Source organism: Uloborus diversus, chromosome 8 (assembly GCF_026930045.1).
Source record: "Uloborus diversus isolate 005 chromosome 8, Udiv.v.3.1, whole genome shotgun sequence".
In the NCBI taxonomy this organism is placed as follows: domain Eukaryota; kingdom Metazoa; phylum Arthropoda; class Arachnida; order Araneae; family Uloboridae; genus Uloborus; species Uloborus diversus.
Window position 1 is genome coordinate 98,309,083 of NC_072738.1, and position 72,089 is coordinate 98,381,171.

At 34.1% G+C, this 72,089-nt stretch overlaps 1 protein-coding gene across 1 annotated transcript; it reads right to left on the reverse strand.

The window, feature by feature from the left end:
- Positions 1-16,008: 16,008 nt before the first annotated feature.
- Positions 16,009-54,162, reverse strand: LOC129228505 (uncharacterized). Its single transcript, XM_054863184.1, has 5 exons — positions 53,984-54,162; positions 23,443-23,495; positions 20,716-20,826; positions 18,399-18,450; positions 16,009-16,040 (listed from the first exon to the last, which is right to left on the reverse strand). Exons 1-5 carry the CDS (start codon positions 54,147-54,149, stop codon positions 16,009-16,011), a joined length of 414 nt encoding a protein of 137 aa, XP_054719159.1. The 5' UTR covers positions 54,150-54,162.
- Between the last annotated feature and the right edge of the window lie 17,927 nt (positions 54,163-72,089).

Genomic DNA, 72,089 nt, shown 5'->3' on the forward strand with positions numbered 1-72,089 from the left:
AAAAAAAGGGAGAACACCCTTCGATTAAAAGTCAATTTATCCGAATGATAACTGCAGCCTGCATAAAGGAGTCGAAACACCAAGTAGCATTCCCACGGCATTTATTTTATTACGTGTGTATATTGTGAGTATATGTAATGCGTAATACTAATGTAAATTTGATATTATGTCGGACAGCCCAAGCTTGCCCGAAGTTTAGATAGTTTATAGCCGAACGCTCTACCGAAAAAACTTATCAATTTAACCAAACAACTAAAACGAGTGCTTTTAAGCTTTATTAAAATATAAACACCCCCCCCCCCACACACACAAGCCATTTTTTTTTTTTTTTTTTTTTTGCCGAAAGCGACGTAAAAAATTCGAAAACTGAATTAGAATTTTGCTTCAAAAAAAAATTCATATGAACTACAGGTTGCATCAAAGTTTTGAAACAGCAAGGGGCGTTTCCGAAAACTTGATTTTTCGACCGTAAGTCTATTTTTCGTTATTAGCCAACCTGATAAGTTTTAAAATGAGAGGGGAATAGTATATAAGATAAGATATTGAAGAGAAATGTTTTTATTTTTGAGCTTTTTGAATGTAGTAAAAATGTGATAAACTATTTGTTTTTTTTGCAAAAAGAGGAAAATATATATATTTTACCCTTCAAATTGAGGTAGTAATTTTTTTATTTGTACAAAGAGTCACAAACTCATTCGAAGAATATATATTCCAATATAAGATTTATTATTATTTTTCCTGAACAAAAAACAACTCTATTGTAGTCTGAAATCTTAAACCTGTTATTTATATTTTCGCTTACATTATGCTTTAGTTTTTTTTGCCAGAGCCAAAGCTTAAAAAAAGAAACTTACAAATCAGAAGTAATTTGGCACAATGTCACATCAAGTTTTCATAGCAGCAAATAGCGTTTCCTTCACATTTATTCTATTCCCTGATATTTGTTATTCACTAAATTTAGTGCTCATGTAATGCGCGATATTTCTCTAATTTTTTGATGCAGATTGTCCGGACGTGGGAACGAACACGCATTCTCCTGGTTACGAGGAGAACGCTCTGCCGATCAAGCTATTCAGCTCTGTCGGTCTTAGTGCAAGTTATAAATTTAACCAAAAACCTCATTCTGGTTCTTTAAAACAGATTTTTAGGCTGAAAAAAACAAATTTTAGACCGTGGGTCTATTTTTCGTCAGTAGCCAGCACGATAAACTTTAAAATTAGGTGTAAATCAAAGAAATCGAACAAGAATGGAGGAAAATCTGTCGTAGAAACCAAAAACAGGCTATAGAAATAATGTATAAGGATAAAAGTCGAACGCAATTTTGCCCCTCTGTTAAAGAATTCCTAGATCCGTCCTTGTATCCCAGGAAATAAGAGCTACTTTTCAAAAGTCGAATCTTTGCGCATGCGTGGCAAACGATAAAGGTGATCTCCTAAAATTTAACCATTTGCACTGTAGATACACGTTTTACATTGCAGTGGTCTCGTATTTGTGATATTTGTTGTTCTTTAAATCAAAAAAGTTGGATTTTTTATATTTAAATTAGATTTTTTTAAAAATTTAAATCCGACTTTTTTCAAAATCTTCAAACATTTATAGATATTAATTACTTTACATTTTAAAACATAATGTATTTCATTCACTAGATAAAAAAGCAACTTTTTAAACCATTTTCATTTCATGGTAGTAGTTTTTTTTAATAATAGGTAAAAGTAGATCCGGGAGTTTTAATACAAATAAATGATTCAAATCTGTTTTAACTTCACTTAAATATTTCTTCGATTTTATACTTTATAAAATTTTCAACTTACCAGTTCAATAAATATAAATACATACTTCACTACTAATCACTTCATTATTTAAATGATGATGCTTTTCATGTTCACTAAATATCTTTATTACAAGTTTCAAAGATTTTATCGTTAACTCCCCCCCAGCTGCTGTGCCCCCCCCCCCCCCCCCAAGCTACAAACACGAACTGTCTCATTACCGTCACCGATTTTTTTTTTTTTAATTACAGTTGTTAGAACTAAGAGGAATATGAAATATCCCAAAAGAATTTCGCAAGATTTTTTTTATTCAGTTACAGCCTACTGAAACTCTGCACAAAATCGGCCATTTTGGAAAAAATCAGCAAAACACACGGTTTGAATTGGGTACTAGTATTTCAAAAGTATTTAATCTATTTGAACAATTTTTTCTCTTAAAATAAAAAAGGACTCATTTTTTATCTAAACATTGTTTTCGAACATTTAGTTGAGTTTATTGATAAAGAAAAAAAATATTTTTGTGCTGAAAAAAAATGATATTTTTACAGATTTTTTGATTCTCCCCCCCCCCCCCAAATGAAGAAAAAGCTTTTTTTTTACTAAACGGAGGTGACAGTCTAAAGCCCTTATATAAGTTTCGTAACATATTTTATTGGAAATAAATTTGAAAATTTTGAAAATTTAAAAAAAATAACGATTTTTGAAGTGAGATTACTCAAAAACCCAATTAATCTAAAAATTGACTCATTTAAACCCTTTTTAATGCTTAACAAGTGAATATACACCAAATCACGTGTTTTTTCTCAGAAAATGTTTGATGAATTTTTCAAAATAAACTTATCACCCATGGCGTGCATACGAAATCGTCTAATAATTCCATTCACTAAAAGTCTTATACTGGGTGAGTTTGGTCGAATCTGCCATACGAAAGTGTGTGACAGAAGAGCTCAAGCGGACTATAGAACCACCCATTATCGTGTTTACTCCTTAGCCGTAACCAAGTTATGGTAGACATAAAAAAATGAGCGAAAAAACAAAATAATGAGAAAACGATCAATTTTGAAATTCCTGTAGAAACTACACACAAAATAAGTTGGTATTTGGTAAGAGCAGAAGAAATCCTACAAAACGACACTTTTCTCATAAAGGTAGTCGCGTTTTACAGCTTTGAAAGATTGGACACACTCAGATTTGAAATGGTGCCAAAGTTTTCAATCGACAGTTTGAAAAACAACCGTTTAAGCTAGAATCGGTCAAATCTGCCAAAAAAAGGACCCATTTCAATAGCTTTCAGATGATACAACAACAAACACAACAAACCATATTGGGCTTCAAATCAGCAGAAATCCAATCTTTTGTTTGAAAAAGTGTAAAAATCTGCATTCGTTAAAGAAGGAAAACCAGTGTTTTAATTTTGATTTTCACGCAAGCGTGTTGCTTTCTTTGTTTAAGAAAATTATATTTTAATATCAGAATAATATTTTAAACATTTTATTAAGTGAAAAAACACAAGTGATAACTTTAAGTAGAAGTAAAAGAACCATTACTTTCAAGTGCTTTTCACAAAGGAAAAATCAATAATAAAAAAAGTTACACTAACATCAATGAGTACAATTAAACTTTTTTTTAATTTACGATAAATGCTGAAATTGGTCGCCGCCACACCTGATTGCCTTTTGATTGCCCTTGCCTTTTTGCGAACAGAAACAACGTTGCCCTAAGTGAAATTTCATTTTATAGTTTCATTACTGTTCCATAAAGTCGGTTGTTCCTGCAATCTGGCTACTTCTGCTTTGTAAACTTCTTGTTTTAAGAATTTCCAAACAAAGAAATCCAAATGAGTCAGGTCTGGTGGCCTAGGTGGCCAAGGAATGAAGACCGTAAAACCTACCCATTAAGGATACTGTTCAGTCAGAAAGTCCGACATGGCATTTGAGGAATGTGTAGGGGCACCATCGTGTTGGAAAATGATTTCCGCTCTCTCCAAACCAGGAAAGGGGTCAGGATCACGGTTCTGCCGATGTTGAGGAGTATGTGCTGCACCGAGTAGTGGAAAACCCAAGTGTGAGTTCCGCACGACTGCTAGTGAAGGTGAACTTTCACAAAGTAAAATTATGAAAACATTGCACCAAAAGAAGTATCACCCTTACCATTTCACAATAGTACAAGAATTGCGCAATTCAGATTTAGAAAAACGGTTATTATTTTGTACATGGCTACCAGTCCGAGACATTGAAGAAGACCATTTTCTAAGAAACATATTGTGGACTGTTGAGTCGTTGTTCACTAGAGGGGGCATCATAAATTTGCGTAACTGGGACCAATATGCTGAACATAATCATTTTTTAACCCAAAGTTCATGGTTTTTAACTTGATTCAGCTTATACGTTTGGTTTGGCGTAATCGGAGATCATTTGATTGGTCCGTATGTATTTCGAAGTAGCCTAACAGGAAACACATATTTAGAGTTCATTCAACATCATTTGCCTAGCTTACTAGATGCGATACCTGTTTCAGAGAGAGCGGAAATCATTTTCCACCACGATGGAGCCCCTACACATTCTTCAAATGCCATTCCAGTTTTTCTGACTGAACAGTATCCCCAATGGTTTGTTTGTATGGTCCTCATTCCTTGGGCACCTAGACCACCAGACAGGACTGCAGTGGATTTCTTTGTTTGGGGATTCTTAAAACAAGAAGTTTACGAAGCAGAAGCAGCCAGTTTGCAGGAATTGAACAAATGGCTTGATGGAACAGTAGTTAAACTAAGAAATGGAATTTCACGTAGAGCAAAGATTGTTTCCGTTCGCGAAAGGGCAAGGGTTGTAGCGACAAATTTCAGCATCTATCGTAAATTTTGAAGGTTGTTTAAATGTACTCATTAATGTTAGTTTAACTTTTTATTACTGATTTTTCCTTTGTGAAAAGTACGGGAAAGTAATGCTTATTTTATTTTTACTTATTGTTATCTCTTATTTTTTTTCTTTTAGTAAAATGTTTCAAATATTATTCTGGTATAAAAATATCATTTTCTTAAACAAAGAACGCAACATGCTTACGTGAAAAATTTTAAACAGAAAATTGCGATTCTTCGCTGGTTTTCCTTTTTCAACGAATGCAGATTTTTACACTAATTCAAACAACACTGTAAAAAAATTCTAAAACGTTACTGGGTATTTTCGTGTTACGTTTTGGAATTTTAATGGTTTTTTACCCACTTCCTGTAAAAATCAAGTATCATTGTCAAAAAGTTTCTTGAATTGATACAAGTTGCACGAATGCAAACTTTTCATTGTTGTGAATAATATTGTTAGCTCTCATTCTAAGATTAATTGAGCGTATTTATAAATTGTATCGGCTTCTGTGCAATCACGGCGCGTCCATGCTAGTTAAGCTCCCAAAGGGAGCGAATAAGTATGGACCACGTTGCTTAGCAAGAATTGCAGGCGAGTTAAATTCTCGTAACACCAGCAGTGAGGTGGATCGGGTAAATACCTAGCGGGTAGTTAAATATTTTTTGGATATTTACACGGATATTTACCCAAGGCCTGGGTAAATACCCAAAAACTGGTTATTTTGCAAAAAAATGCAAAAAGTGAACGGGATTTTTTTTAAAATCTAAATATGAAAAGGTTGATAGAACTGATACATACATATGTATTACACAGTTTATAATATTTTTTCTTGAAAGACTTGATGAAATTATGAAAGAAACATATCGTGTGGACCAGAATCTTTCTTTTCAATGTCATATTGGAGAAATATGAGCAATTCAATGATGAACTTCAGGATTTCAAAATCACAATCTAGGCTGGTCATATCCAAAATGAAAAATGAAAAAAGGGATGTTTGGAAGAATAAACTGAGAAGTTATTAAGAGTATGATGTTATTTATTTATTTTATTGCTATTTAAGTGATAACCTGGCAAATATAGAAACAGTTTTCACATTAATAAGCAAAAAAAAAAATATTGTTTTCTGTTGCCTTGCTCATTTGCTTTTGCTCCCCGATACTTCATGATGAAAATTTATTAAAACTATTTTTAATACACGCAATTAGTGATGTAGGGTGGGAAGGTAAATATTTTTTTGGTACTTATCCGAAGGCAGGGTAAATCCCCTAGTAATTTGCGCATTTTGCAACACAATTTTACATGGTATCAAAAAGCGATTTTTTTCTTTTTAAAAACATAAAACCGTAAAATGAAAGATTAAAAATATAAAAAAGTATATATTATAATTTTAATTAAAGGCTTAGTGAAATCTTATCAAGAAAACTGTCAGAATTTAAAATGAACTATTTTAGGCTCAAATTTTCTTCTTTTTAAAATACTGTTTTGGGATTTTATTTTAAGAGTCATTCCATCAGTAACACAGGATTTTTGAGACAATACCAAAATTCCTTCCTGCTGCAAGTGCAGCTATCTATAATTTTTCTTTCCCATTATCAGTTCTTTATCATTTTGAAACAAACCCTCAGCAGTTTCTTTCCTTTAGAATTAATTCAAAAAAAAAATAATAAATAAATAAACATCTTAAAAACACATTTTACTGAAAAAGGATGCAGAATACGCCTGAACACTTGAACTAGGATTAGAGGAAATCTCTGCAAAAGATACAAGTAAATGAATAGTAACAATAAATTGAGCGACATTTCGTTACATTTTGATGTCATGCAGGGATATATTACGCGGTTATAAAAGACTAGGAATTTAAAAAAAATGATGTTTGCTTTTTTTGTAACCAGTTAAGCTTTTTACTTTTGGTTGAAATGGCTTTTTTATATCTGAAATTAGGCTATCAACATTGATTACGCATATCCAACACATTTAATGTGAATATCATATTAGATTGCTAAGTTGCTTCACACAATAATTCTTTAAATATGTGATCAAAATACAATTTTTTTGCAAATATTTATTGTTTTGTATATGGTTATATATATATATATATATATATATATATATATATATATATATATATATATATATATATATATATATATATATATATATATATATATATATATATATATATATATATATATATATATATATATATATATATATACACATAGTGGAATACACACGCATACAGAAAAGTATTTTAGTTGAATATAAATTTTTGAAATAAATTCCCGGGTAAATACCTATTTTGGGTATTTACCCAGGTACATACCCTGGGTATTTACCCCTAAAAATAAATCCCCGGGTATTTTACATCACTAAACACCAGCATTTCTGGCTTAGCTTTGGCCATGTTTGCAATAATGCTCTTGATACTTCCTTGATAAATCAGGAAGATGCCAAGCTATAATATTATAACTTCCAAAGTCTGCTCTAACTTTCCAGAGACACGACTGGCTTTAAACGGGAAGTTTTCTGATTTTTTTCAGGAGGCTTCTAGGATAATATCACGAAGGTTACTGAATTTTAGCGGAAAACGTTCCTGGATTTTGCAAGATATGTTACTGGCAGAAATCGGGCACATCAGCTGCCCATTATATTCCAGGAATGTTTCTAAATCGTTTTTACAGTTAAAAGCCTAAATTTTTGCTGAACTTGAAGTTCAATATGACTGTTGTTGTATTATCTAAAAGCTAGACAAATTCGTGAGTTTTTGATAGATTTGCAACATTGTAGCTCATACGGTTATTTTTCAAAATGGTGTTTGAAAACTTTGGCACCATTTCAATTCTGAATGTGTCCAATGTTTTAAAGCTAGTAGCTCGCTTTAAAATTCGACTCTCTGGATGAGAAAAGCGTCGTTTGATGGGATTTAGTCTGCCCTTTCCAAATATGTACTTATTAGGTGTGTAGGTCGTACACACTGAAAAAAACGATTCAGGAACGTTCCTGGGAAATAATGGGCAGCTGATGTGCCCAATTTCTGCCAGTAACATACCTTGAAAAATCCAGGAACGTTTTTTCGTTGAAATTCAGTAACCTTCCTGACATTATCCTGGAAGATTTCTGAAAAATTCAGAAATTTTCCCGTTAAAAAGCCAGTCGTGTCTCTGGAAAATTCGAGTAAACTTAGGAAGATATAATAGTATAATAGTTTGGCGTCTTCCTGATTCATCAAGGCAGTTCCAACAGCAATACTGCAAACATGGCCGAAGCTAAGCCAGAATTGCTAGTAAGTAACGTGAATATTACTTACCTGCAATTCTTGCAAAGCAACGTAGTTCATACTTATTCGCTCCCTTTGGGAACTTAATCAGCATGAACAGGCCATAACTGACCTGAAGCCGATACACTTTATAAATACGTTCAGTTAATCTTTGAAATGGGAGCTAAAAATATTTTTCACAACTGTGAAAAGTCTACATTCTCGCGACTTGTAGCCATTCAGGAAACTTTTTGACAATAATACTTGATTTTTCCAGGAAGTGGATAAAAACCATTAAAATCCCGAAACGTAACACGGAAATACCCAGTAACATTTCGGATTTTTTTTACAGTGCAGGAATCTCAGAAATCGATCGTTTTCTCAGATTTTTTTTTTTTTTTTTTTTTGTTAATTTTCTTAATTACCTTAACTCGGTTACAGTTAAGAATTGGACACGATAATGGGTGGTTCTATGCTCCGCTTGGGTTGTTCTATCACCCTCTTTCGTATGGCAGATTCGATCAAACTCACCCTTTATATTAATGCTTAATAGTTACAGAAATAGTGTACTTTATCAGTAACAGCTAAAAGAGTTCCTTTTTTCTTGTTTCTTTTTTTTATGTCTCCAAAGTTTTGCATTATCCGTTACTTAGACGCCGCAACGAATCGAATTTTTTTTCTTTCAATTACGAGTTGTGATTCAATTGGTTACACGACCTAGAGGAATCACCCAAGATGAAAGGAAAGATCAGCATAATGCATTTAGGATAAGTCCTCTAAATATTCAATATTTTTAAAATACTTATACACTGTAAAAACGATTCAGAAACATTCCTGGAAAATAAAAGGCAGCTGATATGCCCAAATTCGGCCAGTAACATTTCTTGCAAAACCCAGAAACGTTTTCCGCCAAAGTTCAGAAACCTTCCTAACATTAATCTGGAAAGTTCTTCCCGTTAAAAGCCAGTCGTGTCTCTGGAAAATTAGAGTAAACTTAGGAAGTATAACATTATAGCTTGGCATCTTCCTCATTTATCAAGGATGTTCCAAGAGCATTATTGCAAACATTGCCAATGCTGATCCAGGATTGCAAGTAACGAGAATTACACTCGGCTGCAATTCTGGCAAAGCAACGTAGTTCACACTTATTTGCTCCCCTTGGGAATTGAATTAGAATGGACGGGCCGTAATCGAACTGAAGCCGATACACTTTATTAATATGCTCGGTTAATCTTTAAACTGGGAGCTAAAACTATTTTTCACAACAGTGAAAAGTCTGCATTCGTGCAACTTGTTGCAATTCAGGAAACTTTTTGACAATGATACTTGATTTTTCCAGGAAGTGGATAAAAGTCATTAAAATCCCGAAACGTAACACGGAAATACTGAGTAACGTTTCGGAATTTTTTTACAGTGTACATGCTTTATAATGTTTAGATAAGATGTGATTTGTTTTGTGGTTTCCTTAAAAATAAGATTTCTATCATCATCTACATTTTTTTGTTAAAATATTGTGTTGAACAATTACTTTTAGATATTATCCATGTCGTACAAGAAAAACTACAAACTTTTATTCTGTTCTGAATTGTAATTTTGAATAAAAGCAATAGAAAAGAGTCTGAAAATCTATTACACTGCGCGGCCGAACAGTCCATACATGCTTAGCACCGACATTGTTTTAAAACGACAAAATTCATCAAGAAAACACATTAAAATGAAATATTAGAAAGTTACCGTCACTCATGCGGCAAGGAATACGCTAATATTAAACTTACTGCAAAATTGCTCCAACGTTCACATATTTCTTTGGAACCACCATTGCAGTTTACCTGTAAAAGAAAAAAAAAAAGTTTTTAAAATTTCCTTTGTAAAACACTGAGAGTCGGGGGACACCGAAACGCAATGGTACACTGTAAAAAAAAATTCGAAACGTTACTGAGTATTTCTGTGTTACGTTTCGGGATTTTAATGACTTTTATTCACTTCCTGGAAAAATCAAGTATCATTGTCAAAAAGTTTCCTGAATTGCTACAAGTTGCACGAATGCAGACTTTTCACTGTTGTGAAAAATAGTTTTAGCTCCCAGTTTAAAGGTTAACCGAGCATATTAATAAAGTGTATCGGCTTCAGTTCGATTACGGCCCGTCCATTCTAATTCAATTCCCAAGGGGAGCAAATAAGTGTGAACTACGTTGCTTTGCTAGAATTGCAGCCGAGTGTAATTCTCGTTACTTGCAATCCTGGATCAGCATTGGCAATGTTTGCAATAATGCTCTTGGAACATCCTTGATAAATGAGGAAGATGCCAAGCTGTAATGTTATACTTCCTAAATTTACTCTAATTTTCCAGAGACACGACTGGCTTTTAACGGGAAGAATTTTCCAGATTAATGTTAGGAAGGTTACTGAACTTTGGCGGAAAACGTTCCTGGGTTTTGCAAGATATGTTACTGGCAGAAATTGGGCACATCAGCTGCCCGTTGTTTTCCAGGAACGTTTCTGAATCGTTTTTACAGTGTGCAGTATTGGGGAAAGAAAGGAACACTCGTTCGTATTCTAAGACTATTAACACTAGAAACACCTGTAAGATGTTTTTTTTTTCTGAAATAATGTTAGTTACATTAATTCGTTACTTAATTGTTGTAAAGTGGAATTATTTTTGAAAAAACAAACATAAACTTTAAAATTTCCTACCCATTGCGTTTTATCCCGATTCCCTGCTGAATAGGGGCTGAATAGGGTGGCTCGTTAACCGCCGATAAGTGAATTCGTGGATAATCCCCAAAACAGGCAAAAAATGATACTAGTGTATACAATAGCTGGAAAAAATCAATAATACTGATAAGTTTTAAAATACAGGTGTCCCTCCTATAACGCGGTTAATTTGTTATGCGCAGTACCGAAACCGTGTTATACGAGACAATTTCAAAAATAACATTTTTACTCATTTTTAATACTAATTATGTATGTGAATTAGAAAAATCAGGTTTCGATATAACACGATACATCTTTTATTATATATATATATATATATATATACGTATATATATATATTATATATATATATATATATATATATATATATATATATATATATATATATAATATATATATATATATATATATACTATATATATATATATATAACTCGAATAAATTTTTACTTTGATTTTTTTTGAAACGTGGTTTCGATATAACACGATACATCTTTTATATATATATATATATATATATATATATATATATATATAAAAGATGAATCGTGTTATATCGAAACCACGTTTCAAAAAATCAAAGTAAAAATTTATTCGAGTTGTCAACCATTAACAGAATGTATTAAACAAAAATGAAATTCCATTTTTTATAAATATAACATTCGAGTTACATCAAAACCATGAAGTATTAAATTCAAGTTTCGTACCGTGCATCATCGAAATCGTGTTATAATAATCGCAAACTTGGTACCAGTGTAATATCGAAACCGTATTGTAGAAGTACCGTGTTATACGAGAGACTCCTGTATAGCTAAAACGATAAGTGTATGTAAAACATGTATATATTATACAGTCTGTCCCAAAATAGACTGACTGATTTCCCAAAATTTTTAGCAGGAAAATGGTTCATGATAAAAAAAAAACCCAAATCTTGCAGAAAATGCATGCGGTGGGCCGTAAAGTTTCACCCCCCAGAGTTCTAAATTTTAATTCAAAAAATGTTTCAATAAATGGAGCTGCAGATTATAAACTTGAAAGTCAAAAATTAAAAATTGAAATTCACTGATTTTTCCTTCGATTGCGAAAAGTGGTTGCAAACCGGTGACAGGCATTTTGAAAAATATTGTTGTTTAATTCTGTTTATATTAAATAGGGGGCTCTGCCCCCTGCTCTTTAACGTTCACCAACCCCCAAAGATTACTTCATAATCTTATTTGATTCGCAAAGATTTAAATCGTCAATTAGAAATAAAGACATTGAAAACCCCACTTCGGGAATCTTCATTCTGTAAATAGTAATTATTTTTGTGAATAATTTGTCGTAATCTCTCTAAATTTGGCGCTTATTAAATTATCTTTCATCTAAAATTCTTGTTGTAACGTAACCTGTAAATAGTTTCTTGTATTGAATACACAGCCCCCCGTATACATTCGACTGAAGTATACGGTCCCCCCTTTTTTCGTTGATAAGGTTTGTGAATGAATAAAACGAAAATAGAAGGAAACTTCGGGAATCTTGTGGAATATTTGAGATGTCTCTTTCGAGATTTATAAATAGCCACGGCTGACGGCGGGCGTCAGTCTCGGCTGAACGCGGTTGTACTGAGAGTGTATCAGCTTTGTTTATTAGAATGCATTTCGCTGTGTTGTTTTACGTGTGCCATCGTTGAGTATACGGTGTTACTTGATATTTGCCTAATTGCTATGGTGAATTTAGCAGTTGTTAACGAACTTTCTTGTACATAGTGTAAATAAATCTCCTGCGTTTTCTCTAGAACTATGTCGTCATTTCAAGAAAGTTTGAAGCTGCATCGAAACCTTTATCATTTGGCGCACAACGTGAGGTTCTTTAGGACTTTCTTGGAGTAAGTGTGTTCTCGGACTTTTTTTTTTTTTTCATGAAGACATTTTGAATTTGGACTTCATTTTTACGGTGATTACTCGCGCAATGGATGAACAATTAAAACAACTTCTTGACGCAATCAACTCTGTGAAGAGTGATATGGCGGCTAATCAAGACCAATTAAAAAGTGATTTGACTGCAAGTTTATGGCAAATCAAGACCAATTAAAAACTGATTTGACTGCAAGTTTATGGCAAATCAAGACCAATTAAAAACTGATTTGACTGCAAGTTTTACGGCAAATGAAGAACAACTGAAATATGAATTGACTGCTATTCAAGAACAATTGAAAAGTGATTTAACGGTGCTGAAAAATGACTTAGCTTCTAACCAAGAAGAAATTAAAAACGACCTTACTTCTGTAAAGACTGTGATGGAAAATAAATTTAATGACATAGAGCATCGAGTTGATGCTATTGAATAAAAATTTGACGCTGTTGAAGGCCGATTTATCGCAGTGGAAAACAAAATCGAAGTAAAATTTGACGAAAGATTCGATTCCGTAGGGAAACCGTATTGCCACCGTTGAAAATCACGTGGAGGAGAAAATTAAAGACCTAGAAAGGAAATTGGCGATTTCTGGAAGCGGTTCTGCTGTCCATGTACATTCAGCTACATGACCTTCAATTAAGCTCGCCACAGTTGACGGTAAGTCTTTTCTTGGCAAGTGTTAAAAACCCAGTTCCTGATAGTTTCCGAAACAAATGGATGGAACTCGGTTATCAAAGCCTGCCATCTTACAACATCCTTGAGTGGTGACGCAGCGGACACTCTTCAGACCCTTCCGGACAGCCAGCGCCTGGATTTCGCCGCCCTCACATCTGCGTTGGAGCTTCGCTTCGGTTAGAAGTGCCAGAAAGATTTCAGCCGACTCCAGTTGAAGTCCAGTTTCCAGAAAACCGGGAAAACCCTGCAAGAGCTAGCGGCGGATGCCGAGAGACTGTCTCATCTTGCTTTTTGCGACTGTCCTGCAGATGTTCGATACAACCTGGCACTTAACTACTTCATTGTTGGAGTTCGGGATACTGAAATCCAGAAAGCCCTCCGGATGGAGGATGTAAACGAACTGAAATATGCTTTGGTCTTTTTGATGAGATACGAGGCCGCCCAAGAAGCAACCCGTGTGGATCGCCATCTCATCCGGACTCTGGAAGCTGATGAGTCTGATTCCAGGTCGTTTCATTTCGCTGAACTTGAGAGACAACTCGGTGACTTGGCAAAACATTTGAACAGCATAACAGCCCAAAAGAAACAAGAGCAGAAGTTCTGGAAATGCGGTAATGAAGGGCACCTGCGAAGGAGTTGTCCGGCCCGCTAAGCTACGCGAGGGAAAGAAATCACCACCACCAGAGCTCTGCAGATTTCCTCTACTGGTAGTGGCAGTGATGGACTTTTCATTTACGCACATGTAAATGGGAATCTTTGCAAACTGATTGTTGACACTGGAGCCAATAGGACAATCATTAGGACAGATGTGGATCGTGAAATTGGATTGAAACTGTTGTGGACATCGCCACGCGTAAGTCTCCAGACTGTGACAGGTGACAAAACTGAGATTGAAGGTAAAGTGGACTTGGCAATAGTATTTGGGAATGCCACCTACCATCAAACGGCATTCGTTGCTGATATCACGAACCCCTTCATTCTCGGATTGGACTTTTTAAAGAAATACGACTTCACCCTTGACTTCTAAAATAATGAACTGCACTGGATAAGAGAAGACGTAGCCATCTTCAACGAGGTAAAATCCGCTCATCAAATAATAGCACAAAAGGACTTCACTATATCCTCTAGAGTAAAATCATTGATACCTGGCTCCATTGAAGAAAACAATGGCTTTAGATTTGGCCTCATTGAATACCCTAATCTAAGCAATAACCTGAAAGGAGTGCTAATAGCATCTACGCTTGTGGGCCTTTCTAAGGATGTAATTCCTGTGAGATTCGCCAACGTGAGACCAAGTAATATCCGAAAAGGTGAAGTGTTGGCAACTTGTACTCCAGTAAACTACATCATTAGAAAAATCAATTCTCTCGAGACTGTATCTTCTGAGTCCTTGACATCGAAGTTAATTGGTAGTGCGCCATTATCGAAAGATCAAAGAACTGCTGCGGAACAATTGGAGGACGACTTTAAGCATCTATTTTCATCTACATCGGAGGATGTTGGCCGTAGATTTTAAAGCAGCATAGTATCTACACTGGAGAACACCCCCTATTAAACAGCATCCAAGACGATTACCGTTCGTCAAAAAGGAAGAGGTTGAGACCCTCCTGAAAGAGATGCAGGAGAATGACGTCATCGAACCCTCATCCAGTCCTTGGGCCTCTCCCATAGTCTTGGTCCGAAAGAAAGATGGTTCCACCGGATTTTGTGTCGATTACCGACGGCTGAATGAAATCACCAAGAAAGACAGTTACCCTCTTCCGCGGAAAGACGACACCTTGGGCACAATTTCCGGACACAAGAGGTTTTCGACCCTGGATTTGAAGAGCGGCTACTGGCAGGTTGAGATACACCCTGATGACCGAGAGAAGACGCCGTTTACAACTGGACAACCTATGGCAGTTTAAAGTGATGTCCTTTGGACTCTGCAATGCACCAGCTACGTTCGAGGGTCTTATGGAGACAGTGTTAAGAGGACCCTCCTACGAATCCTTTCTGATCAATTTAGACGATATCATCAACGTGGGACGCAGCTTCGAAGAACATCTGGTTAATCTTACGAAAGTGCTGCAAAAGCTTAAGGAAGTCAATCTGAAGTTAAGCCCGTCCAAATGTAATTTGTTCCGCCGAGAAGTGAACTACCTTGGTCACATTATTACTTCTGAGGGTGTACAAACCGATCCAGAAAAGGTATCTGCAGTCAAGAGTTGGAGTCGTCCCGAAAACGTTCATCAGCTGCGAAGTTTCCTGGGGCTCTGAACGTACTACAGGAAGTATTTAAAGGGTTTTTCCAACATTACACGACCTTTACCTAAGCTGACGGAGATCAAGCAAAAGTTTGAATGGTCCAAAGAATGCGATAATGCATTTCTACGACTAAAAAGGAGGCTTTAATATCAACGACTATCCTCGCATACCCTCATTCTGGAAAATCCTTCATCCTCGACACTGATGCGAGCCACGAGGGCATCGGAGCTGTTTTATATGAAGAAATTCACGGCAATGAACATGTCATCGCTTACTGGAGCAAATGCTTATCAAAGTCGGAGCGAAATTACTGCGTCACCTTAAAGGAGCTACTGGTCATAGTGAAAGCTGTAGAACACTTGCATCCTTATCTCTACGGCCGGAAATTTCTGCTTTGGGCATATAATGCCTCGCTAACTTAGCTTTTGAACTAACTTTTGGTGGATACAGCGGCTACAGGAATATGACATGGAGATCAAGCTCCGAAAAGCGTTGTCTCACGGTAATGCAGACGCTTTATCAAGGAGACACTGTCCTGAGAACTGCCATTATTGTTCTCGAATCGAGAAACAGTATGGAACGACTAGCCCTCTTGCCTATCAGGTGACAGTGACTTCAACATCGTCAGAACCTGATCCAGGGAATAAAGACCAAGTTATTAAATACCCAGACATAAAACCAATTTTGGAGTTCATGGAAAGTGACAGTCGACGATCTAGCTGGCAGGACGTTTCCATCTTCAGTCCTGCAACAAAAAGTTACTGAGCTTTATGGAACTCACTCCATTTACGGAACAGCGTATTGTACCGAAAATGGGAATCTGATGACGGCGAAACATCTAGGTGGCAAATACTACTTCACCGAGCAAGGATGTCAGATGTTCTGAAGGAACTACATAGTAGTGCGACTGGAGGACATTTTTGGGTGCTGAAAACCCTCAATAAAGTTCTAGAGCGCTTCTTCTGGAGCATCACGTGGAGAAGTGGTGCCATTCTTGTGACACCTGTGCTGCCCGTAAAGGACCGAAGAAAAGAAGCAGAGGGAAGCTACATCTGTACAACGTTGGAGCTCCTTTCGAACGAATCGGGATCGATATCCTGGGTCCGCTACCAAGAACTGCTGACGGGAACAAATACATCCTTGTTCCATCGACTATTTCTCCAAATGGCCCAAAGCATATCCCATTCGAGATCAAGAAGCTACCATCGTAGCAGAGACTCTAGTCCTGCTTTGGATCATGAAATATGGAACACCTTTGCAGATTTATTCCGATCAAGGGAGGAATTTCATCTCTGCTGTGTTTAAGGGCCTATGTCAAATTTTCGGAATGGAGAAAAATAGGACAACATCACTACACCCACAATCGGACGGCATTGTGGAGAGATTTAACCGCACAATCCAGAATAATCTCTCCAGAAATCAACAGGATTAGGACAAGAAGCTGCCTTTATACCTGCTGGCCTACCGCAATGTTGTCCACGAGACTACCGGATATGCCCCATCTCAGATGCTCTTCGGACGGGAGCTTCGGCTACCTTGTGATCTCGTATTCGGTCGTCCTCTGGATGCGCCTTCATCGCCTGAGGAGTACATCTAGAATCACCAAGCCCGGTTGGAAGATGTTCATAACTTCGCACGAGAGCGAATCAACATCGCGGCGGAGAAGATGAAGATCCGATACGACGCAAGGTCAACTGGACATGATATCAACAAAGGTGACAAAGTTTGGTTATGTAATCCCATCGACGGAAAGGTCTTTCACCCAAATTGCAGTCGCATTGGGATTTACCCCATAAAATCCTTAACCGAATGAATGACGTTTTAGTGAGGATCCAAAATCACCTAATGCAAAACCTAGTTTTGTACATTGTAATCGGTTAAGCCATACTATGACCATATTTCATAAATATTACGTTAACAACCATGGTTTATAACATAAAAGTTGTAGATAATTTTTGCTTTTAATGTTTTGTAATATTTCTTGTTATTATTGTGTTTTCTGTGTATTATTGGTTATTATTTAATGTGTGTATTTGTGAACTTGTGATAGAAGTTTGGCATTCTTTCTGGGGATTGAACTGCTCTCGACGTGCAGTCCTTAGGAAAGGGGCAATGTTACAAATTCTGTAAATAGTAATTATTTTTGTGAATAATGTGTAGTAATCTCTCTAAATTTGGTGGTTATTAAATTATCTTTCATCTAAAATTATTGTAGTAACGTAACCTGTAAATAGTTTCTTGTATTGAATACACAGCCCCCGTATACATTCGACTTCAGTATACGTTCCCCCTATTTTTCATTGATAAGATTTGTGAATGAATAAAACGAAAATAGAAGGAAACTTCGGGAATCTTGTGGATTATTTGAGAGATCTCTTTCGAGGTTTATAAATAGCCACGGCTCTAATTTACCTAAATACAATGCTTTACGTTCGTATATGTGATTAGGAATTTTTTTTTTTTTTTTTTACTTTGAAAACGTGTCATCTAAATTAAGTGATTCACCTTTTGAATGCGGGCTCTGAATCTCTACTTCATTTTAGGGGTTGCCATGTAGCAAAAAGGACAGGCATGAGAATTCGTCTTAAAAAATAAAAGTGAAAATTCTGGGCAGTTTCAATATTGTTACACCATTAAATGCATTGCACTACTTATACCTAAAATGTATTTTTGTTTTGGACTTGATCTAAATTATTGGGGAAAGTTTCATCGTTGCAGACGTTCGACCAGTTGAAGATAGTTCAATTGTGCTTCGTTACAAACAACAATACATTAACATAACAATTTGTTCAGGCTCTATTGATCGAAAAAGAATTGAAAATGAATTAAAAGCATTAAATAACTTTTTTTTTCTAATTATTATTTTTTTTAAGTCTAGCTCCGCACATACAAAAAAGCTATTTTAAATTCAAAAATTTTATACTAAATTTCTAATAATAAAAGTTCATATTTTTGAAGCCTTAACTAAAGAAAATAATAAAATATTGACTCACCCCCACATGATCTATGCCTTTGATACTTATCTCAGAGAGAGTAGATTGCTGAAAAAGAAAATCACAGATAAAATTAGAAATTAGGAGCATTTGTTTTGTGTTATACGTTAAAAAACGATGAAAACTATGAAAGGGGCACACACTGTTGAAAATAATCAAAACGTCACAGATCATTTTCGGGCAACGTTCCAGGATTTTTCGGATTTCAATCAGATTCCTCTGAAAATCAAGTACATTGTCCGTTTTTCACGAGAAAGCACTTGACTCCACCTTTGTCACGTGGTATCTGACTATTCCATTTCGCTGTTTTCGGTAGAAGGCCTAGTCGGATCACAGCATTTTGTCGTAAAAGCTGCAGTTTTTAAAGCGAAGCGTACGAATAACGAAAGTAACAGCTGACCAAGCGAAGCGTACGAATAACGAAAGGAACAGCTGACCAGTGAAGCAATTGATGTAAAGGACATTGATTTTTTTGCACATTAAAACGCATGCCTAAGTTAAGGTTGTTTGGTTGTCTCATTTACAAGCACAGGGATATGTTTACCGATCACCCCGTGCAAAATCGAACTCTGCGTTCGAGAAGGCGGAACGAAGTAGAACCCCTATAACTGAAGGCCGACGCATCCGCCATATTGGAGCAACCGTACATCAGGGAAAGCTACCTTTATTGGCAATCATTCGCACAGCAGGGAACAAGAGAGTCAGAGGGCGAAGGTGAACATTGGCAACGTTTTGAAAACAGTTGGCGTCATTTCCAGGCCGCCAGTCACTTCACGGGCTATTATTATCTATTTCTTTTTTCTTTCTGCATCTGCTGGAAATCTGAAGAGCTGAAATCCTTTTGTGGAGCTGTTTGCACAATTAACAGCCGAACAATCATCCATTTGACTCAATTTAACACAAGCTAAAGAAATGTAAGCCTCAGCAACAATGCTATCGCTATGAAGCATTGGATTATATTTGCTCCAAAATGGCGGATGCCTCGGCTCCTCCACTATAGGGACCTTAGGACGAAGTGCCTTCTCGTAGAAAACGGACAATACTTGCAAAAAGGATTCGAGAAATTGAAACCCCTTAAAAATGACGAGCAGACTTTTCCGACTAACTTGCACAGCAATAGGTGCTTAAGGTCTCATGAGCGCGTTGCAAAATGGCAGTTTTGTACGTTTGAAAAGTCGCTTTCAAGTTCGTGGTCTCTATTTTCCTTTTTAGCTCTGGGCTTGAATTGAGTTGAGCCTAGGACTTTTTGCTAAAACAGAAATGTTTGTATCTGTTGTTCTATTTAACTGAAAAAAATGAAACAAGCTTTAATTAACGCAGAAAAAAATCTTTTAAAATGCAATTCCACGAAAATTTATCCTGACACATCAACATTTTTTTCCCTCACATAATATGCAAACAAACATTTTTTTTTTTTTTTTGACCAAGAAATATCTGTTCTTTTCAACATCAGCATCAATTTTGAGTTTAAAATATTTTATTAAAAATTAAGATTTTAGCCTTATTCGATAACATTTGGACGAAGTCAAAAAAAAAAAAAAAAAAAAGCCATGCTAGTGAAATAAATGGAAGAGCCATATCTTTACTTAATCATCATTTTTTTTTTTTGGAAAAACTATCAAATATCATGAACACAGATGCTTTACCATAATTATGTTTCTTTTTTTTTTTTTTTTTTTAAAGATTTTGACAAGTTTTAAACCGTCCAAGATAAGCAGGTCACTTTTTATTGGTCAGACACGTAACGCAAAAGGAACAAAAGTTTTTCTCCATGGTCAAATTGGGGAACTAGAAGAAAGATATATCATACCAAAAATTAGCTTGATACATAATACCTGTAACCTGACTTTCATCTTCAATCATCAGGCAGACAATTTTTAATGAGGCCTTTTGAGTTAAATCTTTCATTAATCAGTTAATCTTTAAACTAGGAGCTATAAATATTCTTCACAACAGTGAAAAGTCTGGATTCGCGCAACGTGTAGCAATTCGGGAAATTTTTTGACAATGATACTTGATTTTCCCAGGAAGCGGATAAAAACCATTGAAAACACTAAATGTAACACGGAAATACTCAGTAACGTTTCGGAATTTTTTTTACAGTGGCAGGACAATACTCCCAAGAGTTAGGGTTTTTTTTTTTTTTTTTGATAATTAGTGACCTAAATCTTTTTTTTTTTCTTTTCACTAAAGGACTTCATGCAGCAACAGGAACAACTTAAGAAAGGATAAAAGATCATACATTTTAGTTTTCTGTTGATATACAACTTTTGAAAAAAAAAAAAAAAAAAAGGTTATGGGCCCTCAACTTACCCTAGCATACTCTTCCAGTTTGCACCATTGAGCAGCGACGTCCATTAAGTCGTTCCCGGTTGTTGCGCCCTTTGTTGCCTCATTTACCCATTGGGTTACAGTTTCATGATCCTACAAGAAACAACACAAATTACTAAAAGTAAGATTTGATATGTCATGTCCTTAGTACTCAGTATTTTTATATAAGAGATTTTCAGTAGCAGAAACCTGATATGACGCAAAGTTTCAGGAAAATGCTTTGCATTCATATTTTAACGAAGTTACAGTATATTTAAATTTATTGTACCTTTTCTAAAAATGTAGAACATAAATAAAAGTAATGGTTGCACAAACATTTTATACCCTCAAGTTTTATGGGATTTACATGTTTTGAAAAGTACTAGATTCATTTTATTCGGTTCACCTTGGTTTAGGCTAAAATAAATTTCTGTCTTTTTAAATTACGGGTTGTCTCCCGCTCGAGTCTCGTTGCTAGAAACAGCACCAGAAAGTTATTCACCTAAATTGCTTTTAAGAGTCATTACATGTTCAACTAAAGCCGCCGATTGTGGTATTATTTCTTAATAATAATACGCATTAAGATCTTTCGCATCAAATTTGAACTTGAAACAAATTCTCGTTTTTTGATTACAAAAAAACGCCTAGAACAACTGATGCGTCTACTGTGTTAATTCAAATAGCCAAATGTTCCCAAATAAAGTTCGAGTATGAACGGTTTGCTCATTAACGGGTATTTAGTAGGTTCCCCTGTTTCTGTCTTAGTTTTTAGATTGATAATTTGTTCATTTTATGGATTTAAAGCAAATATTCGAGGAATAAGTGGGCCTTGCTTCGCTCGAGTCATAAATCTATGAAATGCTGCTTCTTCCCACTTTGTGCAGTATATTTCTTATATTTCTGTTTGTGATGTAACAAAATTCTTCCAATTTTCTGCGAAATCAAAAACGCGAATTCCATTTTACATCAAAAGATCAACTATTCATTTTAAAATAAACCAGTAGCATAGATGCAATACATTTATCAAGCATGTTTACATCATTTTTCTAGATAGAAGGTTAAATATTTACATTTCTATGCGGTTAATGGATGAATGATTAAATAAACAATCCAATATATGTTCATAATATGAAAATTCAAAAAGTTTCATTACTTTCAATTAGTTCTTAATCGATTTATTAAATAACGATCTATGCGAGGGACCAGCCAGACCCAATCCGTCTTTCTAAGTTTAATCCAGATAGACATAAATCAGTAAATATTTTAACTTTTTCAAAAAAAAAAAAAGTTTTCGACCTCAAATCGCTTTGTGGCGCAACATTATCAGCCAAAAAGTATCGAATTAAGAAAAGAAAAAAACTTAAAAAATCATGAATTGAGCTGGATCATCTCGATCTTCTCCTTGTTTACATTCCGTTACTTGATAAACCGTGACCTTGAATGTCACGTTTTAAATGTGGTGACGGTGCCTTAATGATTTTTTGAGTAATAACTTATGTTCTACCGCAGGGAATGCAATAAAAATTTCTTACCCAGGCTGATTTTGCTGTCTTAAATATAATTATGTTGCAAAAATTAGGGGTTCTCATTTAAAAATCAAGACTTGGGGCTAATTTTATTTCGTATATGGTCCCTTATCAAAATGTTACATGCATAGTTTTAAAGAAGACTTTAAACCATCTCGGATGACTCCTTCTTTTCTTTCTAGCATGTATAATGGCGGAATAATTAAAAGTGTTTCGTTTTTACTTCCTCTTACAAAAAAGGAAGTATTGTATTCGCAAAAAAATTTTCACCCAAAAATCGGCCTTAATTTCCATTTTGCTTACCCCCGAATAAATGTTGTTGTTTTTTTTTTTTTTTCGACTCGACCACACGTGGATAAGTGACTTAGAACGTATGGATACGCGAAATATCCATTTTGACAATTCCCGAGTTAATTACAACGAGTTTTCACGTGACGTCTGTACGTACGTATGTTTGTATGTGCGAATGTGCGTATATATGTCGCATAACTCAAGAACGATATGTCCTAGAAAGTTGAAATTTGGTACGTAGACTCCTACGGAGGTCTAGTTGCGCACCTTCTCTTTTGGTTGCATTCAGGTGTTTCTAAAGGGGTTTTTTGCTCCTTTTTGAGGGGAATGATTGTTAATTTCGATGTAAACTCAAGTGGTGTTACAATTTGGCAGATACTTGGCGATATACCACCAGTCATTTGGTCGACTTGATGACAAATTTGGCGATTTTTTTTTTTTTTTTGGTTTCAGTTTGGCCACTGTAGGTGATATTTAGAGAGTAAACTATTGAATCACATTAAAATTGCCAATAATGGGCAAATGACATCAAATTGGAGTAAAAGGAAGTCATGTGATGCACACATCAGCTCATTTTTTCTATGACTGTACAGCTGGTAGTGTCCTTCTCTCTGAGAATTTTTCCAGATTTTTTGCTTGAAGTGATCTTAGTAAATCATACTATGTTCACATGTTCCGTGTTCACATGAGCGCTCTTTTCCCCTACCTAACGATTTACAGTTCACTCAAAATTTATAATTTTAGAGCCAGCTAATTTTACAAACATTCCAATAGATAATGTTAAGGTTCGAAGCGCAAAATACTAGTTTTGAGACCCGTTTATTATGAATCGCGGTTCATTGTTTTCTGTTTCAATTTTAAAATAAGGGTATTTATTTTAAACTAAACATAAAAGAGAAAGAATATGTCATACCTCTTCGTCGAAAATGTAATAACACTTTTCCAGTCTCTCTTGAGCTTCCTTTCCTGTAACAAAATGTATCACTTACACTTCATTATACCTGACAATTATAAATATACTAGTCGACCCGTGCGGAACTCCGCACTGTGCTTCGAATCGCTTTATAAGGCATTTCTTTCTTTAAAATTTTCAAAGGAAGAACATTATGAAGAAGAACCGAAAAAAAGTAAGCGCAGAAGAGAAGGCATGTAATTTAAAGACATCAGTAACAAAACCTCGTTAAATACAACGTTGTGATAATTTGATCATCGCTCAACTGTTGGTCGTACATATTTTCAATGCAAACTTAAATATCATTAAAAGTGTGGCTGAGTAGTGACTCGTGAAAAAGCAATAATTGTGCATGTGAAAAAACAGGTTGTGGTAAATACAGTCCTGCCCATGTGAGCATCTGACGGGAAAAAAAGAAACATTAAAGAGATATTTATTGGCGCGGATTCAAATTGGGGCCATTCTGATTAACAGCCCGACAGCACAACAAACCTAGCAACCTAGCAATGGCGCCTTCCTTTTCGAAAGTTATTCACTGAAGGAATGCGTAGTAAAAAACAGCAAAAAAGCTTTTTGCCAAAAAAAAAATAATAATAATAAGATCATGCTTCTATGTTTTGTCATTACCCAGCATGATACGAATTAAAATTTTTCGTAAAGCATGGAATTTGATTAAAGAATGACGAAGATCTCACGTAGCAATTGAAACAAACATTCTAGAGAAGTAATAAATTAGATTGAAAATAAGTGTTTTTATCTTTGAATATTATGAAGAAAAACCGAAAAAAGTAAACGGAAAAAAGTAAGAGCACAAGAGAAGGCATGTAATTTGAAGACATCAGTAACAAAATCTCGTTAAATACAACGTTGTGATAATTTGATCATCGCTCCCCTTTTGGTTGTATGTATTTTCAATGCAAATATAAATATCAATAAAAGTGTGGCTGAGTGACACGTGAAAAATCTGTAATTTTGCATGTGAAAAAACAGGTTGTGGCAAATACAGTCCAGCCCATGTGAGCATCTGACGGAAAAAGAAGAAACATTAAAGATATTTAGTGGCACGGATTCGAACTGGCGCCATTCTGATTAACAGTACGATGCTCCAACAAACCTAGCAACTGTGCTTTCCTTTTCGAATGCTATTCATTGAAGGAATGCGTAATAAAACACAGTAAAAAAGTTTTTCGCCGAAAACAATATAATAAGATCATGAGTCTATCTTTTTTCATTAGCCAGCATGATACGATTTAAAATTATTCGTAAAACATGGAATTTGATTAAAGAATGAGGAAGACCTCACGTAGCGATTGAAACAAAAATTCTAGAGAAGTAATAAATTCGGTTGAAAAAATAAGTGTTTTTATTTTTGAATATTCAACAATTTCCCATAATAGGCTTATTTAACCTGTACGGCTTAAAAGCCCGTACTTCTTTTTCTTTTAATCGAACACTTAAAATTCAAAACCAAAACCAGTTGAACCGATTCCGTTTTAAGTGTAATTTTTCGAACGTAGACAAAATGTGTTTTTTTTTTTTTTCAGCCGAAAGCAGAGGAGTAGAAAATGACTTCTTACTAATGAAGTTGATAATAATTTTAATGTTTTATATCGTATTCGAATAAATAATTAAAGATTTACTGGTTGAAACTCGTAGTTTTAATTTGGCGTAGTATTTTTTCATTTGTACAAAAAGGTTGAAGACTGCTATTAGAAACATCTACATTTCAGCATACAATGAAAATGTTTCTCTGTACAAAAATGACTTCCTTTAGGTAAATCTAATACTTTTTTTATGCTTATATTATGCTGAGTGATCTGAATGTAGTCAGAGCTTTAAAAAAAGGAAGAATACCCTTCGATTAACAGTCAACTTATCTTAATGATAACTGTAGCTTGCATAATGGAGTCGAAACACCAAGTAACATTCCCACTTCATTTATTTTTTTTACGTGTGTATGTTATGAGTACATGTAATGCGTAATACTAATATAAATTTAGCCGAACGCTCTACTGAAAAAAACTTATCAATTTAACCAAACAACTAATTCCGGTGCTTTTAAACTTTATTAAAATATGAACACACACACACACAGGTTTTTTTTTTTTTTTTTTTTTTTGCCGAAAGCGACGTAAAAAATTGGAAAACTGCATTAGAACTTTGCAAAAAAAAAAAAAAATGCATAAGAACTACAGGCTGCATCAAGGTTTTCAAACAGCAAGGGGTGTTTTCGAAAACTTGATTTTTCGACCGTAAGACTATTTTTCATCATTAGCCAGCCTGATAAGTTTTAAAATGAGAAGGGAACAATATAGAAGATAAGATATTGAAGAGAAATGTTTTTATTGTTGAAAATTTTTACAATTCGTTACCGCAGGCAGCTTGAACCGTTATGACTTAGATGGCAGCACATGTTCATCATTTAACAGCACGGTTAAAATACAAAATAAATTGAATTATGCTCTATTTTAAGCGTTGCTTTTAGAATGTAGTAAAAATTTGATAAGCTATTTTTTTTTTTTGCAAAAAGTAGAAAAAATATATATTTTGCCCTTTAAATTGAGGTAGTATATTTTTTATTTGTACAAAGAGTCAAAAACTCATTAGAAGAATATATATTTCAATATACGATTTATTATTTTTTTCTGAACAAAAAACAATTCTGTTATAGTCTGAAATCTTAAACCTGTTACTTATATTTTCGCTTACATTATGCTTTAATTTTCTTACCAGAGCCAAAGCTTTAAAAAAAGAAAAAACGTACAATGCAGAAGCAATTTAGCACAAAGTCGCATCAAGTTTTCATAACAGCAAGTAGCATTTCCTTCTCATTTATTCTATTCCCTCATACTTGTTATTCACTTCATTAAGTGTTCATGCAATACGCGATATTTTTCTAGTTTTTTGATGCAGATTGTCCGGACGTGGGCCCGAACGCTCATTCTCCTGGTTACGAGAAGAACGCGCTGCCAATCAAGCTATTCAGCTCTGTTGGACATAGTGCAAGTTAAAGTTATAAGTTTAACCGAAAACCTCATTCTGGTTCTTTAAAACTGGTTTTTCGGCTGAAAAAAAACAATTTTTAGACCGTGGTCTATTTTTCGTCAGTAGCCAGCACCATAAGCTTTAAAATAAAGTGTAAATCAAAGAAATCGATCAAGAATTGAGGAAAATCTGGCGTAGAAACCAAAAACAGGCTACAGAAATAATATATAAGGACTAGTCGACCCGTGCGGAACTCCGCACTGTGCTTCGAATCGTTTCATAAGGTATTTCGCTCTTTAAGAATTTCAAAGGAAGAACATTATGAAGAAGAACCGAAAAAAAAGTAAGCGCAGAAGAGAAGGCATGTAATTTAAAGACATCAGTAACAAAACCTCGTTAAATACAACGTTGTGATAATTTGATCATCGCTCAACTGTTGGTCGTACATATTTTCAATGCAAACTTAAATATCATTAAAAGTGTGGCTGAGTAGTGACTCGTGAAAAAGCAATAATTGTGCATGTGAAAAAACAGGTTGTGGTAAATACAGTCCTGCCCATGTGAGCATCTGACGGGAAAAAAAGAAACATTAAAGAGATATTTATTGGCGCGGATTCAAATTGGCGCCATTCTGATTAACAGCCCGACACCACAACAAACCTAGCAACCTAGCAATGGCGCCTTCCTTTTCGAAAGTTATTCTCTGAAGGAATGCGTAGTAAAAAACAGCAAAAAAGCTTTTTGCCAAAAAAATAATAATAATAATAAGATCATGCTTCTATGTTTTGTCATTACCCAGCATGATACGATTTAAAATTTTTCGTAAAGCATGGAATTTGATTAAAGAATGACGAAGATCTCACGTAGCAATTGAAACAAACATTCTAGAGAAGTAATAAATTAGATTGAAAATAAGTGTTTTTGTCTTTGAATATTATGAAGAAAAACCGAAAAAAGTAAACGGAAAAAAGTAAGCGCACAAGAGAAGGCATGTAATTTGAAGACATCAGTAACAAAATCTCGTTAAATACAACGTTGTGATAATTTGATCATCGCTCCCCTTTTGGTTGTATGTATTTTCAATGCAAATATAAATATCAATAAAAGTGTGGCTGAGTGACACGTGAAAAATCTGTAATTTTGCATGTGAAAAAACAGGTTGTGGCAAATACAGTCCAGCCCATGTGAGCATCTGACGGAAAAAGAAGAAACATTAAAGAAATTTAGTGGCACGGATTCGAACTGGCGCCATTCTGATTAACAGTACGATGCTCCAACAAACCTAGCAACTGTGCCTTCCTTTTCGAATGCTATTCATTGAAGGAATGCGTAATAAAACACAGTAAAAAAGTTTTTCGCCGAAAACAATATAATAAGATCATGCGTCTATCTTTTTTCATTAGCCAGCATGATACGATTTAAAATTATTCGTAAAACATGGAATTTGATTAAAGAATGAGGAAGACCTCACGTAGCGATTGAAACAAAAATTCTAGAGAAGTAATAAATTCGGTTGAAAAAATAAGTGTTTTTATTTTTGAATATTCAACAATTTCCCATAATAGGCTTATTTAACCTGTACGGCTTAAAAGCCCGTACTTCTTTTTCTTTTAATCGAACACTTAAAATTCAAAACCAAAACCAGTTGAACCGATTCCGTTTTAAGTGTAATTTTTCGAACGTAGACAAAATGTGTGTTTTTTTTTTTTTTTTTTCAGCCGAAAGCAGAGGAGTAGAAAATGACTGCTTACTAATGAAGTTGATAATAATTTTAATGTTTTATATCGTATTCGAATAAATAATTAAAGATTTACTGGTTGAAACTCGTAGTTTTAATTTGGCGTAGTATTTTTTCATTTGTACAAAAGGTTGAAGACTGCTATTAGAAACATCTACATTTCAGCATACAATGAAAATGTTTCTCTGTACAAAAATGACTTCCTTTAGGTAAATCTAATACTTTTTTTATGCTTATATTATGCTGAGTGATCTGAATGTAGTCAGAGCTTTAAAATAAGGAAGAATACCCTTCGATTAACAGTCAACTTATCTTAATGATAACTGTAGCTTGCATAATGGAGTCGAAACACCAAGTAACATTCCCACTTCATTTATTTTTTTTACGTGTGTATGTTATGAGTACATGTAATGCGTAATACTAATATAAATTTAGCCGAACGCTCTACTGAAAAAAACTTATCAATTTAACCAAACAACTAATTCCGGTGCTTTTAAACTTTATTAAAATATGAACACACACACACAGGTTTTTTTTTTGCCGAAAGCGACGTAAAAAATTGGAAAACTGCATTAGAACTTTGCAAAAAAAAAAAAAAAAAATGCATAAGAACTTCAGGCTGCATCAAGGTTTTCAAACAGCAAGGGGTGTTTTCGAAAACTTGATTTTTCGACCGTAAGACTATTTTTCATCATTAGCCAGCCTGATAAGTTTTAAAATGAGAAGGGAACAATATAGAAGATAAGATATTGAAGAGAAATGTTTTTATTGTTGAAAATTTTTACAATTCGTTACCGCAGGCAGCTTGAACCGTTATGACTTAGATGGCAGCACATGTTCATCATTTAACAGCACGGTTAAAATACAAAATAAATTGAATTATGCTCTATTTTAAGCGTTGCTTTTAGAATGTAGTAAAAATGTGATAAGATATTTTTTTTTTTTTGCAAAAAGTAGAAAAAATATATATTTTGCCCTTTAAATTGAGGTAGTATATTTTTTATTTGTACAAAGAGTCAAAAACTCATTAGAAGAATATATATTTCAATATACGATTTATTATTTTTTTCTGAACAAAAAACAATTCTGTTATAGTCTGAAATCTTAAACCTGTTACTTATATTTCCGCTTACATTGTGCTTTAATTTTCTTACCAGAGCCAAAGCTTTCAAAAAAAAAAAAAAAAAACGTACAATTCAGAAGCAATTTAGCACAAAAGTCGCGTCAAGTTTTCATAACAGCAAGTAGCATTTCCTTCTCATTTATTCTATTCCCTCATATTTGTGATTCACTTCATTAAGTGTTCATGCAATGCGCGATATTTTTCTAGTTTTTTGCTGCAGATTGTCCGGACGTGGGCCCGAACGCTCATTCTCCTGGTTACGAGGAGAACGCGCTGCCAATCAAGCTATTCAGCTCTGTTGGACATAGTACAAGTTAAAGTTATAAGTTTAACCGAAAACCTCATTCTGGTTCTTTAAAACTGGTTTTTCGGCTGAAAAAAAAACAATTTTTAGACCGTGGTCTATTTTTCGTCAGTAGCCAGCACCATAAGCTTTAAAATAAAGTGTAAATCAAAGAAATCGATCAAGAATTGAGGAAAATCTGGCGTAGAAACCAAAAACAGGCTACATAAATAATATATAAGGACTAGTCGACCCGTGCGGAACTCCGCACTGTGCTTCGAATCGTTTCATAAGGTATTTCGCTCTTTAAGAATTTCAAAGGAAGAACATTATGAAGAAGAACCGAAAAAAAAGTAAGCGCAGAAGAGAAGGCATGTAAATTAAAGACATCAGTAACAAAACCTCGTAAAATACAACGTTGTGACAATTTGATCATCGCTCACCTTTTGGTCGTACATATTTTCAATTCAAACATAAATATCATTAAAAGTGTGGCTCAGTAATGACTCGTGAAAAAGCAATAATTGTGCATGTAAAAAAACAGGTTGTGGCAAATACAGTCCTGCCCATGTGAGCATCTGACGGGAAAAAAAGAAATATTAAAGAGATATTTATTGGTACGGATTCGAATTGGCGCCATTCAGATTAACAGCCCGACACCCCAACAAATTTAGCAATTGCGCCTTCCTTTTCGAAAGCTATTCATTGAAGGAGTGCGTAGTACACAACAGCAAAAAAGCTTTTTGCCAAAAAAAAATAATAATAATAATAATAATAAGATCATGCTTCTATGTTTTGTCATTAACCAGCATGATACGATTTAAAATTATTCGAAAAGCATGGAATTTGATTAAAGAATGACGAAGATCTCACGTAGCGATTGAAACGAATATTCTAGAGAAGTAATAAATTAGATTGAAAATAAGTGTTTTTATCTTTGAATATTGAACTATTTCACATAGAAGGTTGCTTTATGAGTTACGGCTTAAATGCCGCACATGTTTCTCTTTTAATCAAACACTTAAAATTCAAAACCAAAACCAGTTGAACTTAGTCCGTTTTTTAAGTGTAATTTTTCGAACGTAGACAAAATGTTTTTTTTTTTTTCAGCAGAAAGCAGAGGAGTAGAAAATGATTTCTTGCTAATGAAGTTGATAATAATTTCAATGCTTTATATCGTATTCGCGCGAATAAAAAATTAAAGGTTTACAGGGTGAAACTCGTAGTTTTATTTTGGCGTAGTATTTTTTCATTTGTACAAAAGGTCGAACACTGCTATTAGAAACATCCACATTTCAGCAAACAATGAAAATGTTTTTCTGCACAAAAAGGATTTCCTTTAGGTAAATCTAATACTTTTTTATGCTTACATTATGCTGAGTGGTCTGGATGTAGTCAAAGCTTAAAAAAAGGAAGAACACTCTTCGATTAATAGTCAACTTATCCGAATGATAACTGTAGCCTGCATAAAGGAGTCGAAACACCAAGTAGCATTCCCACTGCATTTATTTTATTACGTTTGTATGTTATGAGTACATGTAATGCGTAATACTGATACAAATTTGATATTCTTTGAGACAGCCCAAACTTGCCCGAAGTTCAGATAGTTTATAGCCGAACGCTCTACCGAAAAAACTTATCAATTTAACCAAACAACTAAGTCCAGTGCTTTTAAGCTTTATTAAAATATGAACACACACACACAGGCTATTTTTTTTTTTGCCGAAAGCGACGTAAAAAATGGAAAACTGCATTAGAACTTTGCTTTTAAAAAATGCATAAGAACTACAGGCAGCATCAAGGTTTTGAAACAGCAAGGGGCGCTTTCGAAAACTTGATTTTTCGACCGTAAGTCTATTTTTCTTCATTAGCCAGCCTGATAAGTTTTAAAATGAGAAGGAAGTAATATATAAGATAAGATATTGAAGAAACATTTTTTTATTCTTGAAATTTTTTACAATTTGTTGCCGCAGGCTGCTTGAACCGTTATGACTTAGATGGCAGCACGTGTTTATCATTTAACAGCACGGTTAAAATACAAAATAAATTGAACTATGCTCTTTTTTAAGCGTAGCTTTTCGACTGTAGTAAAAATGTGATAAGCTATTTGTTTTTTTTTGCAAGAAAGATTTAAAAAAATAAATATTTTACCCTTCAAATTGAGGTAGTAATTTTTTTATTTGTACAAAGAGTCAAAAACTCATTAGAAGAATATATATTTCAATATACGATTTATTATTTTTTTCTGAACAAAAAACAATTCTATTGTAGTCTGAAATCTTAAACCTGTTACTTATATTTTCGCTTACATTATGCTTTAATTTTCTTACCAGAACCAAAGCTTAAAAAGAAAAAAAAAAAAAAAACCTAAAATTCCGTAGTAATTTAGCACAAAGTCACTTCAAGTTTTCATATCAGCAAGGAGCGTTTCCTTCTCATTTATTTTATTCCTTCATAGTTGTTATTCACTCAATTAAGTGCTCATGTAATGCGCGATATTTCTCTAATTTTTTGTTGCAGATTGTCCGGACATGGGCCCGAACGCGCATTCTCCTGGTTACGAAGAGAACGCTCTGCCGATCAAGCTATTCAGCTCTGTCGGTCATAGCGCAAATTAAAGTTATAAGTTTAACCGAAAACCTCATTCTGGTTCTTTAAAACAGGTTTTTCGGCTGAAAAAAACAATTTTTAGACCGTGGGTCCATTTTTCGTCAGTAGCCAGCACCATAAGCTTTAAAATAAGGCGTAAATCAAAGAAATCGATCAAGAATTGAGGAAAATCTGGCGTAGAAACCAAAAACAGGCTACAGAAATAATATATAAGGATAAATCAAAGAAATCGATCAAGAATTGAGGAAAATCTGGCGTAGAAACCAAAAACAGGCTACAGAAATAATATATAAGGATACAGGGTGTTCCGTTTTAACCTGCAAGACCTTTGTTTTTGCAATCGTTCGTCCTAGATGCATACTTCCTATTGCAAAATTGTCCAAAATCAGATGCAGAGTTGAGATATTGAAAGTTTGAAGTAAAAATAAAAATGGGTCAACAATTACAAATTTTAACTTTTTATACCGGCCCCAGGTCCCCTACGTTATATTCAGGGATATTATCTCCATTGAGAAAGAATTCTAACTCAAAATGTTTGTAATTAGTACGACCAATGTTCACCGAGATACGAAACGCAGCGTTTTTTGACTTACACTACTTTTTACTCACCGTCAATAACACCTTTTGAGGTAAAATATAGCGGTTAACAAATGTTTAGAATTATATGAGTGCATAGAGTGGTTTTCCAAATTATTCGAGGTTTTGTTATGAGTTTTTGCGAATCGCTGCATAACATTTGCATTTGTTTTTGAATAAAAATGAAAAATATAAGTACCTTGTTTTTCTTTAGGGCGTTAATTTCCAATCTCATCTTCTGTATAGTCCCTTAAAATTTGGGACTAGAATATTTCCTTGTGTTTTGATCGCACAAATGCCAAGATTTTTTTTATCAGAAATAGTTTTTGATGGAGATTATTTCTCTAAAAATTAGTTAGGGGACCTAGGGCTCGTATAAAAAGTTAAATCTTGTATTTTTCGACTCATTTTTATTTTGGTTCAAACTTTCAATATTTTAACTCTGCATCTGATTTTGAGCATTTTTGCAATTGGAAGTGTACATCTAGAACTAACGGCTGCGAAAGTCTTGCAGGTTAAAACGGAACATCCTGTATATGTATACATTCGGATTATGGATTTTAAAAGTTCACAATTTTAAAAAAATCTCCTGCGGTTCTAATTGATGAACTTTTGTGTCCTGTTTGCAAAAAACTATTGCTGCAGTTATGGCATAACAAATCATATCACATCAACTCGTGAAACGTTTAGTGAACGAAATACACGGTGCTCTATCCAGTACCAACTACTAAAGCATAATATATATATACATATATATATAACAGTACGGTGTTGTTCGTGTTAAAATGGCTTATACATTGTAAAAAAATTCAGACACGTTACTAATTAGTTCCGCAGATCGTTTCAGGAATCTACAGGTTTTTATTCACTTCCTGAGAAAATCAACTATCTTAGCCAAAAATTTTTACTGAATTGCTGCAAGTTGCACGAATGTGGACTTCTCGCTGTTGTGAAAAATATTTTAGCTACCAGTTTCAAGATTAACTGAGGTATTTATGAAGCGCATCGGTTTCAGTTCGATAATGGATTCTCCTAATTGACACAAATTGAAATAAACATGACAGTGGAATCGGACATTTCGAGAGAAAAATATCTGATTTTAGAGTTACGGAATATAGAATGTATAATAAGTTCGAATAATTCTACAAATATTTTTTAATGTTGTATATTCACCTACTGAAAATTCACCCCATGTGGCATATCACATTCTTGCCTCGAGCACCTCAATTTCTGTCCTAGCGTTGGCCCTGTTTGAAATAAAAGTACGCAAGCCAGGTCCAAAAACGAAGGGGGGGGGGGCGTTTTGTTCACCTATTGTTGAATTGGAAGCTGTAGTGTAGATCGTAGCAAAGCGTTTAAGCACCATGCCGTACTTTAAAGAGCCCCTTGGCAAAGGACAGGCTGACTTATCCGACATTTTGGTTCCAAGACAAAATTGGATCCAACCTCGTTTCTAGTATTTATAAATACGTTATAATATTCATTAGTTGCTATGTCGTAAAACAATTGATGTTAAGTTGAGTAAAATGTCATTTAAACTGACCGAGAAAGATAACTTAGTTCAAAAATTCAACAAAAATACATCGTGAAATATTTACTGTAATAAATCTCATTAGAACACCTTATTTGTTTTCACATTGTATTAATTAAATCGTCATCATCTACAGAGTAAAACAATCAAACATCAACCAGGCAACACATCTAAAGCTTCGACACCAGTATTCTGCAATTAGGCTTTTGTACAAACACTATCTTTTTCTCCCGACAAATTTGGAACCAAAATGTCGGATAAGTCAGATCCTCTTATATAGGAACCTTAGTACATTTTGCGTGGTACAGTCATAGAAAAAAAAACGAAACACTCGTTCGTATTCGAAGACTATTGACACTAGAGACACGTGTAAGGTGGTATTTTTTCAGGAATAGTTTGTTCTACATAATTATGTTAATAAATTGTTGTTAATGGGTCGTCTTCAGACTAAAACGAGCATCAACTTCAAATTTTTCAATGAGAACCCCCCTTTTCTATCACATATTTGTAATCAGCATCCATTTTTAACTTAGTATACAAAATTATGTTTAATTTGATCGGGCCGTTACTTCAGAATTGAGTTTTGAAAAATCCCTCTCGTAATGTTAAAACGTATTTTGATATTTTTATACATAACACATAAACTAGACTAGGTACGGCAAAGATTGTTTTTTTTTATATTAGAATATGAATCGGCCCAATAATAAAAACATCATTTACAACAGCTAAAATGCAAATTTAGTTTTTTTTTTTTTATGTATTATGATATTATTTTTTGAAAAAAATGTGATCAGAAACCACATTAAATTTTAATAGAAAAACAATCTGGATGAGCTCTTATGTGGGAATCCAAAATTTGAGTTCAAAATAATCAGTAGTTTTCTCGCTATGCTTAAAAATTCATTTTTTCCCATTTTTTCCCATTTTATACCTTTTTAAAACAGAAATTATGAAAGTAAGTTTCTTCGTTAAAAAAGAACAAAATTGTTCAACAAAGCCAATTATAACATGGTTCTTCTGCATTAGAATTACGTCTATGAAGTTTTTTATTGCATAAATTTATTCGCTGTCTCTGCAGAAGAACAACACAATATTGCAATCGTCAGTTTTTTGTGGATATCGTTTAACGTCAATATGTAAATAATGCAAAACACTATTTCATTGCCTAATAAAACAATATATTACAAAACATTTTAAATTAAAAGCTACACTTGAAATACTTTTTTTTTCTGCGTTTAGCCATTGCCTTTTGCAAAACAATAATTCTGAAAAAAAAATAATAATTTGAATTTTGTCATCTTGAATTCAAATTATGTTTTTCGCAATCACGAGTGTGTGTATATGTAAGCGTGTGTGTTTGTGTGTGGGGGTATGTGTGTGTGTGTAGGCATGTGTATTTGTGTGTGTGCAGGCATGAGTGTGTGGGTAGTTGTGTGTATGTGTGTGGGGGGGGTATGTGTATGGTTGCGTAGGCATTTGTGTCTGTGTGCAGGCACGAGTGTGTGGGTAGTTGTATGTATGTGAGAGTGTGTGTGTGTGTTTGTGTGTGTATGTGTTTGTGTATGTGTGTAGGTGCGTGTATGTATGTGTGTGTATTTGTATATATGTACATGTGTGTAGGTGCGTGTATGTATGCGTGTAAGTGTTGGATATTGACGAAACCTGGAGACGGTTTTCGCTAGAGGTGCAGCATCGTGAGGACCCGGTCGACGGTGATGCTGCAGAGGGTGGCGGTGGGAAAAATGATAGGAACGTCAAAAACAGTCAAATAAAAGCAATAAGCAATCGTGATTGCTCAAAAAGAAAAAAAAATCACAACTCTTTCACAGAAACATACAATAAAACCTCATTGTCTTGCTTGTCATGTTGCAGTTGGCAGTGTAGAATGAATGACTTGTCTCAATGATATTTTGCTAAAAGGAAAAAATTATTGCCGTGTCTAAATCAGGGAAAAGCACTCGAAAAATAGCCGACAGTGTGAAATTTCTCTTTTAACATTATCCAGATAGGTCAATAGAAAATATTTGCTCTGATCAGTTTGCTGATTTTTACGAATTATCTTTTTTTTTTTTTTTTTTTTTTTTTTTTTGTGAAGTGTTTCAAAATATTCAATGTGTTAAGATCTAGGAGAGGAAATGTAGGCCACAGTAGTGGGTCGCAAGCTTTGAGCCCGAGTTCTGCACACAAACTAGTTGTTGTGGTTAATTGTGAACTTTTTTATTTATTTATTTTTTGACTTAGTCAAAGATTTAACAAAACATTAATTTGAATGTAAGATTAAGTAGAGTTTTTGTCTATTTCTAATTGTAATTTAAATACTATTTTTCTACTTTCTTTCTCTGTAATTGTCCGTGCATTTCGCAAAATAAAATTTTAAAATGTTTTCTTCTTTTTTAAATAACATAGAAAAATATGGAAAAAGTGAACTTAAGTCAACTTAAGTGAATAATAAATACAATAAATCCTTTAAAAACTTAAACTTTTTTTGTTTTTATTTTACATTGCATTATTAAAGAACACGGTACATTGAGTTTTAGGAAAATAAATATTGATTTAAGTAGTGTTATAACACTTTCTTTTCCCTTTGTATTTATGGCCACTTTACCCCATGGGGTGGGGGAAAGTGGTCATAGCATGGGGTAAAGTGGTCATAGCTAAAAATAGATGCAAAACCATTATAAACAACCCAAATATTTGTATATTTCGGCTATTTTTATAGTTACAAGCATATGTGTGTATACACGAGTATATACGTGACAACATTAGTAAACATTGGTAAACATTAGTAAAAACGTTCATATATGAGTAGATACATGTATGCATCAGATACATGCATGCACGTGCCTACTCAAGTATATACGTGTATACACGAGTATATAAGCATGTATACGTGATTACCTACAGGAGTGTATGCGTGTCCATACGAGTATATCCGTGTCACGTGTATGTACGGGTATATACGCGTGTAAACGAACATCATATGAGTGTGTGCACTTGTATCTCGAGTATATACGTGCATACATGAGTATATACGTGTACATTAGACTTATACACGCATATATAAGTATACATACACACATATACGGATATACACGAGTTCATTCGTGGATACATCCAGTGCGTGTTTGAACGTGTCTACTCACATTGTGAAGCACGAGTATACGTATGTATACGTGCAAACAGGATTATATACTTGTATAGACGTATGTACGTACATTTACGTGTATACACCAGTACATGTATGTATGCACGAGTATATAAGCTTATAATGTGTGCCTACAGAGTAGATCCAAGCACTTGGGCAAAAATCTAAGGGGTGTGAGAGGGGAGGATAAGAAGCAAAGAATTGTAAAGGAACTTACGTTTGCTGACGCGCTACATGCACACAAAGCCAGAAACTGATGGATGCAAAACAAATCACAAATTTGTTACACAAATATGATTTTACCCAACATTTTAGTTTTTAAGATATACTTGGAGCGGTTGTTAAAAGTTACGTCCTGTAGTCTAATACAAGCATCGCATTAAAGACGCAGCGGCTGATGAAAGTTTTCCAAAAGTCTCGTTATTGCAACAGAGCGTGCTTTGTGATTGCGACGCACATGTGTCACAGCTGCAGGCCGCAAATTTCATCAATTGCTTTAAAATTTTCCTGAGACCTAAAATTTTGTGTAAAATTGTCTTTGTGTAATACATTTTTGACCTGTTTTTCATCCATCAGTTTTTGGCTTTGCGTGCATGTAGCGCGTCAGTATTGTGTTTGTGACCATATGTTCCTTTTGTGATTCTTACTTCTTATCCTTCCCTCTTACACCTTATAATAATTTGCCCAAAATTTTAAACTCACCCTGTATACTTGTATATCATATCATTCCTGCATACTTGTATGTAAGTGTCTACTCGAGTACGTACGCGTATGTACGTGTCCACGTCCACCTGAGCATATAAGTGTTTATATATATATATATATATATATATATATATATATATATATATATATATATATATATATATATATATATATATATACGAGTATAAGCTAGTATATACGTGTATAGTCGAATGTTTATCTGTATAGATGAAAAATATTTGCAAATACCCATATACGTATTTATTGGTGCATTTATGTGAATATGTCTATATACGTGCCTACACGAGTATTTGCGTATGCATACGCATATACTCGTATATTTAACCCCATTTACTATAAAAACAATACATATTAAGTGAAATTATTTTTTAATTTATATATGCCTTATACTTAACGATTAAGTGACATTAGAAGAACGGTATTCATTAAGCCTAATACTATGACCACTTTACCCCATCTTACTTAAATTGTTCTAAAAAAATTTCTAAAATAGATTCAGCAAACTGCTGATGAGTAAGAGTTCTTGAGACATGTAGGAAGCTTCCTATGCAGTCAATCTGTTCATAATTCTAACAAACAAAATTTCCCAAGGAAGTTAAAAGAGGTGTTTAGATTTAAAAACTTTTCATATTCACACAATATATATATATTTTTTTACCAAATAAAAATTTACCAGTTGCAAAACTTTGTACTCAAAATGTAGTTTCTAACTGCCCTACTCTATAATAAAATTTTCACATTTATTCCAACATTCATTTAAAAGCTATAGCCATTTATTTAACAAATGATCACTTTACGCCATTGACCACTTTCCCCCACCAGACCCTAGTGTTTCGTTTTTATTTTCTATGACTGTACCATATCGAGATAGTTTATTTTTGGATGAAATGATACAGTTCGGCATATTGTTAATTTTAAAGATGGTCAGGTAAAAGCCATTTTTTACTTATTGCTGTACAGAAAAAACTGGGTCTGGAAAGTCCCAGAATTTTTGTTTATAAAGTTATTTAGCGGTCTTTTTCGGTGATTTTTATCTGTACGACATTATCATATTTTCTTTTCTTATTATTTAAAATTTCATTTATTTTTAATGCCGTACCAATTTATTGGTACAGGGGTGAAAATACTGGGTTGCCAACCCTCAACTTTAACCCGCTAGTTTAAGATCATTTGACCCATAATAAATTTTTAAGATTCTTAAATTTCATTAAATAATAATACAATTTGATGTAATGCCGTACATTTGTAATTTTATACATGACCAAAAAAGAATTAAATAAAATTGCTCTCGAGGACGGGGGAAAACGATCAAACATTTTTGTACGGCATATTCATACTTTTATAGTAATTATAATAAAATTAAATAAGAACTAAATGCCGTACAAAAAAGCAGTACCTACTCAATAAAAAAATATTTTTTATCTTTTTTTTAACGAAAATTCTGGGCCTTTCCAGACCCATTTTTCTGTACGGCAATAAGTAAAAAATTTCTTTTAAATGACCAACTTTTAAATTAACAATACGCCGTGCTGTATCAGTTGATCCAAAAATACCCTATCCTGATATGGTACCTCCTGCTTCCGGTGTAGTCACATGTACCACCCAAAATGTATGGCATGGTGCTTAAACGCTTTTTCACGATCCACTACAGCTTACAACTGTAAGTGTATCAAATGACCTACCCCTATTTTTGGACCTGGCCTGCGTACTATAATGCTTTTAGATTTTTTTTGTGAATCAGGAATGTGCCAAGCTATCATAGAAAACGTACCTAAGTTTTCTCTGAATGTTCCCGGGACACGCCCGGCTTTAACCAGTGAGATTTCCGAATTCCTACAGAAAAATTCCAATTTAATTTCATGAAGGTTACTGGATTTTAGCAGAAAACATTCCTGTTTTTCGTAAGATACGTTACTTGTGGAAATTGGGACATTTTCTGTTGTTTTCACAGTGTAAAATACGCTGATATTTCTCAGAAAATATTATTTAAAGTTATAATTGTAAAATGTTAAAAGATAATCCCCCAAATCTCCCATCCCTTTTGCAACAACCCCTTGCCGCCCTTTTTAACAGAAACTCGTAAAATACGCAGATGAAAACATGTGACACTAAGGAAAACTTCAAGGTTCAAAAACATTTTTGCCAGATTTCTCAAAACGTGCTTTTTTGATGCTCATGTACTTTTTACAGAAGCTCTACTATCAGTAGTATATGTTTAAAATTTGGCGAGTAAAATTTTCGAAATCTGCTTGCAATTCTGGCTTAGTCTTTGCCATTTTGCAATGCCGATTATGGAACTTTCTTAATAAATCAGGAGGAGGCCAAACAGTTATATTATACCTTCCAAAGTTTACCCTACCGTTCCAAAGAAACGACTGGCTTCAAACGGGAAGATTTCTGAATTTTTAAGAAGGTTTCTGAGATAATTTCAGGAAGATTACTGAATGTTAGAGGAAAACGTTCTTAGTTTTTGCAAGATATGGTACTGGTAAAAATGGGGCACATCAGCTGCCCATTATTTTCCAGGAACATTTCTGAATCGTTTTCGCAATGATTCTTGCAAAGCAATTTAGTCCATGCTTACTCGCTCCCTTTGGGAGCCTTATCAGCACAGACAGACCGTCATTAAACTAAAGCAGTTACGCCTTATAAATCCGCTCAGATAATTTTCAAACTGAGAGCTAAAAATATTTTTCACTCCATAGAGAAGTCAGCATTTGTGCAACTTGTAGCAGTCAAGAAAACTTTTTGACAGCGATACTTGATTTTTCCAGGAAGTGGTTAAAAACTTTTGAAATCCCGAAATGTTACACGGAAATATTCAGCAACGTTTCGGATTTTTTTTTTTTACAGTGCAGTTGTCCAAATGAAATTGTGCTTTTCGAGAGTAGCTTGCCGCCTCTTTCATGGAGAATAGTTTACTGCCTCATAAAATACTTTAACAAGTTATATAGTTACAATACTCAGCATAGGACTTCCACCTACCTTCGTGCATGGATTGATAATCAGCACTTGAAGAAACACAGTCGGTTTTCCTTTGCAAAAACACTGAACCTACCTTCTTCCGCTGTTGAACCCCACTCCTTGAGTCCCCATGGATCTATTTTGGAACACAGTGGAATTCATTTCCATGATGAACTCATGACTAGTGTGACGAAAAACACAGCGATTCCGGCACTTGTAAAACAATTGGCTCTGGAGACCATCCATGAAAATCCGCATTCGTCTTTAAAGATTTATACAGATGGTAGCAGGGTTGATGGGTTAATTTCGGGGAATGGAATGCACGTTCCCATTCCTACCGGAGCTTTGGAATGCAAAATTAGAAACCCAGATTTTTGCTCAGCGTTTAGATCGGAGCTTATTGCTACCAGGAAGAACTTGCAGTGTGCTGTTCAGATGGAAGACATGTGCCAGCGTATCTGGCTTTTGACTGATAGTCTGCCTCGATTCAGCATCTCTATAGTTGGGACTTGGTTGGTGATCAAACTAGTCTGGACATTTTGAATCTTCTTCAAAAACTTTCCCCCGGTCACAGCTTTCATTTCCACTGGATTCCTTCACATGTCTGTGTTGAAGGCAATGAGAGAAGAGACTCCCTTGACACCCTCCTGGTGAACTCACTTTTCGTGAGATTTCCACCAAGGCGAAAATTGAGTTACATAGAAAAGTGAAAACTCCTCCCACCCACTCATAGCACTGTGCAAAATATTCGGGTGAATCCTTAAAAATCAGACGTAGATCACACCACACCGCCTACATCAGATTTTTAAGTGGCCACACGAGAGCCCTCATGTTTTGTGGGGTCTCAAGGCCTTTCCGAAATGCCACTGGTGTTTTGCTGGCGAAGCCTCACCGGCTCACATTTTGACTTGCTTGGGTTTTACACAAAGGATGAGGTCCTTTGCAACCCACAAATTTTCCTGGACTTCCTGGAGATATTTGGATTTATAGGGATTTTCTAGCCCCGCAAGACAATTTCGAGGTAAGTAACTACAACAGTTATGCAATCAACATTTAAAAGTAAAAAAAACGAAATAACGACTGAAAAAAAATGTTTAAAATTCATATTGTGTATCAAAGATATAATTATAACACATTGTTTGCTAAAAAGCAAAGGTACGATCATCACTTAATTTTTGTAAAGTCAACATTTTATCGGAAAGAAAAAAAAATTGTTGAAAAAAGAAAAGGAAAATGTTTTAAAGCAGATTCTGTTCTATGCAAATAGGTAATTAGGAACAGTATCCATTACAAAACAGAGTACAGTTGAACTTTCTTATTACGGTCACGTTAAATACGAAATCACGGCTAAAACGAACATTTTGTTCGTTAAGTTCGGTTTGCTGTTTAATTGCATTAAAAATTTCACGTGTAGTACGTACAATGAATTGGAAGTTTCGGCTAAGACGAACAAAAATTTGTGAGCTCTTTACTAAAAATATTCGTGGTTGGATACCATAATTTTCTTTAATAGAAATTATTCCTCATTTTGTTAGGTAGTAGAAGACCCATTGTGTATCGAGAAAAAAATGATAAGAATTTCTTATTTACCCAAAGATAAAACTGTTCATTTTCCATTGTACAGTCATAGAAAAAAAACGAAACACTCGATCGTATTCAAAGACTATTGACACTAGAGACACGTGTGAGGTGTCATTGTTTCAGGAATAAAAAGTTCTACAAAATTATGTTAAAAAATTGTCGTTAAGGGGTCGTCTTCACATTAAAACGAGCATCAACTTCAAAATTTTATATGAGAACCCCCTTTTTTATCACATATTTGTGATCGGCACCCTTTTTTTACTTTGTACGCAAAGTTTTGTTTAATTCGATTCAGCCGTTACTTCAGAATCGAGTTTTGAAAAATTCCTCTCGTAATGTTAAAACGTATTTTGATATTTTTACTCATAACATAAAAACTAGATTGGACACGGCAAAGATTGTTTTTTATATCAAAATATGAATCGACCCAATAATAAAAACGCCCTTTACAACACCTAGAATGTAATTTTAGTTTTTTTATGAATTATTTTAATATTTTTTGAAAAAAATATGATCTGAAATCATATTAAATTTTAACAGAAAAACAATCTAGACGAGCTTTTATGCGGGAATCCAAAATTTGAGCTCAAAATATTGAATAGTTTTTGCACTATGCTTAAAACTTCATTTTTTCTCACTTTAGGGGGCCGTATACTATTTTAAAACAGAAATTATGAAAGTTGGTTTCCTCGTAAAAAATGAAAAAAAAAAAATGTTCAACAAAATAAGCAAACCAATTATAACGTGGATTTTCTACATAAGAGTTACGTCTATGAATTTTTTAAATGCATAAATTAATTCGTTGTATCTGCAGAAGAACAACACAATATTGCAATCGTCAGTTTTTTGTGGATATCATTCAAACGTCAATGTGTAAATAATGCGAAACACTACTTCATTGTTGATTAAAGAATATTTTATAGAACTTTTTTATTTAAAAGCTACACTGAAATACTTCTGTTTTTTTTTTTTTTTTTTTTTTTTTTTGAGCAATCACGATTGCTTATTGCTTTCATTTGACTGTATTTTTCGTTCCTTTGATTTTTCCAAGCAGCAACCTCCACAGCATCACCGTTGACCGGGTCCTCACAATACTGCACCTCTAGCGAAAACCGTTTCCAGGTTTCGTCAATATCCTACACTTACACGCATACATACACGCACCTACACATATCTACATATATACACCTACACACATACACAAACACATACACACAACTACCCACACACTAATGACTGCACAGACACAAACACATATGCCTATACACGCATGCACATACCCCCCCCCCCCACACACACAACTACCCACACACTCATGCCTGCACACAGACACAAACACACATGCTAATACAAACACACATACCCCCCACACACAAACACACACGCCTACATACACACTCTCGTGATTGCAAAAAACATAATTTCAATTCAAGATGTCAAAATTCAAATTATTATTTTTTTTTTATTTATTTATTTTTTTTTGCAATAGACAGTGTAGAATTAATGGCTCTTCCCGGTAATAACTTGCTAAAAGGAAAAATTATTTCCTTGTCTAAATCGGGAAAAAGCACTCGAAAAATAGCCGACAGTGTTAAGTTTCGCCTTTAACAGTATCCAGATGAGTCAATAGGTAATATTTGCTCTTAGATAAGTTTACTGTTTTTTAGGAATTATTATTATTATTATTATTTGTAAAGTGTTTGAATAATTTCCAGTGTGGTAGGAGAGGAAATTTTAGTAGCAGTAGAGGGCCGCGTGCTTTGAGCCTCATTCTGCACGAAAGTAGTAGTTGTAGCTAATTGTGAACTTTTTTTTTTTTTTTTGACTTCGTCAAAAATTTAACAAAACATTAATTTGCGTGTTAGATTAAGTTGAGTTTTTGTCTATTCTTAATAATAATTTAAATACTTTTTTTTTCTATTTATTTTCTCGGTCATTGTCTGTGCATTTCACATTAAAACTATTCTTGCAAGACAAAGATAAAATTTCAATTTTTTTTTTAATAACGTGAAAAAATATCGACAAAAAATAGAGTTGTAAAAATTTATTGTTATCAACTACTAGATGACTATCTTATTAAATGCGTGTTTTTCAGAATTTAATATCTGAATATTCGTCTCCAACTTTATGACACTGGCTCTCCAATTCAACTTTCTGGTCTGACTCTTTAAGCAAACAACGGGCAACACGGACCAGCTGCGAGGGCTAAATGTGGCCCGCGTCTCCACTAAAGTTTGGTTATCCCATTCGATGGCTGCAGTGGGTCCTAATAATGAGCACAACAGCCCTTCACCGAACACCTGGTTGTTTTTTTAATATTACCACGCATTACGATCTTTCTCATTTAAACAAATTCTCTTTTTTTTTATTACAAAAAAGCCGCTAGAACAATTACCGTGTTTGTTCACAGTGTTAATTCATATAACCAAATTTTTACCAAAATAAAGTTCGAGTATGAACAGTTTGCTCATTAACGGGTATTTATATTCTCCTGTTTCTGTTTTATTTTTCAGATTGATACTTCGTTCATTTTATGCATATAGAGCAAATTTTCACTGAATAAATAAACCTTGCTTCGCTCGTGTCTCCAATCTATTTCATGCTGCGTCTTCCCACGTTGTGCGGTCTATTTTTTATATTTTTGTGTGCGATGGCCCAAACTTCTGTCGATGTTCTGCGAAATTAAAAACGCGCAATTCCATTTGACATCAAAAGACTTTCTATTCATTCCAAAATAAACCTGTAACATAGGTGCAATACATTTATCAAACATATTCACATAATGATTCTAGGTATAAGGTTTGATATTTACATTTCTTTGAGGCCAATTTGCTGAAAGATTATATAAGCAATCCAATCCTTATATATTATTTCTGTAGCCTGTTTTTGGTTTCTACGCCAGATTTTCCTCAATTCTTGATCGATTTCTTTGATTTACACTTTATTTTAAAGCTTATCGTGCTGGCTACTGACGAAAAATAGACCACGGTCTAAAAATTGTTTTTTCTCAGCCGAAAAACCAGTTTTAAAGAACCAGAATGAGGTTTTCGGTTAAACTTATAACTTTAACTTGCACTATGTCCAACAGAGCTGAATAGCTTGATTGGCAGCGCGTTCTCCTCGTAACCAGGAGAATGAGCGTTCGGGCCCACGTCCGGACAATCTGCAGCAAAAAACTAGAAACATATCGCGCATTGCATGAACACTTAATGAAGTGAATCACAAATATGAGGGAATAGAATAAATGAGAAGGAAATGCTACTTGCTGTTATGAAAACTTGACGCGACTTTGTGCTAAATTGCTTCTGAATTGTACGTTTTTTTTTGAAAGCTTTGGCTCTGGTAAGAAAATTAAAGCACAATGTAAGCGGAAATATAAGTAACAGGTTTAAGATTTCAGACTATAACAGAATTGTTTTTTGTTCAGAAAAAAATAATAAATCGTATATTGAAATATATATTCTTCTAATGAGTTTTTGACTCTTTGTACAAATAAAAAATATACTACCTCAATTTAAAGGGCAAAATATATATTTTTTCTACTTTTTGCAAAAAAAAAATAGCTTATCACATTTTTACTACATTCTAAAAGCAACGCTTAAAATAGAGCATAATTCAATTTATTTTGTATTTTAACCGTGCTGTTAAATGATGAACATGTGCTGCCATCTAAGTCATAACGGTTCAAGCTGCCTGCGGTAACGAATTGTAAAAATTTTCAACAATAAAAACATTTCTCTTCAATATCTTATCTTCTATATTGTTCCCTTCTCATTTTAAAACTTATCAGGCTGGCTAATGATGAAAAATAGTCTTACGGTCGAAAAATCAAGTTTTCGAAAACACCCCTTGCTGTTTGAAAACCTTGATGCAGCCTGTAGTTCTTATGCATTTTTTTTTTTTTTTTTTGCAAAGTTCTAATGCAGTTTTCCAATTTTTTACGTCGCTTTCGGCAAAAAAAAAAAAAAAAAAACCTGTGTGTGTGTGTGTGTTCATATTTTAATAAAGTTTAAAAGCACCGGAATTAGTTGTTTGGTTAAATTGATAAGTTTTTTTCAGTAGAGCGTTCGGCTAAATTTATATTAGTATTACGCATTACATGTACTCATAACATACACACGTAAAAAAAATAAATGAAGTGGGAATGTTACTTGGTGTTTCGACTCCATTATGCAAGCTACAGTTATCATTAAGATAAGTTGACTGTTAATCGAAGGGTATTCTTCCTTTTTTTAAAGCTCTGACTACATTCAGATCACTCAGCATAATATAAGCATAAAAAAAGTATTAGATTTACCTAAAGGAAGTCATTTTTGTACAGAGAAACATTTTCATTGTATGCTGAAATGTAGATGTTTCTAATAGCAGTCTTCAACCTTTTGTACAAATGAAAAAATACTACGCCAAATTAAAACTACGAGTTTCAACCAGTAAATCTTTAATTATTTATTCGAATACGATATAAAACATTAAAATTATTATCAACTTCATTGGTAAGAAGTCATTTTCTACTCCTCTGCTTTCGGCTGAAAAAAAAAAAAAAAAAAAACACATTTTGTCTACGTTCGAAAAATTACACTTAAAACGGAATCGGTTCAACTGGTTTTGGTTTTGAATTTTAAGTGTTCGATTAAAAGAAAAAGAAGTACGGGCTTTTAAGCCGTACAGGTTAAATAAGCCTATTATGGGAAATTGTTGAATATTCAAAAATAAAAACACTTATTTTTTCAACCGAATTTATTACTTCTCTAGAATTTTTGTTTCAATCGCTACGTGAGGTCTTCCTCATTCTTTAATCAAATTCCATGTTTTACGAATAATTTTAAATCGTATCATGCTGGCTAATGAAAAAAGATAGACGCATGATCTTATTATAATGTTTTCGGCGAAAAACTTTTTTACTGTGTTTTATTACGCATTCCTTCAATGAATAGCATTCGAAAAGGAAGGCACAGTTGCTAGGTTTGTTGGAGCATCGTACTGTTAATCAGAATGGCGCCAGTTCGAATCCGTGCCACTAAATTTCTTTAATGTTTCTTCTTTTTCCGTCAGATGCTCACATGGGCTGGACTGTATTTGCCACAACCTGTTTTTTCACATGCAAAATTACAGATTTTTCACGCGTCACTCAGCCACACTTTTATTGATATTTATATTTGCATTGAAAATACATACAACCAAAAGGGGAGCGATGATCAAATTATCACAACGTTGTATTTAACGAGATTTTGTTACTGATGTCTTCAAATTACATGCTTTCTCTTGTGCGCTTACTTTTTTCCGTTTACTTTTTTCGGTTTTTCTTCATAATATTCAAAGATAAAAACACTTATTTTCAATCTAATTTATTACTTCTCTAGAATGTTTGTTTCAATTGATACGTGAGATCTTCGTCATTCTTTAATCAAATTCCATGCTTTACGAAAAATTTTAAATCGTATCATGCTGGGTAATGACAAAACATAGAAGCATGATCTTATTATTATTATTATTTTTTTGGCAAAAAGCTTTTTTGCTGTTTTTTTACTACGCATTCCTTCAGAGAATAACTTTCGAAAAGGAAGGCGCCATTGCTAGGTTGCTAGGTTTGTTGTGGTGTCGGGCTGTTAATCAGAATGGCGCCAATTTGAATCCGCGCCAATAAATATCTCTTTAATGTTTCTTTTTTTCCCGTCAGATGCTCACATGGGCAGGACTGTATTTACCACAACCTGTTTTTTCACATGCACAATTATTGCTTTTTCACGAGTCACTACTCAGCCACACTTTTAATGATATTTAAGTTTGCATTGAAAATATGTACGACCAACAGTTGAGCGATGATCAAATTATCACAACGTTGTATTTAACGAGGTTTTGTTACTGATGTCTTTAAATTACATGCCTTCTCTTCTGCGCTTACTTTTTTTCGGTTCTTCTTCATAATGTTCTTCTTTTGAAAATTTTAAAGAAAGAAATGCCTTATAAAGTGATTCGAAGCACAGTGCGGAGTTCCGCACGGGTCGACTAGTAGGTTCATATTAGAAAAGGCAAAAAGTTCCATTAATTTTAATTTGTCCTTATTCGATTTACTAAACAACGATCTATACGATCGACCAGTCAAACCCAGTCCGTCATTCTTAGGTTAATCCTGATAGACAAAAATCTATAAATATTTTAACTTTTTTTTCAAAAAAAAATTTTTGACCGTAAATTGCTTTTTGGCGCAACATTACCGTCCCAAAAAGTATCGAATTACGGAAAAAATAGAGAATTTCAAAAAATCATGAATTGAGCTGGATAATCTCGTTCTTTTCTTTGTTTACATTCCGTTACTTGATAAGCCGTGACCTTGAAAGAAACGTTTTCAATGTGGTGACGGTCCCTAAAATGTTTTTCGTTAATAACTCCTGTTCTACTGCACGGAATGCAGTAAAATTTCGTACCCTGACTGTTTTTTGCGGTCTAAACATAATTATGTAGCAAAAAATAGGGGTTCCCATTTAAAAATCAAGAGTTGGTGCTCGTTTTGCTTTGTATATGGTCCCTTATCAAAATTTTACCTACATAGTTTTAAAGAAGACTTTAAACCAAGTCGGATGACACCTTTGTTTCCTTTCTAGCACGTATAATGGCCGAATAATTAAAAGTATTTGGTTTTTTTTTTCTTCTATGACTGTACATTGCAGCCTCTTCTACGATTGTCGATTATCCTCTTCCTTTTTCAATATTTTCCAAAACATCCATACATAAGAAATGAATGATATTTTTCTGAATATACTAATAGTTAGTTTTCAATATGTGTTTATAAAATATATTTTTTAATATAGGTAAACATTTTTTCGTTTTTTCTGAGTATCATTCACTCACGGTTGTAACGAATAACGGATAATGCGAACAAATTCGTGGATTTTTGACCGTTCGTAGTAACCAAATTCAACTTCTTTTATAATGATAAGTTGTGAATGCTTCGTCAGCATCTAATTTTCACGTTTATTAAGGAAACTAAAAGGAATGTAGGCAATCAAAACATTCGGTTTTTGTTCTTGCATGATTAGTGCGATTTTTTGAAGCTCATTCTCAATTTTTCTACAGGTTATATGAACCTTTAAAGCGGCAAAATTTTTGATAACAGATGATATTAGCGAGCGTAGCCATTGGTATCAAAATGACTGCACTAAAAAAAATTTCGAAACGTTACTGAGTATTGCCATGTAACGTTGCAGTATTTTAATGGTTTCTATACACTTCCTGGAAAAATAGAGTAACACTGTCAAAAAAATACCTAAATTGCTACAAGTCGCACCAATGCAGATTTCTCATTGTTGTGAAAAATATTTTTAGCTCCTAGTTTAAAGACGAAATGAGCGTATTTATATAGTCTATCGGCTTCGGTCCGAATACCACCCGTCCAGACTGATTGAGCTCAAGAAGGGAGCAAATAAGTCAATGAACTGCGTGGCTTTGCGAGAATTGCAGGCGAGTAAAATTCTTGATACATGCTCGCAATTCTGTCTTAGGTTTTGCTATGTTTGCGCTGCTGCTTTTGAAACTTTCTCGGTAAATCAGGAAAATTCCAAGCATTACCTAACATACTAGACGTGCCTACGTTTACTCTAAAGTTCCAAAGATACAACTGGATTTAAACGGGAAGGTTTCGGAATTTTTTAGGGGGCTTCCAGGATAACTTAAGGAGGGTTGCTGAATTTTACCAGAATGCGTTTCTGGTTTTTGCAAGCTATGTTACTGGTAGAAATTGGGAAAATCAGCTGCCCATTATTTCCCAGAAAATTTCTGAATCGTTTTTACAGTGTGACAGTGAAGTTCCTAGTTAAAGTGCCTAGTTTTAATTTATCCGCCTTTGCAATTTTCAGTGCCATGAGCTGCGCTGCTACAATGGGTAAAATTTTGAAAGCGGTTATATCCAATATTGCGTTGTAACTACATACAGTGGCTCCCAAAAGTGTTCGTACACCTACGACTTTCAATGAAAAAGGCCCCATGCATTGGTTAGAATTAATATTTCGGAATAGGTATTTAATTACAAGATCTATGATCTATTTTTGACAAAACTACACGAAAATTTTTAATAAAACATTAAAACTTAATTTTTTAAAAATCAAAAACCAAAAAGTGCGGGAAATTTTCTCTCACAAAAGTCTTTGTACACTTTGAAAAAATGTCAAAAAATTAGCAAATAATCTAACTTTTTACAAAATTATTATTTAGTAGAATATCATACAGTAACAAGAACAGCTTTTAAACGTGTGGGAAAAGATTTCATTGTTTTTTCTTTCTTTTTTTATGCAATTTCTCAGTAAGTGTTCAGCCGTTCTTCGAGTCTTACTGTTTCTATTTCGCTTTTAGTTTCAATGGTGTATTTTCGTAATCTAGCCGAAAGATATCTCCAAATATGTTCCATTAAGTTTAAATCTGGCGATTGAGGAGATATTTCTAATTATAAGGACAATTTTTGAGGCACCAAAGGCAAACGTGTACTTCGTATCGTTATATTGATAAAAAACAAAGTTGTTTCCGATTACCAAATTTTGGGCTAATAGTTTAAAATTGTTTTTAAAATATTTAAATGAACAGCATGATTTATTATTTCTTCTAAAAATTCTAAATTTCCAAGTCCTGATGCACTTATGCACCCTCACACAAGAACACTTTCACAGTCCTGATTAAGTGATCCAACTAAGTTCTTAAAATTAAATTCCTCATTTTGTCTTCTATTGACAGATATACAACAATTTAAACTAAAATATTGAATTTATTTTCATCTATAAGTAAGACGTTGTTCCAAAACGTTTAGAGCTTATTTATCATTGATTTTACGACGGAAAGCGTAAGCTTACTGTTTTTCTCACGAACAAGAAAATTTCTGCATGAAGAGATCCCGCTAATCAGAGAACTTGACGAACAATTTTAGCTGAAAATTAAACATAAAATGTTTCATTCAATTCTGCAGAAACTTTTTCAGCACACAAATGTGTATTTTTCATAATTTTTTTAACTGTAAACCTCCGATCACACTTCGTTAACTTTGCCAGTTGACCTTTTCTTACCTTGTTTTCGATCCGCTTCTTGTCTTTAAATCATTTTATCAAGCACTTCACTATAGAATGGTATAAATTAACTAATTTAGAGACATTTTAAACCAATTCATGTCTACTATGAGGGGAAAAAATCAAACTTCAAATCGTGTTTGTTGTTTTCAACTCATACCGGCCATTTAAAAATAATAAACAGAATATTAGGGAATAAATAAGCAAAAAATTAAAACCAAATGACTTTACAGTGTCATTACAATACAAAAATAATGAAAAAACCACATATGATAATTTTAATTATGAATTTATTCAAAAATGTTTCAGTGTACGAGACTTTTGTGGCGTATCTTTTCTCTGTCTCTTCGTTTTTTGACAAATTTCAAAAATAAAATCTGGCAATATTTTGAAAAAAAAACTACTGGGTTTTATTCAGAATGGCATAGGAATGGTGTGAAAAAAAATTGAACTTCATATTCGAACTCAGTTTCGCGTTATTTTGGTTTTACTACAAAATTTCAAGGTGTACGAACACTTTTGGGAGCCACTGTACGTTTCAATACTCGTTTGGGCGAAAAACCTATTTAAAAACAAATGTTTTGTTGGTTACACACTGTAAAAACGATTCAGAAACGTTCCTGGAAAATAATAGGCAGCTGATGTGGCTAATTTCTGCAGTAACATATCTTGCCTCATCCAGGAACGTTTTCAACTAAAAGTCAGCAATCTTCCTGATATTATCCCGGAAGCCTCCTGAAAAATTCAGAAATCTTCCCGTTAAACACGAGTCGTGTCTTTCGACAATTTAGGGTACACTTAGGAAAGTATAATATGCTTGCTTGGCATCTTTCTGATTTATCAAGGAAGTTCCAAGAGCAATATTGCAAACATGACCAAAGCTAAGCCAGAATTTCAAGCAAGTAACGAGCATTTTACTCACCTGCAATTCTTGCAAAGCAACGTAGTTTATACTTATTCGCTTTTTTTGAAAGTTTTAGTATTGATGGACCGTAATTGTACTGAAATCGACACACTTTATATATGAGCTCAGATAATCTTTAAATTGGGAACTAAAAATCTTTTCACAAAAGTGAAAAGAGTGCATTCGCGCGCAACTTGTAGCAATTCAAGAAACTTTTCGACAATGATACTTAATTTTTCCAGGAAGTGGATAAAAATCATTAAAATCTCGAAACGTAACACGGAAACACCCAGTAACGTTTCAGAATTTTTTTACAGTGCACACCTTTTACGTTCAACATCTTAAACAGTAGGGGGGAGTGTTGTATCTTGGAACACTTTCATATATATATTTTTTTACGTCAATTACTTGAATCAAATTTAAAATCTAAAAACTACATTGAAATACCCTAAAATATGTCTATGCATTATATAATTTTAAAATCCAGACAGTTTGAAAATAAAATATAAACAGTCATTTAAAATAAGAGTTCCAAGCTGTCCCGAGGTATTGTAGGAAACCTTGGAATATTGTACCTTGGGACACATTACGTTAGACTACGGGAAAGTCTTCATGATTCAGGAAACAGTACGCGTGTGCGCGTATACGTGAACAAATTTCGCACCAAAAAACAAAAACAAAAAAAAAAAAAAAATATTTTTTTTTTTCATGGTAATGCATTAAATTATGAATAACTAATAATGAATTATGAATTATTATCTAATATTAAATATGCTTAAAAAACTACACAAGATTAGAAAATTGTTCCATGTTCCTAAACATATCTTAATTATTAAGAACCTTGCATATGTTGTATCTTGGAACGTATCCTAAGGTACAATATGTTTGACCGTCCCAATGTACAATCATCACGTGGTTTAAGAAAAACCAAAATGCTGGTCAATCCAGTGCACTATCATCATATTCTCATAACCAAAATATTTAAAATACTTCTTATCCAAAATAAAATTCAGTTGATTAGTTTTACATGTACAAAGACAGAAAATGAAATAAAAATGAAGAATATATTTACTTTTCAGACATGAATTCGTCAATTTTACTAATTTGATGCTGATTTTTACTATGGCACCATTTAGTAGTAAAGGTTACTATTAGAGATTACAAAAACATGGTTGCTAAAAATAGACTCTTAGAAATTAGCAGTGTCGCAAAGTACAACACTCTCCCCTACTTTGACTAAATTTCAACTACAAGATGCTTGTACAATTTGAACCAATACAAATTCATACCTAAATGGCCGCATTTAATATCCCGAAAGCATGGATAAAGATCAGCCTCAGTGGGTTCGTTTTCTGAGGAAGGACCCGTCCCAGTACCAGCAGGAACTGGGCCTAAAGAGAAAACACTGTCCAAGTACACTAATGTAAAAACCAATATCAGTGATAGCGTATCCATTTGCACAGTTTACAAAATGTCCCAATAAATGTTAAGATCATTTGGTACAGTTTATATAAAAATATATTTTTGAAAAAATAGTAGACAAAAAAATCTTTCAAAATGAGGCTGAATAAACAATAATCCTAAACGATAACGGAAGCAAAGAGAATGAGTAAATAAAGTCAGTACGGAAAGTTTCATCAGAACACGAATTTCGTAACGAAGGCAAATATGTTTCCTCTGTTCCACATAATGTCCCATTGGAACTCATTGTTGTAAAACAGCACGATATAGTATCTTTTTCCATTCATATTCAAAAGCTTACCATTAAACAATAAATTTACAACAGAATAAATCAATACCTTTTGAATAAAAACCATTCAGTAGGAAAACATTCATCTTCTACGTCAACTCTCGGTAACTTTAAGTCCCAAGCACCGGCCAAAACCTTCAATTAATCAGTAGTTCGAGTTATCGGAATCTCCTTTTCCAGTATTCTTGACAGTATTTTTCTATTTTCTTTTTCAGGAATACTGCATAATATATAGACTATACCACTTATAGTTTGGAGAAAATTAATCATTAGTAACTTATAAAAACAATTTTATGAAGAACTAGCTTACTACCTGGCGTTGCCCGGGTGCTTATAAGTCCACTTATCTCAAAGATTAAAGAAGGAATTTTATCTACATGAATGTAAAAAAAGGGGTATAACCCAACTTCTATGTGGAATTGATACCACAAAGAACTTAAGTAGCACAGAAAAACCAGGCATCTACAGAAACGATAACATCAACTAAAAGCTAAAAAACATGAGGCGTGTTTTTCTGGACTGTGTCGTGTCTACCGCCACGTTTTCTCACTCTGGCATGTTTGAATTAGAGGTACGGTTGATTAAAAGTGTCATAAATCAAAGAAACATGATTGTCTTTTTCACATCTCTTGAGACAACATTTTACATGATGCGCCGAATAAAAAAAAATTGTGCTAGATTTAAAGGTTTTTCTTTGCCCTAGACATTAAAATGCAATAGCAGTGCTTTCATACATTTTATTAGGATAAAATCATAGAATCCTCCTTAGAAAAAAAGCGTGAGCTTACAGAAAAAATGAAATTTACTGGTTTTGCCGGCAAAACTACGTGCAAAATATTCTTCTTGATTATAGATAAGAGTGACAATACTTTCAGATTAATTCAAGTACAATCTCATTGGTTCTAAAGTTGGACAGCTAATCCGCCGTACACTAAACAAAGAATTTAGTTATTGTTATTAATAAGCATAAACATTCCGTTTTACAGATTTACGGGTGGTGAATTTCGAATCAAGGTGTAAAGTGGGAGGTCGACTCATTTTATAAGTTTTTGTAAGGGTTAGGTATGCAAACATATTCCGCAGAAAAAGTTCGCTTAGTATGAATGACTTTAAAAAATATCTCTACCTACACTTTCTATAGTGTTTTTTCCGCGAAATAGAGTAAAATGAGATAAGCACATCATCCATAAAAAACGTGTGTCAAATATATTTTCTTATCTTCTTGTCAAATTTTTATTTTTGTAGGTTTAAAAAGGACAGTTGGAAAGCAATATCACCGTTTCACAATGATTTGGAATTTTTCTTAATGAAAATTCGTTTTTAAATCTAATCTTCGTTTTAAAACCAATTAATTCCCGCAAGTGGTGTACATGATATCTGTTCTACTGATGTAGCTAATAAAAGCACCTAGTTGAATTTTTCCAATGGGCTACCCCTATGAGGATATCAACATTTTTTTTTAGATGCCAAGTTGTCGCTAGGGATGGGGGTGGCTTTTTAGGCATTAGTTGCCAAAGATGTTTACATTTATTATTTTCACTTATATAAAATGATTAAAAATGGAAGTGGGTATACACATTCATAAATTCATTTAAAAAAAAACTAATTTAAAAGCTCCACTTGAACTGCGTTATACGGAAAGAGGTAGACGTGTACATTTTGGTCACAATCCGTTTTAAATGTTTTTCTATAATTTCTTTGTAGGCCATGAAAAAAAAAAAAAAGCCTTCTTTGTATTTCTAACTGTATATACACATTCTTCTGCTTATATTTTACAATAGTTTGTTACGCACTTAATATCGATTTATCTACAGATTAAAATCAAATAGAAAGACTTCCACGTTTTGACATTTCAAACTCAGTATAAAAATAATAAGAAACTCGAAATTTCCTTATCTGTAAATTTAACGCAAAACTTGCTCATAAACAACGTTCTTAGCTTCTCCTCCAGGAGCAAGAAGAAATAAAATTTTGGGTGAACCCACTCTTGAGCAAGCGACATAAAATTACCCAAAGGAGAAACAGGGAGATCTCAAATCCACTCCGGAGTGCTTAATAGACTGTCCTTGCGACTTGTTGATGGTGATGGAGAACGCAAGTCTCACTGGAAATTGTAATCTTTTGAAGTTAAAAGGAGGATCCGTGGGGATTAGGGGTATATGTGGGATAAAAACGGTTTCACTTTCTCCCTTCCCTGTTAAGATCGTTGCTTCAATTACATTAGCAGACATCTTTTTCACTCATAGCCTTATGCCATTACAAAGTTTTGGCGGATCAAGATTTCGTAGTAATATAATTGGTGATCCGTTTTTGAGCAAAAGACGATGAGGTGACAATCTAGAGGGATCAAGTGAGTTTAAGAACTCTACTGGGAAATTGACTACGTCATCTACGTCTACTGTGCTAATCGATGGATTTGTATTTAGTAGAATCGCCTGGCAGCTTAGAAAGTAAACGATTTTTTATATCATTAACATCTTCGTGTTTTGCAGCAAGAATGGCCCTCTCTCGTAACTAGCTCATATTGGTATAGTTTTGGCAAATTGCCGGATACACTGCATCTATTAACTTGGTTACAGAGGATAACAGATTAAAAAACTCCGATTGTAATTTTATTTTTCCAGACGACTCGATCGACTCGATCTCCCTTCTCCAAGCTCCAACAGTTTTTCTGAGAAAATTTGAGCATTTTCATCGTCCAAGTATACCCTCATGTTTTGTTTTAACATTATTGTTTGCACATGTCTCCACAAAAACGAATGTTTCAAACAGGCGTAGATCTCATCAGCTGGCGTTGACTTTGAGATGATAGAGAGTGTTTGGCGAAAATCTCCGAAGAGGAGTAGCAGAGTTCCTCCCATAAGCGCATCGTTCCCTCTGAGATCTCTCATAGTGACGTCCAAGGCCTCGAGAGACTTTCTATGTGCCATGTGCATTCATCCCACACGATTAATTTGCATGTCTTGAGCACATGTGCTCGACCACTTGTATTGCTTATGTGGCAGTTCAGATTTTCCTGTCTGTCAATGTTGAATGGCAATTTAAGTGCAGAGTGAACCGTCCTCCCTCCTTCCATTAGTGTTGCCGGAATTCCTGAAGAAGCTATCGCAAGAGCAATTTTTCCCTGAGCCTTCACTTGTGACAAAATTAGATTTGTCAAATATGTTTTTCCTGCGCCCCCAGTAGCATTCAGAAAAATAATACGTCCTCGTTCTTCCTTTAAGAGATCAATGATAATATCAAATGCTTGTTTTTGATCTTGGTTTAGAAGCGGTATTTTCTCTACGACTTATGCAGTCAACTCTTCGACGTTATAGTTTTTTTCTCGCATTAAGTATGTCTGAAGAAGGTCTTGTCTATCTCGCAATGCTGCAGGCAAGCCAAGTTGTTGTAATGTTTTGCTGCTTATGTCAATACATTTGTTTTCAAGATTAACTTATGCTTCGTTGAAAATATCCGGACTAAATGTAATTTCCATTGTCGGATTTGCTCTCTGAACTTTAGCGAGAATATCCTCACTTAAAGCCTCTTTGTATGTTTCCCATAACGTCATTGGATTTGAAGGGCAGCATGTAGTTAATATTATTGCAAAAAGATTTCTAATTTGCTCAGGTAGAGAGTTCAGTTCAGCTTCTCGCAAGGTATCATTCCAGTGCTGGTCTCCTTCCATTAATCCCAACTTCTCACATGCTTCTCTAAAGGTCCGACAAACTTCGCCATTTACTGTTCTTAATTCTAATAACGATCTTGGTCCTCGAACTGAGTGAAGAAGAATCCTTAGGAAATAGCATTCGGCATTATTTGGGTGAACTGTATATACACGACTCAGGGCATGAGTCGTGACAACATCATGACCATGGACAGAGTGACCAACTTTCCTTCTGCAAAAAACTTTCTTCGACGCATTCCAAGTGTAATATTTAGGAATCTCATGATACAACAAAGTCCTTGCGAAAGGATCCTGCTCGCACAGTCAAGAAAATGTTGTAAGGTCGTGTTTGAAGGATTATCAATCAGTCTGGGGCATTTTCTGGCTTGAAGTACACCCTTTGACCATTTTCTAAATGAACACTGAGATGAACAAGAGTTGGGTGTCGTTTATGAAGTGAAAACCCTAGGATTCTCCAAACTGCTTCGTTGCTCTTAATTTATCTGCACAACTGATATCGCATCACTTCGTCATTCGTTCCTTCGTCGCCTAAACCAAAAACGGTCATATCGCTGCCTTTGTAAATATACTTGCAGACATACTTGATTGATTTTATACTATTACAGTATTCTTTGTCGATATGGGGCTGAAACATTTTCGACAGAAGAGGAAAAAACGGAACGACCCATATATTATCTATTTCTGTTACTGAATTGTTGCGTGCATTCAATGTTGATGCGAATCCTCCGTCTTCTGGAGCTCTACGTCTGTATAATGGATAGCCATCAGTTCCAATTTGTGTCTGATGAAATTACGAGGGTACTTCTTGGTACACGTTCTATCTTTCATACAGGGCGAGTTTGGATTAAGATTCCTGCATGGTCCGTGAATCATGTGTTTTGTTATTATTGAGAAAAGTTGAGAATCTTGTGTTGCGCTTGGCAATTCAGCAGATATGACGTCATCTATTTGAGTTGGTTGAATTTTTTCTGTTAACCAGATTAAGTTGTGTGAGTGTGGGAGACCTCGCTTTTGCCACTCAATCGTGTATAACCAGCATTTTGGCACTCCAAACACATGACCTTTCGTAATAACATTAATTAGTTTTATCTGCTTCTGAGTGATGACTCTCTCAACTAAATCGTGGAGCTCATTGGGCGATTTTAAAAGTTTTAATAAGACTACTGTGGTCATGAAGCATCTTTTGTAATTTAAACACAATTTGCTGTCTTGTTCCTGAAATGTAAGAGCACCTTAGTTCAGTTTCTCTTTGCTCATCACCAACAAAGTACAGCAGTAGAAATTTCGGTGGTTCATTTGGTAGAGGCAACAATGATCCGGCTCTTTATGATAAATCTGTCCCTGCACTGTTAATGTTGATGGAAAACTAAGCTGTTGAACAACTGATGTTGCGCCAAATGACGTCATTTGAAAACACGCATTGTATTTTCTTATGCTACTAAGGAAATTTTTTGTTTCTGGTGCATTCCCTGTAGTGTAAGTCAAAAGCTCCTGTGGTACCGGCTCTAAAGAAGATAGTTTTACTTTCCTAAGTTTTACCTTACTAAGATAGTTTTTTACTGCAGCAAATACCAGAACACTCTGAACTGAATTTCTTTGCTTGACAATAACTGCAAATAATGTCCATTTTCCCGAAGTTATTACATTCATGGCTCGCGTAGTCTTTTTGAGCATTATGATGAAATCCTTCTAACGCTAAGCTGAAGTTTTGAGCAGTCCGTGATTGTCTTCTCCTATCTCTCATTTCCTGCGTCCGAAGCTCACGTTGTGTCACTGTCTCTGATTCTCTAGATATAGCAGCTCGAACGCGTTGTTTATTTCGACGATCCTCACGCTGCTGCATGGTTTCTACAGCCCTAGATGCCACCGCTCTGTCTCGTTTATCCTGAAGGCGGACTTCACGCTTCTGGATGGTTTCTGAAGCTCTAGATGTCGTCGTTCTATCTCGTTTATCCTGAAGTCCGACTTCACGCTGCTGAATGGTTTCTGAAGCTCTAGATGTCATCGCACTATCTCATTTACCCTAAAGGCGAATTTCACGTTGCCGGACTGTTTCTGAAGCTCAAGATGTCGTCACTCTATCTCGTATATCCTGAAGGCGAATTTCACGCTGCTGAACTGTTTTTGAAGCCCTAGCTGCCACAGCTCTATCTCGTTTATCCTGCAGGCGGACGTAACGTTCTTCCGCTGTCTCTAAAGCTCTAGATGTCGTAGTTCTCTCGCGCATTGTCGCAAGTATTCTATTTGTTTCTTCAGGAGTTTCTTCCTTACGCTTTTGGGCCATCTTTTTAGCCTTTGGATGAACTTGGCCAATTCCATTCCGTTTCTTTGCAGGCATTTTTACGGAGTTCAATGTAACACAGCTTAAACAGATGGATAAAAAATGTGGAGAACTACCTACGCATTAGTATAACTTATAAAATGCAGTAAAAACTATCATAAATTATAAAATAACGAATATCCCCATAATTTAACTTGTCGATAACATATTTTAGACTTATGGCACTCGCAACGAAAGAATGGCAAGACAAACGCTAAAACAATGAACAACCAGCTCTTAATCATAGCGATTTGTACAATCATTGTTAAAACGCTTAGTGATAGTTATAAACTGGCAATATTTTTCGATTGTTTGTAATAAAAATTTGTTCAATTCAAAACCTGTTTACCGGGAATGAACCTTTGTTCACCCCGTATCACAATAAAGACTGAAAAAGAAAAACTTTATAGTACCACGCAATGTTTAGTAATACCCATTTCTGTAGTACTCTGTCTGACGAAATATTACGTCATACCTATTTCAGTAGTACTCTGACAAAATATTACATCATATCCATTTCAGCTGATGTCCATGTATGATGAAATATTGCGTCATACCCAGTTAACAGGTGACAATTATCGGTAGATGTTGAAGAAACTTCGTCGTCTGAAGTATTGTTTGGGATTTATTGTGTTATAAAATGTAAAACGATTTGATAAATTTATTCATTTAGTAAATATAAAAATTTTATGCAGTTTCAAAGAATTTTAATTTAAATTAATTTTACCAACATTTTTTTTTTCGATATTTAAACTTCTACTCTTCCAACACTATGTGAACTCAACCATATTAAACTTCCATGCGGTTTTACGGGTAAAAAAGTGCACACAGTCTTTTTTTTTTTTTTTTTTCACGACGTTTTGGCAATCCTAGAATAGTAGTTTGTATATAATACATGTAAGGAAAGCCTTGACCACATCATTCCCCTTTGAAAGATAAATTCCGAATGCGCTGTTGTGTATTACTATGATTGTTTTTCAATTTGTTTGCTTTATTAGTACTTTTACACCTGTTCTTTGACAGCCTGGAGCGACTTCTATTAAACCGAATCAGGTTATCGGTTATAGTTGAACCGAATTACTTAAAGATTCGACGTAAATCAAGGAATACTTTTAAAGAAACTTCATATATTGCAAATTGGTTTGATAAGGATCATAGAACATTAAATTAAATTTCTGTTGCAAGGATGAAATAGATGTGGTTTTAGCGAAAGTAGTCTAAAGCTGAAACAGAAGAAGATTGTACGTCAATATTGAATGCAATATTATTACCTTACTCATGTTTGTATTTTCTCTGCTATTAACGGGAAAAACACTGATCAAAAATTACACGCAACCCTTACTGTTGTGAATCTCATTTTACTCTATTTCACGGAAAAAAACACAATAGGAAGTGTAAGTAGAGACATTTTTTAAAGTCATTCATACTAAGCGAACTTTTTCTGAGGAATATGTTTGCATGCCTAAATACTTACAAAAACTTATAAAATGAGTCTACCTCCCACTTTACACCTCGATACGAAACTCACCACCCGTAAATCCGCGAAACGGAATGCTTATGCCTATTAATAATAATAACTGAATTCTTTATTTAGTGTAGCTCTCCAACTTTAGAACCATTGAGATTGTACTTGAATTACTATGAAAGTATTGTCACTGTTATCTATTCTCAAGAAGAATATTTTGCACGTAATTTTGCTGGCAAAACCATTCAATTTCATTTTTTCTGTAACCTCACTCTTTTTTTCTAAGGAGGATTCTATGATTTTTTTCTAAAGAAATGTATGAAAGCACTGCCATTGCATTTTAATCTTTAGGGCAAAGAAAAACCTTCAAATCTAGCACAATTTTTTTTTTATTCGGAGCATCATGTAAAAAGTTGTCTCAAGAGATGTGAAAAAGACAATAATTTTTTTTAGATTTATGACACTTTTATTCACCGTCCCTCTGATTCAAACATGCTAGCGTTAGACAACGTATCGGTAGACACGACAGAGCACAGAAAAACTCACCTCATGTTTTTTAACTTTTAGTTGATGTTATCGTTTCTGTAGATGCTTGGTTTTTCAGTGCTACTTAAGTTCTTTGTGGTCCCACCTAGAAGTGGGGTTATACCACTTTTTTTTTGCGTCCGTGTAGATAGAATTCCTTCTTTAATCTTTGATTGGTGAATATAAATGGAAATGTGGTCTTTGGAAAATGTGGACTTAATAAGCACCCGGGCAACGCCAGGTATTAAGCTAGTTATATATATAGAAGATAGAAGAATAGAAGATTTACCATCTTAGGACTCTAGTTGGGACAAACTTAAGCTGGCAGCATTGTGATACGCAAATATAAATCACAAAATTACGATGCTGGCAGTTGGGAGTGTCCCAACTGTAGTAACCTAGTCCGATACTAGTGTTGGTAATCCTGCGACCATCTTGGGGCTCTTGTATTTATGGAATGCAGTACCGGACCAAAAATTCAATCCCGGTGTACGGTATTTTTTAAACGTGATAGAGGAAAACTGGTATTAATACCGGTATTTCAAATTTCTCAAAAAATGCATGAAAACATATTGTTTCGTTGGCACATTTCATAATTTTGTATAAAAATTGTATTATTTATGAAAACGTCATGTGAACGAATGTAAAATGAAGGAACAGATGTCATAAAAAAAAAAGATGATAGTGAAAAACATAATGAATATTTTGAATTGTCTAAACCTGAAACTCATTTTTATTACTCAACTTTCCTACCGTTGAAAGTAATCTTTCTGAATTAATGCAGGTCGGTGGTACTGTTAACAATGCGCGTTTCACCTTCTTTGATTGTCTAGAGGTCCATCTTCTTCAAGTAATTCCGTCTCGTGCGTATTATTTTTTGATAGATCGCTGTATGTGTGTATCTTTCGTATTGTGATTATTACTATCACTAGTCGACCCGTGGGGAACTCCGCACTGCTTCAAATCGTTTCATAAGGCATTTCGCTCTTTAAGAATTTCAAAGGAAGAACATTATGAGGAAGAACCGAAAAAAAAGTAAGCGCTGAAGAGAAGGCATGTAATTTAAAGACATCAGTAACAAAACCTCGTTAAATACAACGTTGTGATAATTTGGTCATAGCTCCCCTTTTAATCGTACACATTTTCAATGCAAACATAAATGTCATTAAAAGTGTGGCTGAGTGGTGACTCGTGAAAAAGCAATAATTGTGCATGTGAAAAAACAGGTTGTGGCAAATACAGTCCTGCACATGTCAGCATCTGACGGGAAAAAAAAGAAACATTAAAGAGATATTTATTGGCACGTATTCGAATTGGCTCCATTCTAACTAACAGCCCGACACCCCAACAAACCTAGCAATTGCGCCTTCCTTTTCGAAAGCTATTCATTGAAGGAATGCGTAGTAAAAACAGCAAAAAAGCTTTTTGCCAAAAAATAATAATAATAATAATAATAAGATCATGCATCTGTGTTTTGTCATTAACCAGAATGATACGATTTAAAATTATTCGCAAAGCATGGAATTTGATTAAAGAATGACGAAGATCTCACGTAGCGATTGAAACAAACATTCTAGAGAAGTGATAAATTTGATTGAAAATAAGTGTTTTTATCTTTGAATATTGAACTATTTCACATAGAAGGTTGCTTTAACCGTTACGGCTTAAATGCCCTCACATGTTTCTCTTTTAATTGAACACTTAAAATTCAAAACCAAAACCAGTTGAACTGAGTCTGTTCTTAAGTGTAATTTTTCGAACGTAGACAAAATGTATTTTTTTTTTCAGCAGAAAGCAGAGGAGTAGAAAATAATTTCTTGCTAATGAAGTTGATAATACTTTTATTGCTTTATATCGTATTCGCGCGAATAAAAAATTAAAGGTTTACTGAGTGAAACTCGTAGTTTTAATCGGGCGTAGTATTTTTTCATTTGTACAAAAGGTCGAACACTGCTATTAGAAACATCTACATTTTAGCATACAATAAAAATGTTTTCTGCACCAAAAGGATTTCTTTAGGTAAATCTAATACTTTTTTATGCTTACATTATGTTGAGTGGTCTGGATGTAGTCAAAGAACACAGTTCGATTAACAATCAACTTATCCGAATGATTACTGTAGCCTGCATAAAGGAGTCGAAACACCAAGTAGCATTCCCACTGCATTTATTTTATTAGGTGTGTATGTTATGAGCACATGTAATGCGTAATACTAATATAAATTTGATATTATGTCGGACAGCCCAAGCTTGCCCGAAATTCAGATAGTTTATAGCCGAGCGCTCTACCGAAAAAAACTTTTCAATTAAAAAGAACAACTAAGTCCAGTGCTGTTAAGCTTTATTAAAATATGAACACACACACAGGCTTTTTTTTTTTTTTTTTTTGCCGAAAGCGACGTAAAAAATGGAAAACTGCATTAGAACTTTGCTTTAAAAAATGCATAAGAACTACAGGCAGCATCAAGGTTTTGAAACAGCAAGAGGCGATTTCGAAAACTTGAATTTTCGACCAGCCAATAAGTCATTGGCCAGCCTGATAAGTTTTAAAATGAGAGGGGATTAATATATAAGATAAGATATTGAAGAAAAATGTTTTTATTTTTGAAAATTTTTACAATTTGTTATCGCAGGCTGCTTAAACCGTTATAACTTAGATGGCGGCACGTGTTCATCATTTAACAGCACGGTTAAAATACAAAATAAATTGAACTATGCTCTTTTTTAAGCGTAGCTTTTCGAATGTAGTAAAAATGTGATAAGCTATTTGTTTTTTAGCAAAAAGAAGAAAAAATATGTATTTTACCCTTCAAATTGAGGTAGTATTTTATTTATTTGTACAAAGAGTCAAAAACTCATTAGAAGAATATATATTTCAATATACGATTTATTATTTTTTTTTCTGAACAAAAAACAATTCTATTGTAGTCTGAAATCTTCAACCTGTTACTTATATTTTCGCTTACATTATGCTTTAATTTTCTTTCCAGAGCCAAAGCTTCAAAAAAAGAAAAAAAAAAACACGTGCAATTTCGAAGTAATTTAGCACAAAATCACTGAATGTTTTCATATCAGCAAGGAGCATTTCCTTCTCATTTATTCTATTCCCTCACAGTTGTTATCCATTTAAATCAGTGTTCATGTAATGCGCGATGTTTCTCTATTTTTTTTGTTGCAGATTGTTTGGACGTGGGCCCGAACACGTAATCTCCTGGTTACGAAGAGAACGCTCTGCCGATCAAGCTACTCAGCTCTGTCGGTCATAGCGCAAATTAAAGTTATAAGTTTGACCGAAAACCTTATTCTGGTTCTTTAAAACAGGTTTTTCGGCTAAAGGAAACAATTTTTAGACCGCGGGTCTATTTTTCGTCAGTAGCCAGCATCATAAGCTATACAATTAGCCGTAAATCAAAGAAATCGATCAAGAATTGAGGGAAATTTGGCGTAGAAACCAAAAACAGGCTACAGAAATAGTATATAAGGACTAGTCGACCCGTGCGGAACTCCGCACTGTACTTCGAATCGTTTCATAAGGCATTTCGCTCTTTAAAAATTTCAAAGAAAGAGTATTATGAAGAAAAACCGAAAAAAGTAAGCGCAAAAGAGAAGGCATGTAATTTGAAGACATCAGTAACAAAACCTAGTTAAATACAACGTTGTGATAATTTGATCATCGCTCCCCTTTTGGTTGTACGTATTTTCAATGCAAATATAAATATCATTAAAAGTGTGGCTGAGTGACACGTGAAAAATCAGTAATTTTGCATGTGAAAAAACAGGTTGTGGCAAATACAGTCCTGCCCATGTGAGCATCTGACGGAAATAAAAGAAATATTAAAGAGATATTTAGTAGCAATGATTCGAACTGGCGCCATTCTGATGAACAGTACGACGCTCCAACAAACCTAGCAACTGTGCCTTCCTTTTCGAATGCTATTCATTGAAGTAATGCGTAATAAAACACAGTAAAAAAGTTTTTCGCCGAAAAAAATAATAAGATTATGCGTCTATGTTTTGTCATTAGCCAGCATGATACGATTTAAAATTATTCCTAAAACATGGAATTTGATTAAAGTATGAAGATCTCACGTAGCGATTGAAAAAAACATTCGAGAGAAGTAATAATTTCGGTTGAAAAAATAAGTGTTTTTATTTTTGAATATTCAACATTCTCCCATAGCAGGTTTCTTTTACCTGTACGGCTTAAAAGCCCGCACTTGTTTTTCTTTTAATCGAACACTTAAAATTCAAAACCAAAACCAGTTGAACTGAGTCCGTTTTTTAAGTGTAATTTTTCGAACGTAGACAAAATGTTTTTTTTTTTTTCAGCCGAAAGCAGAGGAGTAGAAAATGATGTCTTACTAATGAAGTTGATAATAATTTTAATGTTTTATATCGTATTAGAATAAATAATTAAAGATTTACTGGTTGAAACTCATAGTTTTAATTTGGCATAGTACTTTTTCATTTGTACAAAAGTTCGAACACTGCTATTAGAAAAATCTACATTTCAGCATGCAATGAAAATGTTTTTCTGCACAAAAAGGATTCCCTTGAGGTATCTAATTCTTTTTTTATGCTTACATTATGCTCAGTGGTCTGGACGGAGTCAAAGCTTAAAGAAATAAAGGGAAGAACACCCTTCGATTAGCAGTCAACTTATCTGAATGATAACTGTAGCCTGCATAAAGGAGTCGAAACACCAAAAAGCATTCCCATACTGCAATTTATTTTATTACATGTGTTATCTGTTGTATGTTATGAGTACATGTAATGCGTAATATTACTGTAAATCTGCTATTATGTCAGACAGTCCGAACTGGCCCGAAGCTCATACAGTTTATAGCCGAACGCTCTACCGAAAAAAAAATAACCACAGGTAATTTTAAATTTTTTTTCTTACCGAAAAGTGTTTTTATTTAATTTTTTTTTTTAATACAATTTGTTATCGCAGGCTGTTTGAACCGTTATGACTTAGATGGCAGCACGTGTTCATCATTTAACAGCACGGTTAAAATACAAAATAATTTGAACTAAGTTCTTTTTTAAGCGTAGCTTTTCAAATGTAGCAAAAATGTGATACGCTATTTGTTTTTTTTTGCAAAAAGAAGAAAAATATATATATTACCCTTGAAATTGAGGTAGTATTTTTTTATTTGTACAAGGAGTCAAAAACTCATTAGAAGAATCTATATTTCAACAATTTATTATATTTTACTGAACAAAAAACAATTCCAATGTAGTCTGAAATCTTAAACCTGATACTTATATTTTCTCTTACATTATGCTTTAATTTCCTTCCCGGAGCCGAAGCTTTAAAAAAAAAAAAAAAAAAAAACCTCACAATTGAGTATTAATTTAGCTCCGTGTGGCATCAAGTTTTCATAACAGCTAGGAGCGTTTCTACCTCATGTGTTCCCTCATATTTATTATTCATGTAATGCGCGATATTTTTCTAATTTTTTGATGCAGATTGTCCGGACGTGGGCCCGAACACGCATTCTCCTGGTTACGAAGAGAACGCTCTGCCGATCAAGCTATTCAGCTCTGTCGGTCACAGCGCAAATTAAAGTTATAAGTTTAACTGAAAACCTCATTCTGGTTCTTTAAAACAGGTTTTTCGGCTGAAAAACACAATTTTTAGACCGTGGGTCTATTTTTCGTCAGTAGTCAGCACCATAAGCTTTAAAATAAGGCGTAAATCAAAGAAATCGATCAAGAATTGAGGAAAATCTGGCGTAGAAACCAAAAACAGGCTACAGAAATAATATATAAGGATTATTTTTAAATTTATAGCTGTGTAATTTCTTTCTGAAAGGCGATACTTTTAAAACACTAACATCATTTTCTCTTGAGTAGGAGAGGTTTGTGCTTGCTTTTTATTAGCCCTTTGGTTTGAAATTTAAGACTGAATTTGAGCTTGTTATTTCTGTTATTCGTTTCCGCTTTCTTTTCAAAATTCTTTACATTGGGGATGTTTCCTTTAGTAAAAAGTATTACTTTTAGTCACTAAAATTGGTAGAATAAGCAAAAAAAAAAAAAAAAAAAAAATCCAGAAAATTATTTCATTTTCCTAACATTTAATTTTTAATTATTTTTTTTTATCTATCTGATTTATGAACCAAATTGTTTAATCGTGTGACGTCACACGTGACGAAAGACCTCTTGAATCGTAGAGCGTGGTTGTCTTTTCTGACAAGATAACGCCTTTGAATGTTTTTTTCACCGCGAGCAATTTATAAGCGGAACGAGCATTGTGTGTTAAGAGACTCCTCGCTTGCACCCTGACCACATTGTGAGATATGATATGGAACACACAGATGCAGAACTAACTCAAAATGTCTAAATACGAACTTTATTGATGTTCGCCATCTACACAACTTGGAACGTGGAAGTAGCGCTTCCACAAATACAAACTAGCATGTTGTGGCCGCCACGAAACTTTCTTCTATATCTCTCTTATAATTCTGATCCCTCCCTATGCTTGACGAGGAAGCAATATTCCCAACAAAAACAAAATTACACATGCAAAAACTTGACGACCATCCCAATGTCTGAATTATCGCAAAATCAAAGCAAAGAGCGAAAACTGGAAGTTAAGTAAAAGCCTTGCATGAATTAATTACAAATATTTTATTTGTTAACAAGCATAAGATGGCAACAGTTAAAAATTTTAAATCATTGAGATAATATTCCCGATCGTTTCCACTCAATTAAAATCGCGAGAAACACGCAGACGACAGTCTATTACGATTTATCTTTCTTATACTAGTGGTATAACTAGTGCGGGTACCACTAGTATTCACTAGTGGTACCCGCACGGCTGTGCCCGTAGTGGGAAAATGAAAAGGTCATTTAATTTGACTATATCTTTACAAATATTGGAAAATGATTCTGACGCAAATTTGCTACATTCATTCGCTTGCCCATGTTACGGTTCCACGTTATGATAATTTCGTAATTTATCATAACGTGGAACCGTATACCACGTTTTGATGATTTGCTTGGTAAAATTACCTTAATACTGAAATAGAAAAAGAACAAAATCGAATTTTCGAAAAATCTCTTCGACGTGCACACCCCCATGCTACAAACTAACTTTGTACCAAATTTCATGAAAATCGGCCGATCGGTCTAGGCGCTATGCGCGTCACAGAGATCCAGACAGAAATCCGGAGGGTCATTCCATAGTGACTAACGTAACATTCGCAGCTGATTTTCAAACTCTTTTTACTTACACCGGGAGTAAAAATAAATGTGTTTTGGTTTAATATGCAGATTTAAAATGTACAAGGTGACTATTTTTCATTTCTACCAAGAATTTGAAGCAAAATAAGAGCTGGAATATGTTTTTTCACCAAAAAAGGCATCGTGACTAACGTAACATTTTTGCAACTCTGAGAAACAATGCTCATGTTATGAGGCAAATTTTTCTGAAACTTACGCAGACATTTAAAATTGGCCGATATATTTGTAAGAGGTAAACAATCTATTTTTAAAATTGTACTACAGATTTGTTACAGATGAATCTTTTTTGGCCCTAAATGGTACTTTTCCGAAAAACTGTGTGTGACTAACGTAACGTGACTAACGTAACCATCGAATAAGAAGCAATGAATGCATATAAAAAACTTTTTATAATTAATTTCTTGCTCTTATATTACTCTTACACTTTTTAGGAACCTTCTTTGTGTTGTATTTATGGTTCTTTCTTTACTTTTTTTTCTATATTAGTGTAAGAAATCGAATGGAAGGATTCAGTTTAATTTACTCAATTTGAATGTGCGAAAAAAAATAAACAAATAAAAAACCTGCTTTTACAAACTAAATAACATCATTCTTGGGCTAATTAAATCCTAAATGTCTCACTTTTAAAAAATTAACTTTTTGCAAGTTGGTAGTTTCACTGAATTCTAGTATTCTGCTGATATACTAATTATCGTCATAAGATACTCCGTAATACTTTTCAATGACATATTGCTTTTTAAGGTTTACTGATTCATCGAGCGAATAATGTTGTACATCCTTTTGAATTAAAATGTAATATTGAAAAAAAATATTCGACCGTTTTTGCAGAATGCATTTTAGTTCCAGATATCACCGCAAATGATTGAATTTCTAAATGATCATTCTTGCATTTTCTGAAATATATGGCAGCAGCGCTTATTGTCACTGTATCATGTAACATCTTCATATGTTTTCCAACGAGCAGCCGTTACTTCATTTTAATAATAGGTGGAGATGTATTTTCTAAAAAATAGAGACGTTCTTCTTTGTCAAGACTGTAATTCTATTATCTTAATTCTTAAGCTTGGTTTCTTGTGTTAAATGCACATTCAGTAGAGTACTCATTTTGCTTTACTCACCTTTTTTATTTTTTAATAATTCTTTAAATTGGAAGTATCTTTATAAAGACCTTTAAAACAGTATTTTTCTAAGTAAACAGAAGGTTTACAATGTAATATTACTGGTATTTTTCACCCTTTATATTTTTAATCAATATAGAATGCCTACATATTCAAAATTGTTTATGAAAATATACATTAGATTAAATAAGTTTTAAATATTAGCAGTCATTTTTAAAACGTTACGTTAGTCACAGCTCAAATGTTACGTTAGTCACACTAATTATTTTATATCTACTGAAACTAAAATAAATATTTTGCACTTTTTAAGTAGATGTGACACATATGTAAGAAAATAAAAAGTGCTGCTTGGTTCAATGATCTGGTTTAGTTTTTAAGCAGAAAATAGTACATTTTCGTGACTAACGTAACGTAAATATTTTCAGTGAAATAACCAAACTAATTAAAATACTTATTATATAATGCATGCATAAAGAACAGTCAATTTTATTGTACCAACATCTAATCATTTAGAATAAACATAGTTCTTTTAAAAATTTGCAAAAAATTTTACATTACACAAGAAAACGTAGATGCATGTTTTTTGCACATGCTAAGCCTTCTCTACAACCTCGCAACGTTTAGAGCCAGAAGAAAAACACCGAATGAATTTTTTTTCAAACCGTTACTGGATTCATGTACTAGAAAGTATGCTGAATGAAATGATAGGTCACAATTAAGGCTTTGTGGTAAAAAAAATTCTGAGGTTGAGGTTGACATTTCTATGGAATGACTCCGGACAGAAATCCAGAGATACTTTTAGCTTTATCATTAATAGTGGTACCCGCACGGCTTTGTCTCTAATAGAAAAATTAAAAGGTCTTTTGGTTCGCCTGTATATTTACAAATAATGCATGGTGAATTTTCTTTCCAATTGGCTTGTGCTCATGTTACGCTTCCACGTCATGAAAATTTCGTAGTTTACTCGTTCATCTTATAAGCATTTCGTTCTTAAAATTGGAATAGAAAAAGAACCACATCGAATTTTCGAAAAATTGCTTCGAGGTGCACATCCCCATGATACAAACTAATTCTGTGCTATATTTCATAAAAACCGGCCAAACGATCTAGGCGCTATTTGCGTCAGAAAGATCCTGACAGAGAGACAGAGATCCGGACAGAGAGACTTTCATCTTTATTATTAGTAAAGATTTGCACTTTATTCCCACACCACCATATTATATTAACTATGATGACAATAACTCTATTGAGATGTGTGATTAGTTGCATCATGACATGGTCCAATCCGTTTTCATGGGAG

Coding starts and splice junctions, on each gene's coding strand:
- LOC129228505 (XM_054863184.1), bottom strand. CDS start 54,149: ATGGATACGCTATCACTGATATTGGTTTTTACATTAGTGTACTTGGAC. Junction 20,827..23,442: donor ATTACATTTTCGACGAAGAG/GTATGACATATT, acceptor TGTTTCTTGTAG/GATCATGAAACTGTAACCCA. Junction 16,041..18,398: donor CATAGATCATGTGGGGGTGA/GTCAATATTTTA, acceptor TCCCTGGATCAG/GTTCTGACGATGTTGAAGTC.